This window comes from Corvus kubaryi, unplaced genomic scaffold (assembly GCF_017639235.1).
Source record: "Corvus kubaryi isolate FWS band 111438036 unplaced genomic scaffold, C.kubaryi_AGA036_p1.0 71, whole genome shotgun sequence".
In the NCBI taxonomy this organism is placed as follows: domain Eukaryota; kingdom Metazoa; phylum Chordata; class Aves; order Passeriformes; family Corvidae; genus Corvus; species Corvus kubaryi.
This window is the reverse complement of record NW_024582059.1, coordinates 14164526-14236614: the sequence shown is the minus strand read 5'-3', so window position 1 is coordinate 14236614 and position 72089 is coordinate 14164526. Positions and strand designations below refer to the sequence as shown.

General features: G+C 41.8%; 1 long non-coding RNA gene across 2 annotated transcripts; it reads left to right on the top strand.

Moving 5' to 3' along the window:
* The first annotated feature begins 16693 nt into the window (after positions 1 to 16693).
* LOC121675044 lies at positions 16694 to 66970 on the top strand. 2 transcript variants are annotated; one of them, XR_006019948.1, is made up of 6 exons: positions 16694 to 16834; positions 22190 to 22344; positions 56462 to 56579; positions 62359 to 62447; positions 63646 to 63682; positions 66821 to 66970. It is a non-coding gene; the product is annotated as an uncharacterized LOC121675044 (long non-coding RNA). The 2 variants fall into 2 exon arrangements; XR_006019947.1 differs by lacking the exon at positions 66821 to 66970 and having other exon boundaries at positions 16695 to 16834; positions 63646 to 64066.
* The last annotated feature ends 5119 nt before the right edge of the window (positions 66971 to 72089 follow it).

Below are 72089 nucleotides of genomic sequence, written 5' to 3'. Positions count from 1 at the left end.
GTACACTTGCCTGGCTCCCTCTGAGAAATGACACCCCCAAAACTTGCCCTTTGCTTCGTGCTGGGCATCTCTTTCTGTTCAGGATTCACAGGTAGTATTGGGAAATAGGAAAAACTTTAGCACAGCAGAAAGGATTTGCACACAGAGCAGCTGCTTTTGTGACCAGGATGAGCTCATGCGAAATTCTGTCTTGTGAGCATGTAACTCACTCACTGCTCACAAATATTTAAATAGTGCTGATTTTAAGCATGCCATCACTCCTTCTTTGCCTAAAAAAAAAAAGGTTTTGTTATTTTTCAACTTGGTTATTCTCTTGATTTGAGTACGCTCAGCCATCTGTTGAGGGCACAAAAAGACAGAAGCAAGTAATTAAGCAGACCAGTTGCACTCAAATAACAAATAATTGAGATTAAGTGTTTAGTGACAGTTTATAGGCTAAAAGTAATTTCTCACAGGTAGCAAGTGCTTGTGGAAAAAATTATGCACTTGTGAGGGAAATGGTGGCTCCTGAACAAAAGGCAAATGAGAAATAGGGTATCAAATCTGGAAAATAAATTTTTGGGACATTTCTCACCTTGCTGTGATGGTCTGAAAGTTTCACTAGATCTGTAGGCACTCTTGAGTATTCAACAGAGATCTGTACACTTATTAAATGAGTTGCTCTCACTTTCTAGATGTTGTCCTTTCCCAGTACTCCTGGAAGGAGCACACACCCCAGGGTTATTCAAGACATATTACTTCAAAAAGTAAAGTCAGGGGAAAAGTGCTGCTCACAGAGTGAATTCCCAGCTCCGTTAAAATCCAAGGCAATTTTGCTTTTGTTCAGTATTTTCTGAAAAAGAGTCCATTTAGGAAGTGACATCCCCCAGAAGCTTACATTAAATGTACACTATTATAGACTAGGTTGAGCACTAAACCTTAAGTTTAGAAACAAGCAAAAAGAGCAGCAGATAGCCAATACTTCCATGCCTTCCCAAAAGTCTTTTTTTCCCAATAGTGTGTGTTTTATCGAAACTGGCATAAACCACAACCTTGAATGGACTTTTTACGTGAAGTAGTTGAAATAAGAGGGTATTTAGGGGGCTTTTTTGAATAGTCCTTTTTGGTAAAGTAAGCCATTGTGTCACTCAGTTTTTTTCCTAGTGGATATTAAATATTATTGTATTTGATGTGGGTCTCTGCATAGCAGCACCATCATGACCTTATCCAGAATGTCTCAGTAACACTGGCTGTGACTTCTTAAATGCTTTTTAGCAAATTTACCCATCCTTATGTCCAGAGTTGCTGGTAATATCCTCCCTGTATGGAAGGAGCATGGTGAAAGTTTGTGGAAGGAAGGAACAAACACTGTGTTGAGAATTACCATCACCTAATTTAATCACCTTTACTTGTGATGTATTCACATAACACTTTGGGAGGTGCTGGTGGGAGAAAGGCACTCCTCACTCACACTGTTGCCAAATTCTCCAAGAGGGAACTCCCCCCACACTGGTTTGGAGTAAACTGGCCCAGCAGTTCTTGTGGAGTTATGTGTGATTTTGCAGTATATCAGACATTATCAGCTGACGGGCTGACATATCAGCATTATAGTGGCTGTACTTTGACAGGTATTCAAATTGAAAGATCAATTCACATTTTCTGAAAGGAAGGAACGTGCACTAGATTAGTTTTCAAATGGTTTTTCATACAAGAAATGAAATGATTTACATCAGTGTTTTCTAAGGTTACATTTGTTTTTGCCATGGTTTTTTTCTCCCCTTCTAGATACAATTTGGATTTGCTAAGGACTCTGGGCATTACATTAGAATAAGGAAAACTTGGAGGACAATTTTAGGAAAATAGATATCCAAATCACTGTCATAATCCTTCTGGCTCTTTGAGAATGAAGAGTGTTTCAGACAGGTGTTTATTGGAAAAATTAGTTTTACCATGAAATTGTTACTTCAGCCCATGGTTTGAGATTGGCCATTACCTTAGACAATTCACAGGTGAAAACACAGGGAGAGTTGCCAGTGAAAAAGTCCTAATGGCTGAAAGAGTCCTCTCCTAGTGTGCTTTTTCCCCCTATAGTTATATATTGGCTTCACCTGGGAGAAGTAAACAATCTGTTAAAAAAGCCAAGGATGGAAAAAATAAGCTAAAGCTCTACTGTAAGTTTGATATATCAACTCTTTTTGTGGGGGAAGGTGATTTTACTTATTTATTAATGCTGCTAGGTAAATGTTGAAAAAACTCTAAATATTTATGACAGAATGACTTTTAAAAATAAACTCCCTTTAAACCTAGCTGTAAATGTTTACATGGGAGCCTGGAAAAGAGCTCTTAGCTTTTGAACGAATATATGAACAGTATGCAATGATTTAATAATCCTGTTAAAGGGAAGGCATTACATGCAAAAGGCAAAGACAACTCCTAAGATTGTTAATGCATTGACAGCCTTAACAGAGATGTTTGTTACAGGTAACCCCTTGGGAAAGAGCTCATCAACATCACCTAAAACCAGAAACTAGATGCCAGTTGAATGCCCTGAATGAGAGATCACCCTGTTTGTGTTCTTGCAGCATCACTTCACCACCTACCTAGTTTGGTTATAGAAGAACTCCAGCAGGAACCCATCTTTCTTTCCCTAATGGAGGCTCAGATCCTGTTACTGAAGCTCTGAATCTATAGTCCTTCTGCATATGGAAAACTCCGATGCCCATAGCGATGGAAAAAATACATGAATGGGTATGTACTCATTTCCATTCATGATATGGAGACACATAATTTGGAAGAAGACTTCTAATGCTGTAGTCTTTCATTGTATTTGCTCATTTACTCTTCTTCCATTTCAATTTGATTTTGGCCAATGTGGGGACTTTCTTGAGTAAAACCTAAATACCTCCATCGGGATTCTGTTCTTCTGTATTTAAACAAAAAAAAAAAAACAAAAACAAACAAACAAAAAAAAAAAGTTAAAAGAAACTGGGTTTTGAAGCTCAGAGACATACAGTTAATTTCTGGGCCAATATAATGGGGCTTTTGATGAAACAGTATTACTGAAACTTCAGCAGAAAGGGATGAAAGGAGAGTGCCAGTGTCCCTTTAAATGTCTCACACAGGTTGCATGAAAGCAGGATTATATCAGTCTCAGGATGCCAAGGTTTTATTTATAAAAATAAATTCTTCCAGAAAATATCCCAAGCTGGTGTCATGTTGTGGAGTGCAAATGGCTCCATTAGCAGTTAGTGGCAGTTGTACATATGTCCATCCATCTGCCTTACGATTTTGTATCTAAGGAAAGGGCAGTGTGTTAGTTACTCATGTAAAAGCCTGCTTTTAACGTGTGTAAAGAAAAGGATTGCAGGCAGTGATGACTAAAAGCACTCATTGCTGTAGCCACACTTGTCCCTGGGCAGGATGAATCAGAATTAAGACCAGGCCATAAAATGGATTTAACAGAATAATGGACGTGTCATCTTTCAATTTTTTTTCTTCAGTCAACCCTACAATTTTCATATATAACTAGAGCACCTTACAAATTGGCAAAGGAGCTCTTTTCTTTGAGTGGGTTGGTTTGTTTGTCTTGCACAAGGCACTGAAGTATTCTCACTGGAGTGGGTAAAATGCTGCAAAACGGCATTTGCATATTCTCACTGCAGTTCTGTTGCAGCTCCTTTTGCCTAAACCTGAGGCTGCTTTTTATTTGCCACAGGTAAAAATTTTGCTTTTGGCAGTGAGTCAAGTGTGAGATGATGCAGATTCAAATCTTAGTGGCACTTTGTGCCAAGTCTCTGCAAGAGCCTAGAATTTATAATACTAAACTACCATTACAACTGTAGGAATAGAAGTACTTGATAAGGAGGGGTTACTGTCATGGGAACATGTTGTTTATTCATTTCTTACTATTCCTCTGTGCAGAAAATTTCAGTCTTCCAGTAGGAGAGGAGAGATACAGATATGTAAGACAGATGCAACTTCAATGTAACACATTGTGAGTAGCAAATGACTACTTTGAAAATGCCTCAAATTCTACATTGTGTGAAAAATCTTCCTTATTGCCATCTGACAAGCATGCATGGAATTGGGCTTGAAAATATATTCTGATTTCCAATGTTAACTGAGAGAAAGGAGATAAATTTACAGCTAATGTTATTTTCTGTTCCTAATCCAAGCTTTCTGTGCTGACTGGTGTTTGTTCCAGCCACAGACATGAGCCAGTTTGCTGCACGTTGTGGTTTATTCCCACAAAGTTTTTGTATGTAAAACTCTGATTCAGCTTTGATTCTGCAGTCGTCTTCAAGAGAATATCTGAGCTGGAGCAAAAATTTTAGCTATTGGACAGTCATTATTAATCAAGATAAACTATGTTTTCTTCCAAAGATTTCCCCTCATGCCCTGTGCTTTTTGGAAACATAAAGCTTCTGGGGAAATACCTTGCATACTCTCTTTTAGCAATTCTATTTATTCAATTCTAAACTGATTTTGCAGTGGTGGAGAAGACAAACAACTCTGTGGAAAGTGTTCTCACCAGTGGTTATCTTGCCTGCATCCTTCCTGTCTGGCATGGCCTTTGTCTTCACTTCTCTAAGCAGAATGGAGTTTGCCTTCATCTCTTACGCCCAGCATTGCCAGATGGAAAACTTCTTTCGTTGTTTACAAAATCTACTTCTTGCCTGGCCATACCTCTCCGGCTGGCTGGCTAATCCAGCTGTTTGTAAGCTTCTCCAAAAAAGTGTAGTTTATCCTGCTTTAGGCAACAAAATGGATAAATCCTCCCTTTTTGCAGGAATACAGGTTACTAACCTGTACTCATGGCAGCTTCATGCAGCTCTGTCCAACCAGGAAGATGGTTCCCTGCTGTTGATCATCTTTTGTGTGGTCTTCCCTTAGAAAAGATCAACAAAACAAAAGAATCTCAAAAGTTCACCCAAGATGATCTGATGCTTCCCCCTCTTATTCTTTCTTAATTGCTCATCCCTATCTGTTGTCTCTCTCTTGTAAAAAAAAGGAAGAAAATTTAATGTGACGGAATGGACTTCGCTAAATACAGTGTTAAATTTCGTATTGGTATTAAATATAACAATGCCTTCCAGTGAAAGTCTGTAGATTTCTTGATTTTTTCCTGCCTCTGGCCACAATAAAATGTCTGCTACCTGTAGCACTGCAGAACTCCCCTCCATCAGATCAATTCAAAATCGATTCTATTAATCCAAGCCAAATACGATGTAACAGGCAAGCTGCAGATAAAATGTGGAATGAGCATACAGGATCGCCAACTGTGGCACTTAAATGTCACAAGTATGTTCAACTCTCCACTTGCTCCATCCTCATGACAAAATATTTGGCTGGAATACTTTAAGAAAAGATGTTCTCCTCCCAACCCTAAACGTATTGTTTTTTCATTTCACTTACCAGCAGTGTGAACTAGTTGAAGCTCTTCTAATTGCAGCTGTGATGCTTCACATTGTCATTGATTTCTGTAAAGAAGGTGCTTTGGCTGGTCTGTGCTTCCCATGACTGACCACAGCATCTCCTGGCCATCAAGGAAAGCCTTGATGAAAAGGAGAGGGAACTGGCCAGGGGCTGCATCTTTGTTAATTGACAGAGTTAAAGGGTACATGGTGGCCCCCAGACCACCTAAACTCTAAAATTTGTGCAGATTGGCCTTGCCCTGTCTGGATAGCTGTGAACCTGAAACCCCAAAGAGTGTCTCCAGGTGAGCCCAGAGCAGTAGTGGGTTTCGATGAACTGAGAAGCAAGAACTAACCTTGTGGGCTTTTCTTCTTAAAAAGAATTTCCCAGTTCCCAGGGTGGTAGCTGGTTTTGGGTAGGTTTCTGCTCTTCTTGGCAATTTTCCAAGCAGCAGCTTTGAAAGCTCCTCTCCTACTTTTCAGAGGACCTTTTCTAAAAGTAGTGTACAGACCCAGAAAAAACCCCACAAAAACAGTCCAAAGCCAAGATGATTGTATTCTTCTCAGCACTAGTTAATAATAGTAATAAGAGTATTAGTAATAATAATAATAATAATAGTGGTAATTCAGCACTAGTTAATAACAGTGGTAATTTCAAGTGAATATATGTGCATACTCATCCATTTAAGCTGGAATCTATTTTGCTGGCAACACTTCTGGTAAGACTTCAGAACTTACATCTTTAGACAGAAAAAACAAATTAATTTATTTAAATGTTCATAAGTACAATTGTAACAGCCTTTCTGCATTATTTGTCCCTAATGAGAACAAATTGTCATTGTCATCGTTTCCAGGCAACTACCAAGGAGTACTTAACCTTACATGGGGATCTCACAAACCACACATTATGCCAGGTAAAGCATGTCTTTGAAAAGAAACTAGCTCAAGAGATCACATCGAAACATTTTATTTAATCTTATTTTTAATTAGTTCTTTTTTCTTATTTTCAGGGCAATTATTTTTCTGTCAAATACTTGCTTTCCTTTAACTAGGAAAATCAAATAAAACGTGATTTTCACATTCTATTTTTAATATTTAAAAAGCCAAGAAGTACTCTGGGCTACAGTGGTTACTGTGGGGTCATTTGGAAAGATTTTGACAGCTTGAGAGTGTTCTTGATGAAAATGGGAAGAGCCAGTAAGAGAAGTATGATGGGCAGTTTTAGAGGCTTCCACAGAGACTGGAGCCTCATTATGCATCATGCATACTGCAAATGCCCATCTCTTTTAACAGACTACAGCCTGAATAAATAAGAAATTGATGGAGAAATGAGGGTACAGTAATGAGTGGCACAATGTGCAACAGGGGACTCTCCACCCAAGTCCCAAACAGCATCTCATGAACTGAGGGAGGTGTCAAAAATTAATCCAGTCTGCCAGTGACCAAAATTGTTTTTCACTTATTAAGTGAAAAAACATATATATGGCATTGAACTTCACTGTGCTTTGCATCTGGCAGCATCTTAAACCAATTTTTGTGCTTATATTAGAATTTGATCATCACCACGTTTTCTATCCACACTTCTGAATGGTGCTTGATGACTAAATTGGCAAATAACTGGAATCTTTCTGTGGCAATTCACTAAAGTTTACATTTTCTCATCACAACACTGTTCACTTCAAAAGCTCTTATTACTTGGTGTAAAGAGCAGATTAAGCTATAAAATAGAATGCAATGAACAAACCCTATCTGCTTTTTGCAACCACAGTCTAAGGAGTCCAAGGTCCAGTATGCTTTCTTACCCAGTTCCCTCAGCCTCCAGGGAATGTAGAGGAAAAGTGGATAAAGGTTCATGAGAAGATATTCTTATTGGTAGTCATGGATAAGTTATAATAAGTGATGTGCTTTTCTAGCAAGAGAAAAATTTCTAATGGAAACCAGTTTACCAACTCTAAAGACAAAGCAGTGCTGCTCTCTTGACCTGTGTAGAGATGGGCTTTATTGTCTTATCTTTGCCAGTACACAGCTGAAATTCTTTTTTCTTCTAGCAAAGGAAAGCCATGTAAGGCCTGCATGGTATAGCCTAAATTGAGAAAGAGATTTGTCACTTTTTTGACAATAATTCACGTAGACTCCAAGACAAATGTACTTCTGAGCAGTGACTCCGTGAACAATAAGGCGAACACTCTTGGCTACCTACCAGCCCATCCATCTTTTTAAATCATGTCAGCAGGCTTCAAATTGTTCACTAAGCTTTATTGTTTCATAGAGAAGGAAATAATTTGTGGTGAAATACACTGGGCCATTGAACTTTGCAATTGTTTATTACTTGGTCTTGATTTCTTGCACATTGCTGCTTCATCATTTACCTATCATTTGTTTTGGATGACATGGTTTATCCTCTCTTCAAAACTGTCTGGATTGCATAGGTAAATTTGTAAACTGAACTGCTTAGGCCTTCTGCTTGTAATAGCATTCACCCACTGTTTGTAAAATCTGCAATAGTGCTGTGTGTGCGATATTGTTGTAGGCAAGGTGTGAGTTCTTTCTTCTATCAAGAAAAAACAGGTTTAGGCAGCCTGATGTGAAGCTCACTGGCTTTTGTTTGAACTGGAAGACTGATGAACAGGCTTCCTGGAAAGTGAGAAGCTACAGGCAGCATAGCAGATGGATACAAAGTGGCTGAAGTGGCAAGTAAAGTAGGCTTTGTGCCATAAGTGACATCTTATGGTATAAGAACTACTCAGATAGGGGTCATTTCTGTGTCAGGAGGGAGAGAGAGGTGACTGCATCTGCGCTAAGTCTGCTGTAATTTCTGTTGTTATTGCTGTTATAAATGGGTGTCCTAATTAGAACTGAGGAAATTTATGGGCAGATATGAAAATGTGGTTACTATAGTTACCAGGTGCTCCAGCTCAGTCAGGAAATGTGGCTAATATAATGATAGCCCAAGGGTAAACATATGAGGTAAATGATGAACAAGCCCCCCTGCTTCAGGAGAAAATATTTTTCTTCACACTTTTTTTGGTGGTTTATTTGCCAAACTAACATCTACCACTACAATTCCTTTTCTGTCCTTCCCTTTCTTGTAATGGGCTGGTTTTGGTTAGACTATAAAGAGTTTTGGGCAGAAGAAGGTTCAGAATGAAGCAGTATTTAGAGGAAGGATAAAGATCTATTTACCTGTCTGTCAAAGCTCTCTGCTAACATCCCTGCCCAGTCCTCTGTACATAGGGTGGACAGCAAGAGGAGCTATGTGTATTTTCCCAAGTTCAGAAAGAGAACTTTTCTTGTTCTTGGTTTTTTGGTTTTTTTTTTCCTTGAGCCTAATTTCAGCAGTGACCCTTGATCTTGTGACAGCCTGTGGACAGGGAAGGAGGAGAAAGGCAGGGAGACACCACTAGGGAGAATCCCATGAGAAAAATGGCATCTCAGAGGGATCAAACCCCACAGGAGTGGCTGGAGCAGGCTCTTGCTTGGTGCTGCCTACAGTCGGGGCCTCCGTAGGTTGTTCCATTTGTTACAAAGAAAAGGAGAATAGTGAAGTCAGACTAATTTCTGCTGCAGTTTCTCTGGAGTCAACAAGATGTCACTACTGATTGTTTTGACATAGATTTTTGGGTCCTGAGTAATTACCTGTCCTTTTAGAAAAAGAAAACACATGAGGAGACAGAAAATAAGAACAGCTGCAGCTAAGGGAGCTGATTCCCATCACCTTAAACAGTGCTGACCATGAGTGGTTCTCTGGTTTTGGAGGGGGCGTGCAAGAGGAGAAAAAAGCCTGAAGGATCTATATCCTGCTCAACCAGAGATAAACTGCAACTATGCTTATCAGTGTCCAGCATGTTGCCTGATGTTACTGGTTGATGGAGACTAAATAATTATTGCTCTGTGATTCCTTTGCTCTCTGTGACTGTAGGGCTGGACTCCAGTGACCTACACAAAAGCAGAGCCACAGCTGCAGCAATGAGAAGGTCAGTGTAAGGACTGTCATTGGCCACACAAGTTCCAGATTCTTTCTAGGGATTGCTGCAGGCTGATGAGCACACACTTTGAAGCTGGAGAACTCTGAACATTGCCTATCCAGTTTCATCTCAGATACCTTGCTGAAGTGCCTTAATCAGACACCATGACCTCATTCTTGAGCCTTAGAGAGAAACAGGAACTCCAGAGCAGCTGGTTTCCTGTATCCTGGCATTCTGCCTCTCCCTTAGCAAAAAATGTAAAAAGGCTCTGAGTGTGATTGCCTCAGACAGGGTCTTAGTCACAGTCGTTGTCATGACGAACTTGACCATCCTGAATTGTTTAAATTACTTTGGATGATGAATTTTGTCCATTAGCAAGAAGGTGATATACCAGCTCTGTCACTGGCCTTCCCACAGGAGGATTTAAATGTGCTGAGGTGCAGTGTCTGGGCTTCAACATTAGTGGTGGTTTATAAAATGAAGCAAAGTGCACATGAAAACACATCCAGTTAGGCAGTGTCTCCTCTCTACCCAGAGCTTTTTGGAGTGCTGTGCCAGTGCCAAATACAGTTGAATCAGGTTCTCAATGGAAGTAACCAGGCAGAAATTGCACATGGATCTATGTACGCACATGAGGTTCTGCTTTGCTGCAGGCTACAGGCATCACTGTGGCTGCACAGGGCTCATCTGCCACCACCTGCACTCCTGCACAGAGGAGGATACTGAGCTCTTCCTCTTGGAAGGTGGTCCTTCACTGAGTGTCCTGGTGAATGAGTGGAAACTTCATGGCCTTCTGTTATAGTCTAGCTGCTCTTCCCTCTCATCTGCTGTTTGAAATGAGACACAGGTTGCCCTCTGAAGCTTGTCCTTCCTGCATTAGGCTTACAGCCTCGTCCAAACAAAAGAAAAAAATACCTAGAAAAAAAGGCTTTCCAAATGGCTAGGAAAGGAGGGAGAGAGCAGTTTACATAAGCAGTAGTGATGAGAATGAGGTTGCTTATATTTTCCTTGGGATACAAAAGATACCACTGAAATTAAAAAGCCTTTAAAGATGTGTGCTGTTTTAGCATTACTTAGACTACTGCTCTGCCCTAGCATAGCATATTTCCCTCTTTTTGACTTTAGAAGCTGAAGAAAGCTTCAGTGCCCTGGGAGTTTGTCAGCATGGCATTTCTGGGCTGCGCAGTCATAGCCTGGATGAGACACAAAGGAACAGACACCATTAATCCATGTGTTTCCCTGATCAGTGAAAGTCTTCCAAGCAGACCTTCAAGATTTGTCTTCTCTGGGCCTGTTTTTTGTTTGATCTCTCTGTGGTTTAGGAGAGTGAGAATCCATCCTACCCACTCTCCTGTCTCTTCTGAGTACCTCCTACACTCTCTATTAGTCAAGAGCTTCATAGCTTATATGTGCATTCAAATTTTTGGTCAGGTTTAAAAATGTTGCATTTTCCCCCATACCCAGACTAAAGGAATTTTGAGTCTACTTGTTTACATTGGGTTTCAATTTTGCAAAGTGTTAACATTGACTCTTTTGAACTTTTTAGTATCTTGAATGTAAATGAATTCAGCAGCAACATTGATAAGTTTAGCAGGATGGATAGTGAGGGGACAAAATTCTTTAAAAATACTCAAATAGAAAAACTGTGCTTGGCCACAGGAATTCTCAGTGATCCATGCCCTTGTGACAGCACCGGAGAAATCCCATCTTCCTCACCTCATTAAGACCAAGGGCAACTGCTGTGTGCTGAATCTCTGAAAAAATGTGAAACTCAATGCTTCAGACCTGCCTTTCTTTATGAAGGTGATTACATAGGCTTCCTCCCTCCATGAATTAATAGTTTTAGAGATACTCTACTCACAAAGCTGGTTTTCTTTTTGCTGCAAAGAATACAGCACACAGCCTTTGCCTAGTGATAAGCCTCTCCCTAATTGCCTAGGTTGGTTCCACTGTTTGAATTTTGGATTGGGCAGCTGGCTTGAGCCAATTTTTTATGCTTTGATGTTTTAGCACGGCCCAGCTGCCAGGCTGGGTGAGCTGTGAAAACACTCTTCTATAGGGCTTGGCTATTTATCTTAGCCACATCTTTAATGCCAAAACTGTCCAGGAGCATCTAGCTCTCCTGTGGTCTATCAGCCTTGAAATAGTGCCATGGCTCAGACTGAAGAGCCAACAGAAGCACTTTTCTTCTGTACCATTTCTATACATTTGCTCTTGCAGAATTTTTATGGAAAGGCAGTTTAAATGTCAGCCTGAACAGCATTCTGTCTATTTTTCCCTTTGGACGACAAAACCCAAGAACCCTTCAGTTTTTCAGGACACAGAAAATGTGCTTTTTCTCTGATAGCTGAATTGGTATTATAATACTGTGGGAAGAGCTTACTATTAGAAGTCAGTAAGACAGATTTGCAGCGTGACAAGTTTTCTGGATTGTCCTGGAGTGCAGGCTGACAGGCCTGATCACCGAGATTGGATAAATACATACCTCATTTTCACACCTCATATTAGCACCAGGATAAACAAGACCAATTTTGAAAAGCAATAGAGCTAGCTGGAAAGTGAACTCCCAGGTCTAAAAGTGTTGAAATCTCAACACCTATTGTCACTTGACTTCAGCCAGAGATACGACACTGCAAAGTCCTCCCTCACATCTCCTAACATCTGCTTTTTCCCATGTTTTTTGGGCCACATGGATTCTTCAGCTGGAAGATGGAATTCCTATTGAGAGGTGTTTTCAGAATCTAGCTAGTTCGTGCTGCAGATGTACTAAAGATCAGTAATTAAGCTCCTTTGAGAAAGGCACTCAGATGTCAAGAGAGTGAAAGCCCGTATTGGTCCCACCAGAATAACACCCTGATTGCAGTGAAGCGACATTGTACAGCAGCATCATGACAGTAAGAAAACTTACATTTTTTGAGACCTAAGTGAAGCCAGCCAACAGGGTGGAACTATGCAGGAATACAAATTTTCAGTTACTTCTCATTGAATAATGACTTGCTTTCAGGAGAGATTATAAAAAAACCCAAGAGAAAACATCTTAATAGTATATATCACCTGTGACAATGCAATAACTATGAAGTAATGCATTTGCATGAACTATGAAATCAGGCATTCACCTATGGGTGCATCAGAGAATTTCTCCTGAAACATATCAAAATATTTCACTTTCTGTTTGATAAGATTAATGACTGCTTAGAGCTCTCTGTAAGCAATAGCCAGTGGTGGCTGCCTCTATATCAGGTTGTGCAGTTATTCCTTTGAACCACAAACCAGAAAACCTTCTCCTATGTGTGCAAAACAGATTAAAATTCAGCAATATAGAGGCACCTAGAACATGATAGCAGACAAAACAGCAGCATCTCTGTAAAATATTAGCCACCTCACTTGGAAATGGAGAAACTGGGAAAGGACTGGTAACTACCATCTGTAGAGATTACTTTTTCAGGTACAGGTGTGTTTTGGGGTAGCTTCATGTATGTGATAAAAGGGTAGGACAGTATGGGACGGTGATCCTTAAAGAATGGGACAGCTTTTCAGTGTTTCAAGTTGGAGAAAGTAAGTGGTGGATGGCATGTGAAGAAGTGGGCACTGTCAGGGCTGCCATCAGCTGTGGGCAACATCTGCGCTCGTAGATTAAACAGTAGCAGAGAGCAGGTTTTGGTTCTCAGGCCAGCTGGCAGGACTTGACCTTGTCCACACTGTTAAACTCCTTCAGCTGAGCTGCATGCCCACATGGAAACTGCCTGTTGGACATAGTTCCTGGGTTGTGCTAATGGCAGAATTTGGGAAATGCTCTGTTGGCACAGGCAGCAGCAAGCTGCAGCTGATCAGCAGATGTAGCGTAGCTGACTGTCAGGCTCCTGAGCACAGAAGTGGTGTCTGGCATGGAGCATTTGACTTGTGCATCTCCAGCCCTTCTGTCTATCCCTGGATTCTTGTATTTACAGTCTGTTGTTTCAGAGGTTAGAATTTTCATACATGCAGAAATTTGGTGAGATGCAAGAAGCACTTAACGTCTGAAAGTGCCTTAAACTCTTCCCTGACTTTCTGAACCTGATTCAGACAAATCCTCATTAGCCCTATTAATGACATGAGATGCCACTGGAGCCCTGAATTTGGTTTGCAGTAGTGACAACTCCTGTTCTGTGAATCAGACTTGTGTCACTAAGCTGTGACCCTCTGGAGCTGGCAGTCCCTCTGCCATTGGGAGAGGCTAAGTGCTTTAGGAAATATAACAGGTAGTATGGAATAGCGTCATCAAGCAGATGGGTTTCTGGCTGCCCCAGTCAAACAGTTGTCTTTCAAGACATGTCCTAGATTTTAACCTACTGAACAAGAACACAACAAATCAAGTGGAAAACGCACAGTTCACTGCTCTCAGTTTTGATAGCATCAGGAAGGTCAATCAAAGATTAATGGGTGTAACTGTTTTCTAAGCCTATCTATAATGCTTTTAGCTTGGTTTCCAAAGGAAATAGGGTGTATGTAGTAATCCTCTTCTGGTTTTCTTTTTTGCCTTCCCAGTCATTCTTAGCCTGAACAAATCTGACAAATATGTCAATTCTTACAAGTTTTGTCTATCCAAGTATAGGAGAGAGTCTGTCAGTGAAGAAAGATGGTACTTAAGCTCAGGGAAAGACGAGCAGGGATTGCACAAGAAAGAGCAGTTCTATAAACACCACAGCTGAGGGAAGAGCTGCTTCATCATGGAAGATCTCCATCAGAGGAGATCTGTAATAAAATAGGGCTCGAAAACTGTCTTTTGGTCACTCTCCATCACATCTTAGTCTTTTTTTCAGGGTAAACTTTGCAAATGGGACAAGGTCAATAAAAGCTGGTTGGGAAGGTGGGGCTGGTGTTTGCAACCCTGCCTTGGTAGATAAGAGCAGTAGTTGCTTGAAAAGGAGGGTGATATCATCTGGCTTTGCTACCTAGAAAGACCACTGCTGCACGAGCTGCAAAGAGATCCAGCTGCCTGGCCCTGCAAAATGCCATGTGCTCAGAAATCTGTGCACAGTGCAACTCGTTCATAGTAGTAGCAGACAAGAACAAATAGGTATGCTTTGCCTGGAGTGAGAGATGTTCATACAGAGTTTTTTGAACGTGCCCTGTCATTTCTGTGACTTTTTGTGTTTAATTTTGAATAACAGCCTAAATGCAAGGCTGGGGTTACAGAATTTTTCTAAATTTTTTCTACATTTTCTCTTCCTTTGTTTCTTTCTGCATATGTCTTAGCTGTTCCACTGCCTCCTAACCACCTTCTACTTCTTTTTCTGTGAATCCCGTTGCTGCTCACTTTGTATTTTTTCTCCCCTCCCTTCCTCCCCATTACTTTGTTATTCCAGATAAGACTCATTTATCTGTTTTCAGCCTTCTCACTCCATTTAACTCTTGCCTGAGACTGTTCCTTTCCTTCCCCCACTCTGCTCTGTATTTTGTCATCTTTGTCTCTGCTGATTCTGCCAGAATTCAAGCACCATGACTCAGGTGGACGGCAGATGTCCCTGGGCACTGAAGAGACTCTTCATTCAATGGCGACTAAAGACAAGCTTGAGCATCTATATTCTGGTTAAAACAGTGTTGCATCTTTCCCCATCATGGCCTGACTTTCCTGCAGCCCTGAGGGGGGTAGAGAATTGGGTGTCACTAGGATTAGTTGTCTCAAACTGGGAACAGCAGAGCTGAACTCTTTTGGAGCGCATTGCTACCCAGCGTCATCTGACAAAAACCATGTGTGTTTGCAGTAGGCTGAACCCAGGAATGCTAATGGTGCTCCCATCCACCAGAGGCAGTGGAAATGAGCACTTGCTCTCAGCTATTTCAGCTTGCTATTATTTTGGACCACTGCCTGTGAAAGAAGTTCAAGCCAAATTGAACACAAATCACCTAGAGCTGTGTGTGAAAGGCCTTGGATAAATTAGCAGTAGAGCCTCTAGCCTCACACAGCTTAAGTGAGCCATCATTGCATATCTGCCCCTAAATGCTCCTCCTACCTCCATGTTGCTGCACATTTGAGAGCACACAGCCTTGGCAAGGCTGGCTTGCCACCCTACACGCAAACACTGCCTGTATGGATTGCCATCCTCTGTGGCACTTGGTAAGCAGGCAGAGAAACTGCTGAAAACTAACTTGCTGATTTGCAACAGTGGGGAATGATGTTTGTTCTGTCTCCAGCAGCACACAGGTAGCGATGGGGAGTCCCTTCTGCATCGTCCTCCATGTGAGCTTTCTCCTTCACACCCAAGGAAGGCTCATTCTGCTGGTTACTCATCAGCAGTTGCAGCAGGGCTCTGAAATTCCAGGCATCAGCCATAAGGACTCCATTTCAACCCACTTCTGGAGGGGGAGCTTGGAGGGGCACAGTAAAAAGTGATGCAGGAGCTTGCACGGGAAATGTTAGAGGACTACTTGGCTTCCATTCCAGACCCTGGAGCTGTGTGGCTTTGTGTGTCTGTCAGTAATCAGGAGTGGGAAAGAGACTCTTCTCTCTAACTGTCCCTCTAATTTTCTTTAATTGAGGAAATGGCTCTTTTTGTGGACATGTCTCTCCATTGGGCAGGTTAGTGCTGTGAAGGGCTGCTTTGGGCATCTTGTGCAGTGCTTGAATGAATGGGAGGAAAAGTGCCTCTGGCTGCATGGCATTTATTCATTGCCTCCTCCTTGAGAGGGAGGTTAGTGTATCACAGTATGATTAAGGGTGAGAGAATCTTACCCTAAATCAGAGAAAGATTGGGAAGAAATTAAAATTTACTTCCTCAGGCCACATATATTTTTTTTTTCTCACTGCTGTCTTTCCTCCATCACAGAGCTCTAGCATTGTTGGCACGTACAATCTAATGGGTACACCAGGGCTAGCAGCGTGATGGATTTCAGTGTCACAGAGAGAGTACTGAGTGAAGCACATAGGGAAAAAAAAAGACAAAAGGAAAGATCCTTGGATTTCATTGCACAAATAAATGTCAGAATGAAACAGGTCTGACATGACTTCAGCTCCCTGTAACCCAAAGTCAATCACACTGAAATGCTCATATAAGCAAGAAATACTGTATTGCTCTGGTGCAGGTGAAATATTGGGTCTAGAATAAACCTTTTTGACCACTTAAATGCTGCTTAAAACTTGAGAATAAACTTAGCAGCCCTTCAGTAGAAGCTGGAACTCTTCACCCGACCTTTTAGCAAGGGTAATTAGTACTGCAGTTTGTCAAGCCTTGGTTGGAGGGGTGATGCTGAGCTGCGGAACCCCAACTAAGGCTTTCCTCATCCCCTTTAAGTGCTGTGCATTGAACACAAGAGGTGTGTGTCTTACACTGCGCCATCACCCATCTTCAGCCTAATTTTTTGTGCAACGCAGGTCCATATTTCCCTGGAGAGCCCAGGTGTCTTACAGCTAGGACCTCAGAGAAAAAGAGCAGAACATCTCTCAAAGGAAAGGCAAATGTGACTTGGCACCTCTGTGTGTTGCTGGCTGAAATGGAGGTAAGGGCATGGTTGTAGAATTTAGCAATGTGTTGCAAACTCAGGTCATAAACATGTCCACCTCCAGATGGGCTGTTTGCACTGCTGCTGTGTGACAGCAGCTCAGGTCAGCCCTTCTCAGTAAAGATTTAGCCTGCCCTTACTTGACTCAGGATACCAGCTATTGCTGTTTAATGGCATCTACTGGGAATCCAGGAAGTAGAGAAAGGCTGGGTTTGCTTTGGTTCATCCTTTTTCCTCACCACTTTCCTCCACAGGCAGGCTCTCATATCATTTGGAGCAAAACACTGGCTCTTCAAGGTAAATGAAAAAAAGCAACATTTAGAAGTATGAAAAGTCTTTCTTTGCTGAATAAGTACCCTCTAAGGCCCACCAAAAGTATTTTTGAGATTTTAATCACAAAATCAGAGAATATTTGAGTTGAAAGGGACCCATTAGGGTAATCAAATTCCAACTCCTAGCCCTGCACAGGACAACCCAGGAATCACACCATGTACCTGAGACCATTGTCCAAAGGCTTCTTGAACTCTGTCAGGCTTGGTGCTGTGAGCACTTCCCTGTGGACTGTTCCAGTGTTCAGCCACCCTCTGGGTGAAGAACCTTTTCCTAATATCAAACCTAAACCTCCCCAGACACAGCTTCAGGCCATTCCCTCGGGTCCTGTCACTGGCCATCACAGAGAAGAGATGAGTGTCTGCCCCTCCTCTTCCCCTCACAAGGAAGTTGTAACTGCTGTGAGGTCTCCCCTCAATCTCCTCTTCTCCAGGCTGAACAAACCACTGACCTCAGCCAATCCTTGTCACCCTCAGACCTTTCATCATCTTTTTTCCCCTCCTTCGGATACTGTCTGATAGCTCAATATCTTTCTTGCACTGTAGCACCCAGAACTGCCCCCAGCACTGGAGGTGAGGCTGCCCCAGTGCAGAGCAGAGCAGGACAGTCCTCTCCCTTGCCCGGCTGGCAATGCTGTGCCTGGTGCCCCCCAGGACATATCAAGGTTGGAAGAGACCTTTAAGATCAAGTCCAACTGTGCCCCCAGCACTGCCACTGTAGCCCTTAAACCACTGAACCACATCACTCAGTGCCAGATCCAGACACCTCTTAAACACCTCCCTGCAAGGCCTCTCTGCCTTTTAGTTATAATATTGCTTGTTACAGCACAATCTCTTGTGCTTGTAGAGTCTTTCCACAAGCTGCAAAAAGCACAAAGCAGCAAAATATTCACTAAGTATCCTGGCAAAGGGTACACTTGTGATCAGGTCTAGATAGCAAAGATATTTTCTTCCTTCATTTGTTCCTCCATTTCTGCAGGCACTACAGGGTGGCTTAGCACATCCACTGTTGTCTGGAAATAGTCTAATCTTTATTTGCCAAAATGATAGCTTAAAACCAGAAACCAGCCTAAGAGGCCTCATATCGGTTGAACAAATAATCCTGACCGTTTCCATGTCTCCTGCAAGGTTTTTCTTATTTAAAATAATAATAATAATAATAATAATAATAATAAAGCTGAAAGCAAGCACTGAATCTTTGTGTAACCCAGTGAGGGCACAGACAATAAAACTGCTTTGTATGCATCCCTCTCTTACCCTTATCTTTCTTCAAGGTATCAAAAAAAAGAGGAAAGCAATAAAACCAAATACTTTATAGACCGTATAATGTAACACAACATCATGGTGCTGTTTCTCTCACTGAAGCCAGGCTGCAATGTAAGGTGAGGGCTGGGTCCTGTACATAGCTTTTGAGCAGCTACTTGAGAATTTGGTTTAGTTAATGTGGTACAGATGTCTGGAGTTATATGCATGGTAATGCCCTTGGGAGTTGTTTCATATAGAATACTACAGTATAAAATCAGGTCATTAACCATTTGGGATGGAAATCCCAGCTCTTAAGTGTCATTAGTACAAAACCTTAATGTAGAACAAAACAGTATGAATAACATGGTTTGGTTTGCTTGTTTTTTCCTTTTCGTTTACAGGACAAAAACAGGAAACAAGGTAATCAAAACCTCTGGTGGTTGTTATTGGAAGAAAAGACAACCCCAGGGTGTTGAAAGAACTTTATTTGACCTAAATAACTGATATTTTTTTTAGTTTTAAACATATAATTTATCTCAAAATTGAAAATCCTTGACTCCTCAAATATGCCTTAAAAAAATGGGCACTTGCAGAACTCACTCTTATCTTCTTACCCCTGACTCTAGTTTCAGTCAACATCACCATGAATTTGCCATGTTGACTGTATGGGACACCTGAGAGGGCCTGGCATTTTTAGGAAAAGTATGGCATATCACAGAAGGCATCCTTTCAAAACAGCTTGTGATCACCTAGTTATACTTTTGAAGTAATTATCCTCTCAGTTTCTTTGACTGTACACTTATTCTTCTTCTTGTTTCCTTTGGAAGATAAATATCTATTAATAACATGTACACACTATATGGGGACAGAGCAATGGCTTCCTGTGAGGTCTTGAAATCCTTCATAAAGTGCCCTCAAGCTGTCTGCTGTGTTATTCTTTGCTATCTGTGACATCATTACTGCTTAATTCCTGGATGCCTTAAACGTGGCACTCTGGGACATGAGAGGTGAGAGGATATTTCATGCTATTCTGGAAGCTGTTTTGGTGTAAAAAGAAATGGGCCAGATTTACCCATTTCCACTATTTCATGATCCTGTATATAGGAAAAGAGGTTGTTGACAGCACAGCTCAAGAGAAAAATATGTTCCTCAGGAGTGCATCCCTTCAACATTGGGCAAGAGTAGCATTGAGGACATTTCCATGGGCTTGTTAACAAATTACCTTCAGGGGAGAAACATGTTATGCCTGTGCTTCTGTTTCTTATCAGTGGAGAAAGTTTAAGGCTTGCTTGCATTTTCTTTTTTTTTAATATAAATTTGGACAGAAAATACTCTGGCACAAGCATCAAGCTGGAAGGAATTTTTAGGGTGGTCCTTATGTTTCTTCTATTTCCTGCAAAATTTTTAGCAGAGATGACAGCTGCTTCTGTGGCAAAAAGCACAAAGTTAGGACACAACAATGCTTAATTTGCAGTTGATCTTAATTGACTCCTTCATTTCTCATAATGAAAGTCAGTGAGTTTTCCTACATCTTTTGTTTCATTTGGTGATTCTCAGTGCTCTGGGATGAAGGTTTCCAACCAGTTATCCTCTAGAAATAGAGAGGTTCAATTTGTCACCCAGATGCAGCTCTAGCAGTACCTTCTTTGCATTTTCTTGGTGACAAGTTAGCATCTTTACCTGTGGAAAAAACCTGAAAATTTTCCAGAATGGTGGTGCAGAAAGGAATCAAGCTTGCAGTTATTACTTAAGGGCAAATGTAAGTACAGAAACCTCTGTTTCACTGATGGCAAATGAAAGGTAAGTATTGTGAGTGATGGGTTTGTTTGAAGGACTGAAATGAAGCTTTGCTCTGACTCTCCAACATGCCTTAATTTCCAGGCAGGGAAAACCTTGGCCCACCCTGAGAGGTGCACCAAGAGCAACTTAGGAGACTGCAAGGAAAGCCAGCCTCAAAAGTGTGGTTTTGTCACTCCTAGGTCCATTCCACAAAGAGGAACAGTAATCAGAAGGTGCTGCTGGTGCTTGAGGGGATGGATTTTTTGTGAGCATCTTATTACTGCCTTTGTTGGGTCCAGGGCTGATCTGTAGCTGTTATAGCCTTACAAAATTCTTCCAGCATTGCCTGACCAGTCTGAGTGGCTTTTAAAGGAGATGTGGTAGAGCAATAGTGTCTTTGTTTGGCATGTGTCTGTGGAACAGCTTGCATCCACAACCAAATCATTTCATTTACTTGCTTTCAGTCCATGTTCTCATCTCTTTAAAATGGGCACTATAATGCTGTCTCATTATGCACAGACTTTATGGGAGAGGTTCAGTAATCATTATGAAAAGGTCAGATGCTTCTGTGAAGGGCACCTATAAATGAGTCTATAAATAAATAGTCTAGAAGCCTTTAGGAGAGGCTAACAACTTATTTATCTTTTATCCTGCTGGTTGCAGGGGATGTATAAATGCAAGAGCATACTGCTAATTAGTTTAATGCTGGAATTTTGGTTAGGGGGCACTGAGACACTGCTGGGTGTAGCAGTTGGCTTGATATGACACCTGACCAGCACTTGGCTCATACCAATGCACAGTGTGGCTCCACGAGATCTGTGCTGAGCCTCGCTGGGGACTGTGTTTCTTAATCGGGAAAGGATTGTGTTTATTGTGATAAACACTGCTAAATATATCATCAGCAACTCTGTGGCACCGCTTTTTTCCACTTGGCTTAGAGGAGAAAAGCAACTCTTAGTAATGCTTTTTATTGACTAGTCGGAGTGCTGCTGGTTGTTTGGTTAGCATTCAGAAGTGTCAGCTCTGGACTTGAAGCTGGTTTCATTGCACACTCCGGTGGTGTTTAAGGCAGGTAGTAAAAAACACTTCATTTCCTTTTGAGGTCATTATATTTTTATGGAAGAGGACCCTCCTGATCTGCCTGTATACCAATGGGATGGATACTTTTGTTTGCCACCTGCCTGTGCAACATGTTTTGGCTGCAAGAGAAAGATCTGGGGTAGAGCACAAAAAAATTCTGTGGGGTGCCAAGAGATGGGGGAAGACATGGGGTGACCGAGAGGATGCCCCTTTGAAAGGCTTCTCCCTTGGGAAGCTTGTTTAATTGCTTCAGTATTGCCTAGCTTTTTGTCATGTGAGGTTCAGCACTTCCAGTTGCAGAGAGGCCAACAGTCTCAGTGTGGAGGTTCTCAGAGCCTCTGGCACGAGGTACAATCCTTAACATGCAGCTCCTTAGGAGATCCATCCAACTCCTTGATCTTTGGCTGCAGACTGAAGCACAGAAAAACCACTTGAACTTGACTGTAGGATACAGAGTGTCCCCTTCCTTTTCTCTCCGACTAAGGTGACTGGACTTATAAAGAGTATTCAGTCCCAAAGCATTCTGGTTCTTCTGAATCCAGTCTGCTCCAGGTTTCAAATCTGCTTAGTCCTCTGACTGTTCCCTGTGTCGCATAGTTTAATGCCAGGTAAAGGGAGAAAAAGTCAGTTATTCATTGTCCTACCCTCATCTGTCTTCTGAAAGAATTGAGCCAGGCTGCATGTTTATTTCAAATCTGGTTTAAATATCCAAGTTAAAAGACTGGCCTTTTTCTTTGACAGCCTGATCCCACCTGGGTTTGCTTTTATCAGCAATCTGAATGGAATAGGACTCAAACACACTCAGTGGCTTCATGACAGACAGTCTCATTTCTACCTGCTGGGCTTGCACAGGATGGTACTGGGTGTTGCACTCTTTGCAGATGGGATTTTAATGATTACAACCTTTCTTCTGTTGCAGCCCTTCCTTTCAGAGAGGTGGGAAGCACATGCATGTGTCGAAGAAGAGAAAGAACAGAGACTACTTGAAAAGGAAAATGCCCTGATGCACTAAGAAAAGAAAAAGCAGACTTTGTTCCTCAGTGCAAGATGACCCATCTCAGGAAGGCAGATTAGGTAAGTAGCTCAATCATCAGACCACTGTCTCGTTTGAGTATCTCAGCATACAAAATGTTCTCCTACTTTGGCATTTGTGCTAGTTTGATTGGGCTGGAGAGAACTGCAGGGCAGCCCCTTTCTCTGATGGCGCATTGAGACACTTCAGCCCAAGGAACAGGAGAATGCCCACTACAAAAACATAGAGGAGCTACTGCAAAAGATGCAGCTGAAGAGCCCCTGCATTCAGGAGGGTTCCCAGCTAGTGCAAGAGGAAAGAATTAAGCAGTATGTTAGCACATTACAGATTAGTCTGGCATCTGTCTGGCCCTCCTGAGCACCCAGGACAAGCTTACGGTTGGGGTTCAATTTCCACTTAGGGGCAGTGCCTGAATTGAGCCACCCATATGTATTAATTGAGCCACGTGGGAGTTGTTCCATTGGCACATCCAGCAGAGCAGTATTATTCAGTGTCAGATACAGCAATATCTGCTGGACTCCTCCCTTTGCTAGAAAAACATAGGGCTGGAAAGAGCCTAAGCTTGGGCCCTAGCAAGCTCTGCAGTGTCCACTGTGTGTTGCCTTTCAGTGAGATAAAGGACTACATCTTCCGAATCATTTGGTCATTTGACCTCTTTCTTTTTCCTTGAACGTCTTCCCTCCTCCACCAATCCCCCTTCCCCCCACACAAATCCTTTTCTCACAAGAGACTTCTCCATTTTACTTGATGCCAGCCTTATGTGAATTGTTGAGCCATGTATGAGGTGGGACAAGCTGAAGAGGAGCACAGATGGAGACTTTCCAGATACATACATCACCAGGATCCTCAGAACCTTACAGCAATTCTCTCCTCTCTCACAGGAAAAAAGCTGTTTCTCCTGCAGCTTATTCTTAGACCAGAACAAGAAGATAACTTTTCTTTGCAACTTTAGCCATCAGTGAGGAGTGTTGGATCTTCACTGGAGGGAAACAACACATTTTTGCAAGCAAAGAAAAAAAGTGCTCTGATGACCACTGGAATTGACTTCCCTTTCAAGCAGAACAAAACTTTTTTGTCAACCTGAGGCTGCTTTACTTTGGGAATCTCTAGCAATAGTGTTTATAGTCTTTCCAGATGAAATATTTTAAGTTCTTCAGGCTCTGTTTCAGGCATTAGTATGTGTAAATGAGAATTTTCCAGACCAAACTTCACACCACGTAAAAGTATACGGAGCCAGGGGTAGACAGGACATAGCATTAGCTAGACTTTCATTTACAGCGTGTTATAGTTGTAAGGATCATTCATTCAAGCCCAGATTTTTGCTATTTTCATTACTGCCCAGGTGCTCTCCTGGAAAATTTTCACCTAAGACTTTCACCTAAAGAGCTACTGAGTTAAAATATATGTATCTCATTTTTCCCCCTAGTAAGCTAGTGAAATAAGAGCAGTTTCCTCAACATCTTTCCTGTGTGAAGTTGTTTTTCCTGCAATACCAGCAAGACACTTAATCACTTTACATTTGTTTCCCCTTTTTGAAACAGGCATTAAAGGGTTGGCTTGCTAGGCAGATTTTTAACAAGGATAAATTCAGCTGTACACATGAAGATGGCAGATATTGAATAAGGAAATGCTATCCCACATCAGTATCTCACTGTCCAAGCCGTGGCCTGGCTATGGGAGTTGCCAAGTAGCTCACATCAACCAAAGTATTCTTAAGTAAATGATAATATTTTTTTTGTCTCAAGCTGGATGATGATCAATTTGGTGCTGGCTGACATTTATATTTGCAGTCCTTTCAATTTTTCAGAAAGGGAATTTTTTTTGCGTTTGCTAATGGAGGAGAAGTGGGGATATTTGTTCTACGAATGCCTGCTCTAGACAGAATATTTCATCTCTATTTATATTTCTTCTTTCTACAGTGGGCACAAACATTGTTGTCTCATTATTCATAGAGTTCAGAGGAATAAATAAGCAATAGTGATGAACAGGCCAGATTTCTTATTTAGAGGTTCAAGATCAACAAGGCAATGAATAAATAGGACAAACAGATTTAGCCAAGGCTTACAGTGTATTAACTTCATCTCATTTCTCGTTAGTTTGGTATCGAGCTTGTCTTATAGTCTGCTGCAGTCGTACTGTATATAAAAGTCTGCTCTCAGGAGCAAGTTGGTAGCTTCTGGGATTTATAAATATTGATGGCTGAATGTGGCTCCTGCATGTGTCATGACATTTCACACTGGAAAAGAAGAAAGTTGCAGCAGCTGTGAAGCATCCCAAGATCCCTTGCCATCAGCCTTTTTTCCTCTACTGTTCAGCCTTTCTTTTCCACCCTCCTGAGAAAAGAGACGTCTTTCTTTTTACATGGGTCTGAACCTGCTTGGGAAATAAACATCTGCACACATAAAGGCTAATAGCTAACTGTTAATTTTAGGCTTCTCTTGTTAAAAGTCCCACCTCTTACATGCACCTTTGTGCTGTGCCCTCAGGCATGGTCAGAGGTTATGCTCTTCCGTGTCTTGGATGGAAGTGTCAGAGCTGTAATGGCTCTGTTCTGTGAATTAGTTCCTCGAATTCTTTCTCAGTCCTGGAAATAAACAATAGGCAGGTCTTGTTTCCCTAAGAAATGAAGCATGCACCCTTCTGTTTCTGCAAAGATCACCAGGTTTAAGAGAACAAAGCAGAAGATATTTGCATGTATCTTGCATACTCACTGAAATGGGAGTGACACTGTTCTTAAAAGCAGAGGTGTAGAGAGCAATCCAGGCTATTGATTTTTGAACCAATCCCTTTTGTTCCATGGGAGAAAGTAATTCATTCTTACATTACACTATGGTTACATTAGATATTGCAAATTTGTATAGCAAGACAAAAAGGAATTGCTGCCCTAAAACTTATGTAAGTCTGCATCTTCTCTGGAAAAATCCCTGGGTAGCTGCAGAATTGGTGACATCTCATCAGCTCCGAGCAGGAATTGTCCCAAAAGAGGGTTCCTGAGTGCTTTGTCATGCAAGTTTGCGGTTTGGACAAGAGCAGCTGAACACTGGTCACCGTCTGACAGCTGCCTGTGCTGCAGCTTCCTCCTGTAATGAGCAAGTCAGAGTGCTTTGTATTTTTGTGTTTATATGTGTCTCTGTCTCAACAGCTCTTGTAACACTGTCTTGCTGTGGAAATTGGCTGTTACAACAAATGCTGTACTAACTGGTGATGAGACGTTCTAGGAAGCAGCTCTGCTTGTAGCTATGATAAATGAACAGAAGGGCTATTTCATAGTGCTTTTTGGGGAGAAAAAAGAAGTCCTGCTTCCCCTCATTGTCTCTATTTTTGAAAAGGGTTATGTTTATTTCTTCTTGGTTTGTTGTTTTGTTGGGTTTTTGTTGTTTTTTTTTTTTCTGACTGCTAGACCACCAGAGCAGGCCAGTATTTGGGAAATTTTCCCAGAATATGTTGAAACAATCAGCTTGCTGTCTATCAGTGTCCACAGCTGCTGTTCTGGAAAGAGAAAGGGACCTGCTTATTATTCACTGATGGTCTGTTGAATGCTTAGAGGCAAGGACTCCCAATTTTCCTGTCACCTAATTCCTTCGTGTATTCTTCTGAGGAGAAAAGCAATCCTGTTCGGGAGATACAAAGGGGATATAATGGGGTAGAGTTGGGATACTTCTTTTCTTAAGGTAATTCCACCCTATTTTAAGACATATGGGTGAATGGGGAAGAGATTTCTTGCCCAATTACTGCTCAGCAGTGTGGGGTGCACAAGCTTAATATCTGTGACTGGCTGACAAAGTACTGGTCTGCTTTTGCCTCCTCCTATAAAAAATACAGTCTGGATTCAGAGACAGAGTGGCATTTGTTGCCCCCTCTTGTCACACATCTGTGTGCATGTATGCTTGTGTCTGTCCCCACTTAATTACAATTAAACCCAGTGCCTGGATGCAGCCCAGAAGTCTCACGTGTGCTTCTGTGAATTTTATGAAAATGAGTGTCCAGATGGAAAACAACTGCCCTGCTGAGGAAAGGCCTTCCAAATTCATGCTGTGTTACACTTTGGGGAAGCCACACAGTGGAGCTTCTTGGGTCATAGGATACATTAGCTCTGTTGAACTCAAAAACCTACCTGTTGGGAGTGTTTGGTTTTCAGACTGCCAACAAACCCCTAAAATCAATTGGTTGTGCAGCTCTACTTGCAGTACATATTTTCCTGCTGTTCACAGGTAGAAGCTATTTTCTGTTATCCCTAATTATTTTTACATTCATCTTTTCCTGCTGGCTGAGGCCAGCACCACTTTTTGTGCAGGAATTAGATCCCAGGTACTTTCTGAGTTTTTCAAATCTGCTGTAAACTGCTCTGAATACCTGCAAGGGTATTTGTTTGTGTCTAGCAAGCTTGATGGGGAAGGAGAAAGGCTGACAACTGCTTAGTCTCCCTCAAAAACTTTGGCATTACACTCTGGGGTAAGTAAAAGTCCACTTCTTCTTCCTATGGCCCGAGCTTCATATTTCTTAGATTCAAATCGATCTTCACAGTTCAGCTCAGAAAGCAGGAAAATGTTATTGTTTGGTTACACTGACTTAGTACATTGTGTTTATACCTATTGATGTACGCACATGTACTGCAATCTGTTTGAAGATTGATCCAGGACTTTACATTTCTTAAAATTAAGCATTTTCCTTTGCTGTAGAGATCTTCTGTGTTGTGTGGGGTGTGGCTGTTTCACAATGGGGAAATGAGGCAAGGCTGGGGGCTAATTTTCCAGCAGTTATCATGGCACTAAAGTTTGGATAACCCAAGCAAAATATACTATGCTGCAGCTGTGTCTTTTGAAGACAATTGTCCTGCTAAGGAAAATGGCATCGAGAAGAACGTTTCCAGTTAATTTGATATGTTTTTCCCAAAAACTCACCCATTAGTTTCTTTATTTGCCAGGCTGAAGGGGATCCTCCCCATCACCTCTCACTCTCCTCCTGCCACTTGCTCTACTTGTTCCTCATCTGCCTAACTCCTTTTTTGCCTGTCCTCAGCTTCGCGTCCCTAATTCCATCTCTCCGCAAGTGGTTTCCCAGGAAGGAGATGGCACATTTTGAGGCTCGTGCTAAGCTGCCCAGCGGCTGCCCAGTTGCTTGGCAGGGCACAGGGCACAGGGAATTGCTGAACTCTTCTACTCAGCCCCAATTTTCACAGTTTGCTCCAATTCATCTGAGTGATTTCTACCTTCCGTTCCAACTCAGTTGAAACCAGGTGAGCAACTCAAATGCTGTTAAGAGGAACCTTTCAGAAAGGCACACTGCAGCCAAGCAAACACACACACTTAGAAAACCAGAGCCAGAAACATGCTGCTCCACCTAAAAAAGTAAGAACATAATGGGATGTTCTCACCCCAGCAGAGTGTTTCAGGGTGATGTGTGAGAGCAAAATTGGGAACTCTGCCTCTATCTCCACCCTGTCCAGTAGCTATCCTAGAAGCAGATAATTTGGTAATTTCATTCTTACAAGTTCAGCTCCCCTAAATGACCTTTAAAATTTATTTGCTTCATTTACTTGGGTTTTAAGAGATTATACTTAAGTAATGCTTTGCCGCATTTAATGTTTTGTTGTATTTTAATTTAGTCGGTAATGATGGTCTATATTAAATAATAGTAGCAACATCTAAAATTATTAATCAAAAAAAAAAAGATGACAGATAATGCATGTTAAGTTCTCTCTGTATTTTGAATCATTTATCTCCCAGGTAACATAAGAAGAATGTTAAATACTACTGGAACACATTCCTCGGCTGATGTAAATCGGCAAATGTACAGCAGCTGAATTTCTGGCCCATTATGTTTTTCTATGAAAGATGTCTTTGCCTTCTGAGTATTAATTATCCATGATTCTTTTACTTTTCTTGTTTTCTGCCTTTGCAGGTGCTTCTAATTCTTTCAATTTCTTCCAGAAATGGGAAAATTTATCTATATTAGGAAATGTGTTCTTCCTTTCTTCAGTAAGCTGCATTTTCATTTTTGGCATCCATATTTAAATCCTAATGCACATAAAGATATGAATGATGTGGATTTTACTGCTGACAGTTTTAAATCCTACCATGCATCAGCTGCATAGACAGCTTAACCCCTTCTTGTTCTGGCAGAAAACCATGTATTATTTTGCAAAAGATGACCATGTCACACAATGCACAGATGTCTCTCTCAACAAACTGCCCCCATCTTCAAGTCCCAAAATTAAATCAGGTAATAAATGATGCAGCAGGGCTGGGTGCTGGAGGGGGGATGAAGCAAAGGCTCAGAGTCCCTTACCCCACAGCCTGCTGGCACTAGCAGATGCACCAAAAGCTCCCACCCAAAGGGATTCAGTTGAAGAGGTTCCTTTCCCCTTCCCTGATTCCCCCTTCAAAAAAGCTCAGGGTGAAGCCCACAATTTCCAAGCTCTGGAATAACTCCCCGTGTCCTCCTGCTGTGTGTGAGGGGCATTTCAAGCATGAGTGGGTTGTATGCCAGGGCAAGGAGTATCCCATGCTTCTCCAGAGGAATTCTTCACTGGTGACCTGCATCCAGCAGGCATGATTGGAGCCACAGCCATGGCAGAAACCCCCTCCCCACAAGCCTGTGTGTGCGGTTTGCCACCTCTCAGTGTTTCCCTCAGGAGCTGCAGCCTGGATAGAACAGGGGAGAGGGTTAATCCTTCTGCCTCTACAAGAGTTTAATTGGAAGGGAATTGTCTTTAACTTAATTTCCTCTCTTGTCTCCGCTCAAGCCTAGTGGATCAAAAGAAATGCAAATTGAAAGATAATATTTTGGATGTGCCCAATTTTAAAGTTCAACATGAATAATCTTTCATGCCTCTGACTTAATGTCTGTATCATTTTTGTCACAGAAGTCTTGAAACAATTAGTATCTCCTTGTTAAAATAAATTTAAAGAAAAAGAATTTACTTTTCATCAAGAGAGGAAACCTGAGTAATGCTCTCACGGTATTAAAACACAGCTACTAATTACCTCATGTTATCAAACCTGACATTATCCTTTACAGTAAAATACCATAAGTTTTATTTTATAATGAGAGGGCGAAGACCCAGTTACTAAAAAGTATCAAGCTACTGTACGTTGGGTGCCACTGTACTGCAGAGTTTATTCACAAAGAAATTCAATTGGCTGATTGTTAGATTACTGTTTAATGCAATTTAATATAAACCCCTTCTTTTCCTTTTTCTTTCCTTCTCCTTTCTTTCATTGTTGTTTTGAATTATAGCACTGAGAAAGTATTTTTCAAGTGGTTAACTTAAGTTTGCTTTCCAACACCTCTTTATTTGTGAAGAAATGAATTCAAAGGTTCTGTTTTCTTTTTAGTGCTTGTGAAAATGAAGGATAGTTGTGCCTGCACTACAAGAAGGGTGATTTAGGTAAATGTCTCTGAGGCAGCTTGAGTCAATTTAGCTTAGACTTGCCCTGAAATTCTCTATTGCTTTGCTGCAAACCTTCCCAAGAGAAAAGATTTACTCTTGCTGAGCTCTATTGGAGTAGAAGGTAGTTTTTTTGGTGCCCTACATTATGGCTGACAAAAAGGGTAGAGAAAAATGCTACATTGAACCACATCAATGGGGGGGAGAAAAGATTTACTCACTTTTTCTCCACATGTTCATCTTGGAGTGATGGATGTCAGTTGTCATCTCTAAAATTCACATCAGACTTACCTAAGAAATCTCTAAGTATTTTTTATTGATGGTTTTCCAAGAATTCTTCATTTTCAAAACACACACAAGATATTTTTCCATAACTACTTGACTGCAAATACTAGAACCCTACATTTTGGCTGACACATTGGTAGAATAATGCCCAGGCCTACATTCAGCCCTAGCTTGGGAAGGCCTAAATAAAAATTTATAGATGGAAAAAAAGAAAACCAAAAACCCCGTCTCCTTCTCTGCCATTTGGACCATACTGTCCTGAGAACGTGCTCCAGGTCTGCACCATGGAACATATGGGAAGGCAAAGTTTGGAGACAAAACAAAGGGAGAAGATGCAAGGGTAAATACTGTTTTTCCATTACCGTGGCACTTATTCAAGATTGGGAGAAATAAGTTGTGCCTGCTCTTGGAACAGAGCCACTCGTTTGCTCATGCAGAGACATCTCTCAAGCCAGCTGTGCTGCCTCGGAGTTCCTTGTTATCAACTCTTATGAGCGTGGGGGAAAGCAACAAAATCATGACAATGATAAATGCTGCTTCTTTACACACTCACACGGTGCCAGCACAGTCTGCGGTCCAAAAGCCCCACTGTGGTCTGGCTCTGAGTAAACAGAGTTATTAGCAGTCATGGGAGGCTGAGAGGTTGGAGGTTTGAGCTGACCAGTTGTTACAGAAAAACAACAGATTCCTCCTCTTTTTGTTTTTTACTTGGGCTCCTTTTATTGCTGAATCTTTCACACTCTGGAGAAGAGCACTGCTGTTGTCTGGTGGCTAAAAGCAAAATCCCACAAAGGAGGAAGAGAAAGGAGAGTAAAACAAAGGCGTCTCTTGACCCCAGCTCATTAACAAATGCAGCAAGTGATCCCGTAGGCACACCAGGTAGTGCCCCTGGGCTGGCACGGTGCCCATCTGTGCCATCTGCTGAGTATCAAACCTTCCTCTGCTTCCCATCATGTAGAACCTGCTGCAGCCAGGCACTGCTTTCCTGCTGGAATCACTGTGGCACACAGCCAGCCCAGGTTAGCAGTTCGAGGACTTTTGCTACAAAAAAGGGGAAGAGGGGGATGAGGGTGCATTACATCTTTGTATTTTCTCAGTTATAATTTCTGCTATGGTATTTTTGAGTGTAATAGGACATGTCCCTAGCTATTTACAACAGGTCAGGGCAAGTTTCCTGCTTCCCATATGCCATCTCACTGAAATGGCTCTTTTTGTTTGCTGAGTACAACTTTAGATGCAGGTTAGTGAAACAGCCACGTTGGAGTCCTTGATGTGATTACTGGGTTGAAGGAGAACAATAAATAAAAATATGTTGTGTATATTATAAGATGTAGGACTCAAAATGACGGGCTGTCATATAAAAGTGGGAAAGAAATAGGAAATTGAGACCCAAAAAAAAGGCAGCAGTAAAAAGCTTGGTATTTTATTCCATGTCAGATGGTTTCTTTTCTATCTAAACTGGAATGTTTCCTAAAACAATATTGTTTAAGGAAACAGCTGGTCCATCAAAATGTTTTCCTTCTGCTGTGTATCATCTGCCCAGCGTTTTGCTCTGATCAGAAAGGTAAAGAGTATGCGAACAGAGGAGGTTGAGGGAAGAAACATTCCATGCCTCTAAACAACAGTGCAGCAGCTCCAAGCAAAGTCATAGAACTATAAGGGAAATTCACTAATAAATTAAGCATTGACATTTTCAGAAGGAGAAAATACATCCCAAATATAATAATTTTCTTTCAGGTTTTACAAAGCCACAGCATCAGTACTTCAAATCAATAAGAATGTTAAGACTAGTGTCCGAGATTCCAGTAAAGCCATCTAATTTCCACAGTGCAAGGAATTTCCAACAAATTTTGTAAAATCCATAAATCTAGAAGTCTTCCATGTGAACAGAATCTTGCTGTTCTAGTCTTAAAAATTGGAAATATAAGATGGTACAAAATGTTTTGAAATGTCATGTGACTGTCCCCTTGGATCAGATGTTGTTAAAAAAGCCTGTTAGGGCTGGAAAGTTAGGTTTTAGTTCAACTTCTGCTGGTCTGTGTTAAAGAAGAGTTTGATTTAGAAATCCTTCTGTCTAAAAAAACTCAGCTTTTTTTGGGGCAGTGCCCTATTTCTCCACAGAAGAGTTTAATTTCCAGTCTCATAAGCCTGGGTTCTTCTGAGAACTCTCAGCTCTGGCATTTTACCTTTCGGGGTTTATTTCTGCTTGCAAAGCTGGAAATCTTGGAGACATATCAAAATTAAAAGCAGGATGGGCAAAAGAGGTGTTTTGCCAGGAATAGTGCAAGTTTTACATGATGTTACTTTTAGATTGCTTTTCTTTTAACCTGAATGGGCTCACTATACTTCATAGCACTTGCAAGAATGGCTCATACATTGATGTGTGATGTTGGGTATGAAGTGTTAGGCAGACACCCTCATAAATACTGTAATATTTAAATAGGATGAACGCTGAGTGACACCTAGTGAGTTATTAACTCTTATTTTGTTCATTTTGCCATCTGTCTTTCTTGCTAAGCTTCTCATAATCTCAAATGCAGATCCTGTAGTTTAGCTGATTTTGTTCCGAAGCAGCTCTGATGGACCAAAACCAAAGTTTTCAAGGCAGACTTGCCAAGTTTGCCAATGTTGATCTGGAAGTCAAATACCCAGGTGTTTTGAAGGGTGAAAATGCTGGAAACTGCATATTTCACTGAGAGTTTTGAGTCCTTTTCAGAACCTACCATGCATATTGCCACCTCTCCCTGAGATCCTTTGAAGAATACAATTCTAAATGTGTATGCTGAGCATTTAAAAATTAGCCTTTGGGTTCTTTTTGGAAACAACTCTGCAGCTCTTTTGAACAGAGTTAAGGTAACTACTGCATGCCCTGAACTCTGCTGATATAGTGCAGACAGGAAAAAAAAAACATCAATGCCTTGCATCAACACTTAATTGCGTTTGACTAAAGCACACATTTGCTGGAAGCATGTACTCCAAAAACCATGCAGATGTAATTTAAAAATGTTGAAATGAATTGGCTAGAGCTTTTTGGTTTTGCTAAAATACAAGCCAATGCTTTTACATTTAAAAAATGTCATTTCTGTTTCAAGAGATTTGTTTGAGACTGTAACCACAGCCAAAGAATGGCTGTACCACACAGGGACAGGAAGGAAACTCTTGTCTTTTCCCCCAAAATTCATGGAAAACCCATAGTTTCTGATCTTGCTACAGCTGATTTACTACAGCTTTAACTTGGTAATCTAAAGTCATATGTCAGAGACTTAACATTGCTTTAGATTTACCAAAACTCTTTCTCTTACGTACCTTGGCATCAGCTAAAGTTGGGGTCATTCTTTTTTCCAGAACAGGATGACAGGATCAGAATCCCCCTGACCCTGCCATGGCAGCCACTGCTTGGGCTGGACACTCAGACAGAAGCAGTCCCAGGAAAGGGTGCTCAGAGTAGTTCCTGCAGCTGAAGAAAGAGCCTACACCAACCCCAGGGCTTGCCTGTGGGTCAGCACACTGCTTTTGGAGGAGATTTTTAAGCTGTGTGACTTCAGACTCGAAGGATTACATCATGGTGAAGTAGAGTACTGCAGTTACTGTGGAGCGGCACAGCATTTGGTCTGGGCTAACTGGAAATAGTTCACTTTTTTATTTTTCCAAGGAAAATGTCTCTTCAGCCTGACTTAAAGCATTCACTTCAATGTCCACCAAGGGTTTCAGGTTGCTCATTTGGGGATTGCTACTTTAGGTTTTGCCCTTTTTGTGTGCCACCTCCAAACATTATTTTTTGAACCCACAGGCATGCAGTACTCCAGCATGTCTCATTTTTGCCTGCCTTTCTTAGGCAAAATTGCTCATCAGACAACCAGAATTTTCAGTTTCCATCTGCCCCAAGCTGGGCCTTGGGCTGTAGGAGTAACTGCAGGCTGCTGATCTCCTAAGAAGCACAGGAGTTGGGACCTAACTGTGTCAACAGTGCCAAGAGTATTTATCTCTTTTTGGTAAGTACATGCAATGTGGACACAGATGTAGCTTTTATGTAGCCCTCCTTTAGGTGAGCATCTAGAGTTCTTCTCCAAATGCTCCCTTGAGCCTATGATTTGGGTGAGTACATTCCATAACAGTTCCAGTCTGTGCTGGAAATGTTCATATAGCAAAATCTACTCAGGGTTTCTACTAGTTGTGCTGGACTTGGTAGGTGGTGGTGTGTGGAGAGTGTACAGCCTGAGCAGAGTTGTGTGGGGGCACTTGGGCTGACCTGTTCCAACTTCAGAGTTGTGTGTGGAATTAAATGCAGCAGGGAGAGCTGCAGGGCTCCTTTTCCTGAATGATAGAAGTCCTTCTCACCAGACACAGGGAAGCTGGAATTGCTGTATGGCCCCCTGTACTGATACAACACCATTTCTAACATTTAAACAACAGTTTAACTTTTCTGGGGAGAAAATATCTCTAAAATTTCTGGGGAAAAAGTGAAGTAAACCTTCAGAAAAATGCAAATGGAAAGCTTGCATTTATGTAAAATGGAAACATGCTGAGAATCATTGGAGAAAACCTATATTTTCTTGCCAATTATAACAATATTAGGTAGCAGTGAAGGTTTCCAAGGCAACCTGGCCACGGGTGCATTCATGTGGAGTCTGTGACTACCTGCTTTGTCAAGCCAATGGATGCATGTCAGAAGGTGGGGGGGGGGGGAGTACAGATAATTTCGTCAATCTACACTACAAAAACTATTTAAAAGCAGAGGGTTGGGGGCTTTTTTTTGTTGTTGTTGTTTTTTTGGTGTATGTCTGATTGTGCTGAGCATTTCACTGCTTTTCTAGAATAGTCAAGACATAGGAATAGGCAAATGTGTGGGAGGCAGACTGAAGACAGCTGGCTGGTGGGGTGCCTGTGGTTAGAGGAGGCCTTCTGGGCAAGTTAGTGTGAAGTCTGCTCATAAATTCTCTGTAGATGTAAACAAATGTACAGCATCTTCCCTGAATAAACTTTCCTCTTCCTTTTACCTGACCTGACACTGGCCTGTATTTCCCAAGGTGCTAAACCAAAGGAGTTCTTCCAACACCTAGGTTTCTTGCCTTCAATTGCAGCACTTGGTACTGTCTTGTCTTTTCCTGCCCCTCATTCCTCTCCAACGCATCTTTATTTGGTGTATTGGAGTTTTTCTGGCCTCTCCAGCTGTCTTGTGAAGCACAGAGAGCAAAACACATGGTGTGGTCCTCCCATATGTTTTCTTCAGGCCATCACTCTTTTTTCCTCTGAAGAGTCATTGCAGTTAAATGTTGTATGAGGACCCTGCTGTCAGTCTCCAGGGAATTCACTGCCTTGTCTTTGACCTTTTAAAAACTTCCGAGAACTGCAGATTAGGTTTGTTTAGAAAAAAAGAAAACATCAGGGCTGCCCAATAGCTGATACAGCTGTCAGGAAAATAAAAAAAAAAACCAGCCCCTTAACCACCCAAGGGAACTGAGAAAGGAACATGGGTCATGTTCATCAGTCTTGACTGCTTTCCAGATTGCCAAGGCAGCTGTGACACAGCCATGATGTAGATCAGTCCGTCCCTCACTTTAGCTGGTCAGGTAAGCTGAGCCTGCAGGTCTGAACTGACATCAGAGCAGGGCAGATCACGGGGGGACGCAGGTGTAGCCTGAGATTTGGCTGAGAGTTTCCACTGTTCTTCAGTAGCAATCCCCTCTCCAAATTATTTTTGATCCAGGAAAAGCAGAGAGGATTCCCAATTCTCTTTCTCTAAACCAGAACTGTTGCAGTAGTGAGTTCACTGTAACTTTGCAACTTCCCCTGGGAATTAAATAGTCAGAGGAGGTGTTCAATGAGCGATTATTCAGGTACAGAAAAATGCCTGTGTGATCCCTCCTGGCTCTGGCATGAGGGCTCCAACCACACTGAAACTCTGCTAATGTGCACAGCCATGTTCCTTACTCAGCACTGCTTTCAGAGTAGCCATGGCAGCTGCTGTGTGCAGCAAATGTCAGTCACACCCTGAGCACCCAGAAGTAAGCTTGAAGCGAGAAATTAGGATGCTGGTGCTTAAATTATTTCACCTAACCATTGCCTTTTACTGTGGATTACAAAATGTCCTCTGTGCATGCAGATGTGCATGTTCACACACATCTAACTCAGCTCAAGAGCTCACACCTTTGTGCAGTGAAAACCCACCCAGCTAACCAAGCCAGAAAAATGTACCCATCGGCCTTCCCAGAGATTTTTCTCTGCCCTGGCTGTCCTGAAATTTTAGGCATAAGCCTGGTTTTTCCTTGCTCATGGGCAAGGCAAGATAAAACTTGGAAAGAGTCAGCCTAGATTGTGTCCTTTCAGTACCTGAAAGGGGCCTGCAAGAAAGCCAGAGCGGGATGTTCTCCAATGGCATGTAGTGATAAGAAAAGGAAAAATGGCTTTAACCTGACAGAGAGTAGGTTTAGATTGGATATTAGGAAGAAATTTTTTCCTGTGGGGGTGGTGAGGCACTGGAACTGGCGTCTCAGAGAAGCAGTGGGTGCCCCATCCCTGGACGCTTATAGAGGGCATCTCAAGGTGGCAGTAGCTGTTAAACATTGAATAAGTTATTGAATGCTTGGGCCCAAGTGGTACAGGTTCTTCTGACACTTAAGTCTGGTGTTTGAGGCTCTCAACCACCTTAGTGTCCCACATTATTTGGTATTTTGGGTTCCAGAGAAAGGTGCCTCAAGCTCTTGCCTCTGGAGGCAAAATCAAACACAGGATTGAATTGCCTTTCCCTTTTACAATATGGGACACTTGACAGAGCTACAGAAATCCCATTTGAAAAATGATAGCTGTTGATTTTCTGCTTGCTGAGAATTATTAGTATTTTTTCTATCCTGCAAAACCAGCCATTAAATCAGCAAAATGCTTTGGCATTAGAACCATTTGGAATGTAAAAAATACTGCTGCTTCTTGTTGAGCGGCAAATGTTCAGTTGCAAAGTTAAAGGAAAATCTAAAAGTACGAATAATGATTTTACTTCGAAAGACATTTTACAAGTAAACATACTACAATTGTAGCTACAAATCAGATAATTGCTGAACATTTTAAAACCCAGGAGTATAAAATTAAAAACAATAAAATCAAGTTTAAGTCCAAACAAATAACAGGGGAGTTCTAAGTAAAAGGTTCGTATTATTGATTTTTTTTTTTTTATGGACCATTTCTTTATCTCTAAAACCTCAAATATCACATAGTGGTCCCTAATCATCTATGTTATACTTAAATGAGCATATACTTTAACATAAAGTGGATTACAGTTGGTTTTTCTATTACTGCATAAGAAATGTATCCATGAAACATAAAAAGGTCAAACACTTCAATGAAATAACTTTTAAAAATAATACAGTTTTACAGCCATACATAAATATATGTATTTTATTATGTCAAAGAATATGAAATAATATAGCTCAGTGTTAAACTGCAAGTCTTTCAAGGAGGATACATTAGCTTTAAACTGGGATATATGATCATTGAAATACATTATTTCTCCTTTGGACTTTACATTTCCAAGTGAAAGGCTTTTCTTCTCCCTACTTCCCATCTTTTTTCCCCACTCATAAGAGTTTATCTATCAAAGTACGAATATATCTTGTCATCATGTATCTTAGTAATGACTAATTAGAAACTGGGGACTGTGCTGGCCCCCTGCATTGTGTCCAACTCAGTGGCCCAGCTCTGCAATGCCAGAACATCCCTGTTGTTCTGACACACACTTTGAGAGGGTCCTAGCAGCTGGGGCAGGGAGGAAAGCTGAGGTGCAGCCCAGATGGAGGTGACAGAGAGGTTTCAGAAGTATCCCCAGCCGAGATGAGACTTTGACTGAGGGGAGCACACAAAGAGAGAGTGCTTATGTTGATGGATGTGAAATATTCATCAGAGCTCCCTGAGAAGGTAGAAGGAAAGGGAGAAGAGAACAGAAAATATACCTTGTATTTGTATTTGGTCCTCCTGTTTGCCTGTGACAAATTATGCCTTGGTCTGAGCTGATCCTCAGAGAAGTTTCAAATCTCTGGATGGGTTTTGTAACTTCTGGCAAGTCTATAGCAGCCCAGATCTCTCTGCCGAGCTGCCAGCTAGTTCCTTCTGTACAGGTTGCCTGCATGTCCCCCTTGACTGTGGGATCCCAGGAATACAGGTTCCCAAAGCATCCGCTGTTGCACTGTTAACTAATATCTCTAGGCCATACCCAACCTAAATTTTCTGCAACTAATTAAAAGGGTAAGTTTATTTCTAAGGAGCAGCTGTTCACAGAGTTGGGAGGTAGAAGTAAGGTAAAAAGCATTCCCATTCCCTACACATCCTTCCTCGAAGCAATCAATAAGTTTGATTAGAGTGGTTAGGAATGAACTATGAAAGCGGCAAAGTTAGTACCAGATAAATTAGGGAAATATTGGGACAGGAGATATATTTGTGACATTTTTAACAGAAATCTGACGTAGGTAATTGCCAGTGCTACTTGTTATGAAGGGAAGGAGTGCATGCATCAGGGCCTTGCAGCAGTGGAAGAAAAGTCTGTTATAATCCGTCCATTTCACACACTGCCCAGAAGTAATTGGAGGGGAGTGTGGTAAAACACCCATGCCACCCTGCTTGAAAATACTGGTGTTCTCTTGCTGATTACCCCCTGAAGTCAATGGCTAACACACAGGTTTGGTATCATGCAGTATGATATAATCCTCCTGTGTGTGAGTCATTGCACTTTGCATGTACACTTCTTCTCCTTCTAGTACAGAAAGAAATCAGTTCAAAATAAGCCACATCTCTTCATTCCCTCTGGCAGCTGTGCTGGACCATACATCTTAAAAATGCTTAAATATGATTTTTAAGGAGATCATCTCGCAAATGATGAGCACGGTTCTAAGATGTTCAGATTCTACAGTAGTGTAGCGGGTTTGGTTTGTAACCGGGCAGAAAGACCAATTTAGTGTAGTGGGTTTGATCCAAAATACTCATTACTGTTTACCTTCTGTGAGATAAGAATTAGGAGAAACGCAAAGCAGGCACCAAACTTGAAAGAATATAAAGAAGTTTATTAACAGACCTAAAAGAAGAAAAAAAAAATTATACCACACCTTCAGAACTCTCCTCCTCCCCCCACCTTCCTCCCTTCTCCCACTGCCAGCGTAAAAAGACAACCGTTAAGATGTTCAGTCTGTTTACCACTTCCATAATATTAGGATTAAATAATTTAGGAAGAGGAGTCTCTCTTGCCCATGCTATGAACACATTATCACAACGAGACAGCCTCCCACTTCCAAATATTGTTCAGTCCATTTAGGAAGAGGAGTCTCTCTGCTCACATGTGAGTCCCTTCCCCCGACTTGCAGCTTTTCCCACAACTGCTTTCAAGGGTCCACTCTTGAATTACTGGGGTATAAATTTAAGGTTGAGCCGTTCAGAAACAAAAGTTCTCTTCACCCATCTCTGGGAGCATTTCATCTCTAAGAACAGAGGCCCTTCTCCTTCCCCGGGAGCAATCTTCATCTTTAGGATTATCTCTGGGAGCATCTCTAGGAACTGAGGTTTTCTCCTTTTCCATTTGGAGCAAAAGTCCTCATCGCTTCCATCTCTCCCTGTCCAAACTTCTCATGGAATTACAGCTGCATCAGCATCTGCCTATCTCAGTGCAGGTGCTTTTGTTCACAAGTTGAACGCTCCACCCCCCATGCCTTCATGAAATTACAATGGATACTCTGATATATCATAGCTTTACAACAGAATTTCAGCTTTAAGCATCTCCTCTTTCTCTCCCCTCAGGTTTTCAGCTCTTCACAGCAGTAAAAGGGTTAATCTCACCTCGGCCTTGCAGCTGGAATGTGCCTTATCACTGTTGGTCACCTGACCTCTGCCAGACAGTGGTGCAGCTTCAGCTGAATCTTGGCTGCACTGGGGAAGGGGAGCCGAGCCGCTCCGGCTGCCCACAGCAGGGCTGTGGGGGGGTTCCCTGGGTGGAACAGGGCCCATCAGCTCCAGGATGGGTGGAACAGGGCCCATCGGCTCCAGGATGGGTGGAACAGGGCCCATCGGCTCCAGGACGGCCGTGGCCCAGCCCAGCCTGGCCTGAGCAGGGCCTGGGCCGGGCCCGCTGGGCCCCGCACGGGGCCCGCAGCCACCTGTCCCAGCACCAGAAACTAGACAGAGAGCTCTGCCTCGGAGTTTCCTGTTCTTAAGTGTGGATCACCAAGGTGGTCACAATTTTAAGTGGCTTAGAGAATTGTCCATATTCGAACTGGCCAGCTGATAGGTTCTGTCAGGTCACAGAGGAAGCTGTAAGTACCCCTTTGCAAGGACATCCCTTCCGGGACTATGCTTGCTAACCCATGACAAGTAGGTATCATTTATAACTACAGTCATTGCCTTCCTAGAGAAAGAATTTTAAGAAAACACTTTATTTCTAAGTGAGATTTTGTTTGTGGTGGGGCTGTTCATACTTTTGAAGTTAAGCATGTTCTTAAGAGACTTAGCTCAGTTTGGGTCAAATTGAGAAGTGACAGAACTGAGAGAAGCGTTCATAGCAAATAACTTTGTGAAAAATCCTATAGATCTGTAGATACCGGAATGTTTTGTGGGCATATCCTTTTATTCTTTTGGTGCAGTAAAAATACCTGAAATTTCGTCTGAGGTACTGGACTTGAAAATTTTATTAGCTGAAACATCTGAACTTCCAGGTTAAAATTGCTCCTTGTGTCAATACTTTTTGTATTCAGTTGGGACACTTCAAAGCAAAACACCTTGCATTTTGCTGGGTTTTTTTCTGAAAGGAAAGGGTTCATTTAGTGCGGAGGAGAGAGAAGATTGGATTATTTAGTCTAAAGGAGAGAACATGGCGGAGGACATATTTCCAAATAGGTAAAAGGCTGCTGCAGTAAGGAAGGCAATAAACCTGCTCTCCGTGTTCAGGGTGGATACAAGAAGGAAGAATGGAATAGCAGAGAAAAGAAAACCACAACATGATGCTAAGCATTAGGAAAATATTCTACTGGTAAGTCTATAGCTCTTGGAGAATTCTGCCTGACTGGAGATCTCCGCCAAGCTATCTCAAACCTGGTTTTAAGGTAAAGCACCCTCAGGATAACAGAAAGGACTTGTTCTGCCTGAGGGCTGGACAATCTCTGAAGTGTCTCCAAGGCTTGGGATTCTCTGATGCTGATGAGGGCTCTTTTCTTAAAGATAAAGCACTACTAATATGGAAAGAGTCTGGGAAGAGATTGTAGGTGCGGCAAGCAGAGTCTCATAGAGAGTTTCTCTTGGACAGTGGTGGCTTTGGCAGGCTGGTGTGGCTGTCCCCAGGCTTTGCACGTGCCTTGCCTGTATGTGGTCTGCATGTGCACAGGCACAGATGGGGCTGGCAGAGGCAAAACATTTCTTTTAATCCTTCTAAGAAATGACAAATTAAGATGTGATTATAGAACTGTTAAAAAGGAATTACCACAGAGTAATTTCCAGATGGTCATGCAGAATTACTATTGAAGAGTGAACAGCAAGGTTGAGTTATTTATCCAAGTACAGTTCTTTCTTCCCTTTGTTTCGGGTTGGAGAGTCCCGTCCTGTCTTCCAGTCCATGTAATAATTTCTTATTCAGTACAGTTATAACTACCTTTCTGCCTGATAGTTCATTTTCGTGTCCAATGCCGATAATATTCTTTTAAACTTAATTCCTCAAGAGTATAAAATGGTGGGATCAGTTTCTTCCCTGCTGTGGAAAATAACCTTGGGACTTTTTTGGCTGGTGCTAAGCTTACTTGACTGATTGCAAGGGGTGCTTTGGTACTGTTCTGTGGAGCAGCATGCAATTCTGCATGGTAGGGTATCAGAGCAAATCACTGCTGATAACCTTCTGGGTTAATTGCTGTGCAATGAGTGCCTTGATCAACACGTTATGTTTAATCCCAGAACACACTCTGGCTATCTCTTTCGTGTGACTCTACAGGGCTTCTAATTGTTATTTATGCATGAGAGGTGACACTTATTTCAGAGCTACCTAAGTGATTTAGACACAACAGTTTAATTATTTTGCAGGATATCAATGTATAGATATTCCTGTAGATGATTCTGGCATAATGTACACTGCAAATGTTTCTGCATATTCCAGCTAATGCATAGATCATTACCTACTCCTTTCTCTCATCAAAGCTTCTCAATCCTTATTTGTTCTAGATAGATTTTTTATAGTCTTTTAAGTGCTGAGCATTGCACATGAGTCTCAGAGGTCACCATAATATCCTGATGGAAATTCTCATCAAGCTGGAGGTTTCTGTATTTGATAGAGTGTCAAAAGCTGTGTTTATTCCAGATGGTCCTCTGGGAGATGATCCCAGGGATGGAGGAAGATTTTCATCAAATCAATGGAAAGATTCTTCTTGTCACTCCTTTAGCTCAGGCCCATAGAAACTCAAGAAATCAAAAACCTTGCAGAGCATGGGACTTGTGGCTGCTGAGGATTAGGTTGTATTGCAGTTTTACTAAGGAAAATTTCTCAAGATGTTTTACAGGAACTGGATTCACATTCCTATTGAATTTTGTGGCAAATTAGATTTTGCTACTTCTGAAAAAATACACCTTTATGATCTAACTAGATCAATGTTATTGTGGTCCTGAAAGGCACACTGCTAACACAGCATCAAGTTTCCCTAGGTTAAAATAGCACAGCGTAACAAAATAATGTACTAAAAAGTAGGGCTGAGCAGGCTCTTGGTCATGAATTCACTGACCAGTCATGTGACGAGAGGAACTCAGGTAGCTTGCTCAATTCTTCTTCACTATCCACACTGCTTGTGTTCAGTCTCCTTTTTCATTATGTCTTGCACTTCCAAATCACAACATTGTTCACAACCAACTATTTAAGTATTCTTGCTATGGCAGATTGCAAGGGAAGGTGGCTTCTGTTTATCTTTTAATCTCTTACCTGAGAAATTGTGCCTCTGCAATGCTCTGTCTTTCATTTATTACTGTATCACTCACAGCTTCATTTTTTGTTGTCTCACTCCTCCTTGTCTGCCGTATTCCATCCATAGTAATCAAGGGTGTGACTGAATTTACATCACCTTATTATGCAGGGATTGGGGTAAGAAAGGAAGGGAGACAATGCTGCACACACCCTGTCCATCTCAGAAAAATGGTCTATGCACACAACATGCAGTTCGTTCAGCTGTAGCAAACACCAAAGAAAATGCTGTTTTCTTACATTGCAGTCAGCTAGAAGCTATTACAAAAACTTCCACTATCAGCATCAAAATAAATCTTGGCTTCCGGATAAAGCAGTATAAGTTTTCTTTGCAGGTTCACAGAGTAGCTCCCAATTTACATCTTATATACAGAATCTGTGGAAGGAATGTGTATTAACTTTTTCATCAAAGTGTTGATTTTTTGCTTTGTAGCCTGTGAGGCTTTCCATTGCTTCTTTATTGCTTTCAAGGCTGGTAGTGTGCTCACAGTGAAGACTGCTAAAAGTTATTTTTCCTTAATCCTTCTCCATCATATGCTTGGACCCAGAGTCTAAGCCTAGCTTATAAAGTTAACCTTAAGCATTCATGAAAGGAACTTACTGCAAATATAACAATGACCTCCGTAGCTTCTTTGTTTATCATTTAAAATTTTAACTTTTTTTTGAGGGGCTTTGGAAAAAAAAATCATTTGAAGTCATAAAATGCACATCTGTGAAAGAAGTCATGTGGCTCAAAATACAGTGTAGACACAAGAGTAAACAGCTCTGGCAACGAAGTACTCTCAACCACCCTTGCCATGTAGAATGACTAACCTGCTAAAGTCGTACTTATCAGCTCACACAAATGAGCAGATAGGTTTCATTAAAATGCAGGACTTTTCTGATAAATTTCAACTATATCCATGGAAATGATAAGGATTCTGCTACTTGGGCTATTTCTGCAGATCTGTTGTGTCACTGCTATATACTCTTTTCAAGTTGCACCTTTGTGAAAGATTTTAGTGGCTGGAAATCACAATTTCTTGTCTGAAGAAAGTTTTTGTAGAGAACATTTGCTGATCCTGATCACATCATGGTATAATACAGCTCTTTTACTAAATTTAGATCTTAGACTTGTTTGCACTTTAGGCCAGGGTTGAGGATTATCCCATGAAGGATAGGTTTGCATTCTACTCTAATGAGAAGAAGGAAAAGATTAGAGGGTAGCATTCACTGGTAAATTGGGAATATCCTTCATTTGTGGTGAAAGCTAACATTGCCTTTACGTATGGAAATGTATACTAAATTACCAGTGGTTTTCTACTTGTACCCTGTGTATTTCTCCATTTTTTCTACTATCCCTCAATTTTTGTAGAATAGTCCATCAAGAATTTTTCTAGTGATTGACTGCCTGAGACTGGGCATTTAAATTTGTGGAATGGTATAGCGTATTAGGTGTGCTGCGCTCTCTATTTGGATGGATACTTTCAAAGCAAACTTTCATCTGTAATAAAAAGTCTTGGGCATGTTATGAGTCAGCAAACCATCATTACTCATAACAAGCAAAAAAGAGAAGCCACTGTTTTCACCAGAATCTGGAACAACTGAGGGGGACTGCACAAGACTTTTGCAGACTTTAAAAAAGCACAGAAGAAGTAATCAATGTTATGTGCTGGAAATGACAGGTGCAGAGCAACAATCAGCCACCTCAACAGTGTCAGATATGGCTGGAAAGGTTCCAAAGCGCACTGCAGCTGGACTGTGGGTAGAGAAGCTGTTGTGCCCAGTCCCTCCTCAGGCACTGAAATGATGTCTGTGCCTTTGCCTACCTCAGTGTCGAACACTTCTATAAAGTTTTCAGACACAGCAGGCTACAAGGGACAGGCAACCATTCCTTTTGACCCACACAGCTCACATCTGCTCCAGTCCCATTGCAGGCTGTCCTGGCTGAAAGCCTGAGGCTACACTGCTAATCTGTCTCAGCTCTGATGCATGGCCATGCATAGAGGCACCTGAATTAGCCACCTCAGGCTCCTTGTGTTACAGGTTGCCTCCGGGGCTGCTTTAGCTGCTGATAAACTGCAGGACTTTGGTGTCCACACTCTGGTTTAGAACAATTTTGTGACTGCTCTGACCCTCTTGTGATGAGATTTAATACACATTAACCTTCTTGGGAGGGAAAAGATCATGCTCAGGTATCTGGGTTCTCTATTGCATAATGCCTCTAAATTCAGCTTTACAGAGGCAGGAATGACAATGAATTAGTGCTAAATGAAACAAGGAAGAGAGAAAAGACAAGTGTTTTTCATGTATGGATATGTCTTCCAGGGAATGACCTACAGAGGAACTATGCAGTGAAAGGAGTATTTGATAATGGCTAACACACAGTGAGCAGTCAAATCCAATGAAGATATGCCTTAGAAATCAGCTGTGCTACATGAAAGGGAGGTGCAGAAAATTACCAGTGCATTCCTCAATATAATAAATGCTTTTTAATAGAATAGGCAGAAGATGAGGCTGCACAAAGACCTATCTTTCGTAGCTTTAGTTTTGTAATGAGACCACAGCAACTACCTTTTGTCATGAGTAAAAAAAGTGCTTTCTTTGAACATAAGTGCTAGTAGTTGCATAATATGAAACTTACTGATGCATATAATGGTAGCATTGGGCCATCTGAGCACAATGTACGCTTTAAAATTAATCTCTGCACAGATCAGCAAGCACATGCAGATTCTCCCATGTTGACAAGAGTAGCACACTTCTTTAGGAGAAGCCAAACTTTCAAAGCCTGGCAGCTGGACTTTGCAAGCTTGTTGTTCTGTTGTTAACTCTGTAGGCCTTAGGGAAGGGGTAATGGACAAGAAGATCCCATGAGGTCTGTCCCAGACCTACTTTACTTGGTTTCATGGTTCCTAACCAAGCAAGCAATAAGCAAAAGTGTTCTCTGAAATGAGCAGAGGGAAAGGGATGTGTATTAGTTATGCAAGATACTCTGTTCAGTTCAAAGCTATGTAGTCCATTCCAGAGTTCAGCAAAGAACAGGGGCACAGAGCCACTGGCACAAGGATGATGCTTGGAGGGACCCTGCAACCCCCAGTGACTCTGAATGTACTTTGGGGAAAACCACGAGACTGTAAGGAATTGATTTTGAGGGAGTGACTTTGGGCAGGACAAGACTGTTAGGGAGAACCTCTCCCTAAGAGACCTGAAATGAGCAGACCTTGCCAACATTGTTCACCAAAATCTCATTTATTTTCAGAAAGAAGTGGCATTTTACAGCAATAGCAAAACAACTCAACCCCTATTGTAAATACCAGGGATTTGAATCACACAATGGCAGAAACGAAATGTAATGGGTTTCCCTGTGGCTGACTTGTGTGCCGTGATCCTTTAGGAAGAGTAGGTCTGGGGGGAGAGGTCAAGCTCCCACTCAGGGCAAGGCCAGAACCACATCCAGGCATACTTTCTGGGGGCTTTGTACACTTGGGACTTGAAAGCCCCTGAGGTCTGAGATTCCTGTGCTTGCCTGTCCTCCCAGCAAGCAAAATTCCACTTACTATCTGCTTTCAGGACTGGGGCTGCCAGAGGTTAACCAAGCCTGGCTACAGACTGTAGCTGTATCTCACCTCTTTGCAGACCTTTTGGTGCTCCAGTTGTCATCTTCACCCATCCCTTGCAGTTTGCTGCGGGAGCTCTGGAGGTGTGGGTCGGACGGTCGGGACTGACGGAGACGAGAGATCTCTGAAGTCAGATCTTGGAACATGCGGTTTATTGCAAAGGGCGTGGGTACAGGGGCACTGCTTAGAGCTGCCAGACTCAGCTCGGAGCAGGCCCAGGAGAGCAAGAGAGTGAGCGGGTAAGTAAAGAGAGAGAGAGAGAGAGAGAGGAATGAGAGTGAAGAAGAAGTGATGAAGTCCTGGTTACAATACAATAAATCATCTTCTGTACTGAATATTCTAATTGTCACTAACCAATCTAATACAAGATACAAATCCTATAGCATTTACATACAGCCTATAAGAGTTCTTATATTACCATAGAGTGTTACATCTTAACTTCTAAAAACTACTCTTTGGACCTCTTCTGCTGAGCTAGTAGGGTCTGCTCTGACCCTTGGACCTGCCTGCAAGCAGAGGGTATTGTTCCATCAAGAGGGGATTACCTTCAGTCGGCCATACCATTGTTTTCCAGTTGTTCAGTAACTAAGACTTGATATTTCAAAAATGGCTTTCATTTCGATGTCGCTTATAGTTTTCATATTCCCAAAATCTTTTGTCAGGCAATCATATTTATAAGGCTTTCCTGTTTCATCTTCCTCAACAGCTTGCCTTGAAGAGACCTTTCTTACATATTTGGTGGTTTCAAGTAATAGCTCCACTTTTTTTTTTTCTTTTTTTTAAGGAAAAGGAAGGGCATATTTCTTTAGAATAAAATCTGTCCCCATCTTTTTGCAATCCATTGACTAGAACAATGCATTTCTGTGTTTTTCCCTTTGCCTTCTTCCAACAAATCAAGCAAGCCTTCATTTCACATTTTGAATGGAACCCAGATGATTCGTAGGCATTTTGTTATGCATTGTAGAATACTTGTACATTTATGAGCTCAGGTCAGAATTTTCCTCATGTCTAGAAGAATGAGATATCTTTCCCCATCAGCTTTCAGAGGCTTTCAGGCATACATGAAAAAGACCCTGAGTGACTTAGGTACCTCCTGAAAGTCATTCAGAGAGAGGACCTATGGCACTTTTAAAAATATAGCTTTCTTCAATGTGTTAAAAATCCCAGCTGCGACAGCTGTTGTGATAAGGCATTAAGTTGAACTCTGCCTTTTTGTAAAACAGGGTCGTTTTTCTCTGTCTTCTGGCAGATATGCAATCCAGAAAAACAAGTCATTAAAAGATTCATTTGTAAGGATAAACAGAATTGACAAATAAAGCTGGTTTTTGAAACTAGGCTAAAAAATATTTTTTTTCTTGAGAGGTGATGATAGATTTCAAAGCTCAGTCCATGCTACCTAATGCCTACAGCACAATTCCTCCCCCAATTAGCTGTTTGTAAGGCAGTGCCATCTTCCACTTGTCACATTATAGACTTTATTCAAATGAAGTACCTGAAAGAAAAACCTCCAACCTGTCCAGTACTACTAAGCAGAATTCTATTATGTAAATCTACTTCCATATTTTGGGAACAAATGATAGGCAGGACATGAAATGGAAAAATAAATTATACGCACACGAGTAAAAGATCATTCAGGCAATGTACTGAGGTATCATTAGGGCTGATGAATCACTATTATCATTATAAAAATAACATATAATGCTTCAAATCCTGCATCGTGGTTGACTTCTTTGCTGATGAATATTTATGCAGTTTCTTTTGTTTCTTTGTGTGTCTAACAGATGCCAAGCTAAGTTCAATAGACAAATTGCATCTCTGTGAACTGTCACAGCCTTGTCCTTGTTTTCTCTAGCAAACTGAAGTTAAATAGCAAAATAGAATAAATAAACAGAGGTCAGAACCCCCATCTCCCGACAAGATTCAATCAACTGATAAATATTCTGTGGAAGAATTCAGTTCAGATCAAAGAAGGAATGAAATTTAAATCTTTATTTGAAATGAACCCTTGCGTATCTGAACTCTGAGAATCATAAGTTACCTAACCAATGTGTGTGTCATAACCTAATTAGTCACTCACCTCGACTAAATTTCTCTGTATTCCTTGTGTCTGTACTCCCTACCTCTAGTGCAGGATGAGAGAATTATTCGGGTTTACTAGCAAATAAGGCTTATAAACAAATAAAAAATTACAAAGAGGAAAACAAAGATGGCTAGATAATGGTGTTTGGAGACACAAAATCTGAGGTCAACATCATTTACAACCTTTTTCAATTGGCAGTAAATAAGTTCCATTAACTCAGTGTCTTAGCATAATCTTGTTTCCAAACAAACTTTTATTTTAACAGAGTAGTATTTATGGCAGGTGATTTTTTTTCTTTTTTCTTTATTTTTTTGGTGCCTCCAGATGAACAGTGCTATTGATTTGCTTTGCAAGCTTTCTGTAGAAGGTAGAATCAATGGAGCACTGTCACCCAAACAACTCTAAAGTAGAATTTATAGATTTGGGGAAATGACTTAATTGCAGGAATGATGCTTGCAGCTAAGCCTGCCCACTTATGCTTGCGCAACTACTGTGCATTATCCAAGTCCCAGGCATCAAATATATAATAGTACACACAAGTAACTGGAAAATAATGTAAATACTTCCAAATGTAATCACTTTTGTGAGGTATTACGCGGTACTTAACTGGTGCTCACACAGGGATACCACCTCTGAACTTTGTCCCTAATTGTGTCTAGAAAAGCCTTGAGTTTCTTGACATCTCCTAAGATGCACGAGGATTCCCACAGCTAACTTTGGCTATATGAAAGCAGAGTTTGCCATTTAAAAACCATACCAGGCAGAATTAGGTTAAGGATTTTCTCCTCCTTTGGTGCCAACCATTTCTTTCCATCTTCATGTGGAAAGTCTCTCCCTCCAAAAGCAGCACGTGGGCTTTGATTGTGATTCAAAGGGCTAAAGAGGTACATGCCTTCCAAGAAGCAAATAACTCAGCATCGCTTCACTAAGTGATACATTTGCAAAGATCATAGGTCTACTTTAATAAGTAGAAATTCACACAAAAGTTGATTCTCCCTTGTCAGCTGACTGTTGCAGTGCCTATCAGCACAAGTCCCGTGAGCCACTGTGATTACTTACAGCCCAACCTCTTCTCCAAGATCTTGTTGTCCCTCTGTTCCAGCTCCTTCAGGAGGTGAACTTGCTGATATTTTAAAATGACATGGCTGCAACCAAGCAGTGAGCATGTTTGAGGTGGGGACAGGGGGATTGTTTGTTTGTTTATTTTGTTTGGGGTTTTTTGACTTTTTTTGTTATGCCTAGTAATGCAACACTCTACATCTTTTGGGCAGCTTTGTCCAGGAAATTTTTTATATCTTCACAGAAATCATCACCTGCCATACCCACCTATACAGAAGGCACTGAGTCTTACTCTGAACACCTCCTACTTCTGTGCTTGGCTGCTGCCAGGATTTTTCCCAGTGATGCCTTTGCCAAGGGATCCAACAACGTGTAACACCACACCATTTGCTAGCACTTCCAGCTCCCGAAGACAACATTAGGTCTGGAATCAGAGGAGTGTTTTTATGGGGAAATCTTTTTACCCATCTGCATGATACTGTCTTTAGACAGTAGCTCTTCAGGTGGCAATGTAAAGTCGTTTGATTCACTTGCTTGACCAGTTTCTAATTGGATATAATGGAGCAATGCGAAATTGCTGTACGCACTCCCTCCAGCACTGCTCAATTATTCCTTACATCTCTGTGATGAGATCAGCAGGACAATTTCATACACACTGGGCTCTCCGTGCAGCTGACAGTCCCACCCAGCTAATGAGCCTTTACTGCTATTCCAGCACCATCACATTTTTATTCACTCCTCCTTAGATTTACACTTCATATTCCCCTCTGCAAGTGCCACATGAGCATATCAGCTTCTTAATGCAAAACAAATACATGAGCTGGCAGTGTGCATTACACATGTATACCTTTTGCTAAAAATCAGCTGTGCATTAAATGGGTTGTATTTCTATTTAAAACAGCCAGCATGGTCTGAACAGATACACTGTGAGCCGGTTGCCTAGGCAACAAAATTCCTCAAATTGGAGGGGTCTGTAACAGAAGATGTTTAGCTAGCTTTAATTTTGGGGCACGGTTTCTAAAAATCTTAATTGATTCCTTTCAAATGTATTTTTTCTAGTGAAAGCACTATGTTTCAAGCAACAACTAGGACATATTCATCTACTGTATCTCTGCTGCAAATTATAGCTATAAAGCATATAAAATAGAGACAAAGGTTAAAGGGTAACTTATTTCATGGTTTGGCAATTGTTTAGATGGTTGAGCCTTGCCTCTTGGCTACTACGTTTACTGAGTATTTGTTTATAGTCTTCATTCATACAAAGCATCAAAAATTATTTTTGTCAATTTGACTGCAACTGGGCTATCAGATGCCAACATTCTTGACCTTGTTTTTATTAAGTTCTGTATTTTCTACAATGTTTTCTGAAGTCTTCCTGCGGCATGCTTCTCTCGCCACATACCTCAGCACCATGGATAGCGGTTCTGCCTAATCCTGGAAATGGTGTTGGACCTATTATAGAGGTATTGCAGACATTTTTGTTTTGTTCCACTCTTTTTTTTTTTGGCTAAGTGGGACGGGCCTTTTCTTCTCAGTAGAGCATGACTGCAGTCTCTCTTAATAACCCCAGCCTCCCAGATGGATGTGGGCACAGGGTTGCATGCTAACAGGGCTTTGCAGCAAGGCTTTGGGACTCAGTGTTCCCACACTGGGGGCTGTGGATCCACGACAGGACAACTGTGCCACTCCCAGGGCTTGAATCAGTGTCTTAAGGGCTACATCACACTCTGCTGTGAAGGAGGACACTGCAGGGCATAGCTGTTTCATCAGTGTGAAGGTGGGGTGGCTGTACATCTGAGGGGATGCTGCAACATCATGTTGGAGAGAACCATTTCTAAGGTATTCCAGCATTGCTTTCCCAGAATTTCAGCACCCATAGCTGGAGGGAAAATCCAAAAATGCTTATCTCCCATTAGTCATTACTTAACTGATGAGGTATTCTAAAATAGTCAATGTAAAATAGTCATTTCTGTTGTTCTTACAGCATCAGAGGCCTCTGAAAAGCCAAGCAGGTCCTGGCAGCATAGGCACGTCCTGCAGGTCTGTGGCAGCTGACAAATTACTTTCAGAGGAGACTGTGCGTGCAAAGTTGTCCCCACTCAGGATCTCTTGGGAACCAGGTTTCCGGCTTTCCAGGGACTTTGAAAGGAATTAAGATTAATAGGAAGTGAGCATTCAGATTTCTTAAGAAGTTTCAAAAGCAAAAGGCTTAATGTCTCTGTAGGTAATTTTTTCCAAAGCGCTTGAGAGATTTGAAAGCACAAGACTCCCTGCAAGGCAGCAGGACTGCACTCCTCAATCCTTTTAGGGAGAGGATTGTGGGCTGCTTACCCAAAGACAGGTAGAAAATATCTCTCTGAACAAAAGGTTGAGAATTCTCCACCTGGATTATACTGATCTGCGCTTATAGCAAATGTAGGACTGGGAATCAATCACACATAAGTTACTTCTGCTGTCTGGATTTAGGTGGTTCTTAGTCCTTGTCTGGAGCTGTGGTTTAAGGGGAGGCGTATGCAGTTTTGTGAATTTTAACTTTGGGAGGAAAGACTTTGGTGTGCATCTGGTTTGGAGAGCAGAAACCTTGCACAGATTATGGTGATATTGCTTTTGTTTTCCCTTCTCCTCCAAAATTAAATCTATTGTGTCTCCCAAATTAATACTGACTTCCCCACTGTAGATTGAAATTTCTCAGCACTTTCTTTCTAGAACAGATATTTTTGCTTTTCAGCACTGTTTTCCACAGATGTTTTTAAAAACCTTTGGTGAGTGCATCTTGAATGCAACACATGGAAACAGTCATGTGCACTCGTGCTTGTGTATTCACAAAATAGAAATTAAACTGATTTGAGGAAATATGGTGAAAACAACCTGTCAATGTAATAAAGTTCCAGTGCAAAATGCAAGCAGCAAAATGTTTTCTGCTCAACTGAGGTTGGCTCATCCTCTTCTTGCTAAGAACCCTTTTGCTCCCTCTCCTGAGGGCAAGAGCTTTCTCACTTTCATTAGGCTTCTCTAAAAATTCAGCCAGCATTTTTTGTTGTTCTCTGCAGATAAATTTTGGCCTTTTAAAGCTCAGTCTCGCTGTATGATTATGAAAGTACTACCAAATATTATGTTTCTGGTTTTTTATTCTTAATTGTCCATCAATTTTTAGTACCTAAAAATCCCAGTGGTTTAGACAAGAGAGAGATGTCAGATTCAGCTTCGGGAAACTGCCGTGATAGCAGCTTGTCACTAGGACCTCTCAAAAGTGACTCAAAATAAGATACTTTGTTACTAAGTCTTCTTTTGCATGTAGCTCTGGACATTTATTGTGATGGGTTCAGCTTAGACAGATGTGTTAACAGGTCCTGTCTTGTACTTACAGTAAACAGGACAGATGGAAAAATGTGCAACTAATTGTTAGTGGGGTAATGATTTCCTCATACTTTGACAGAGTGTGTTAATTAAGTTGTGATCCTGTGGGTTGTTTAACTAATTCTGCTTGGAAAAGGTAGTCACACATCAGAATGGTAGAGACCCATACCATGCTACTCAGGATTAAAAAGAAAAATTCTGTTTTAGGTTGATACAAAATAAAGACAAAATATAAAGTCTTAGTCAACTAAGATATTTTAGAGCAAATTTTCTCTTTTTTATTATTATTATTCTTCTTTCTATTATTATCTCTTTGGTGTTTGACTGAGGTTTTAAGATGTTTTAAAAATGAAAAGGAATATTTGGAAATGAACAGTCATTTGGAATTGAATGACAGAAGTATTTGTTTAAAGAAAACAAAACAGAACAAAACAACAACCAAAAAAAAAATCAAACAGAAACCCAGCAAAAACAACCAAAAAAAAACCAACCCAACATACCAATTTGAGATGTCTAGGTTGTTACCCACCTGTACCTTGTTCCTTCCCTGGACATTCACTGACGTGAGAAGGAGTAAAGACAAACTGAAAGGTTCTTTTTCCAAAAAAAATATACTGTAGTATTACCAGATCACCTATTCTTTTCTCCCAAAGCATTCTTTGATACAAAAAAAATGGTTTGCTTTGTGCTTATCTAGGAGCATGTGACATTCTTCTGAATTGCAGGTGAGCTCACAGAAGACTACAGATCTTCTGCTATCAGCATAAAACAGCTTTCGAGTTAGCTCTGCACTGGAATAGCTGAAATCCTCTTCAAATGAAGGCAGTGGCAGCACAGTCCTTTATGAGAAAAACAAACAAACTGAAACCAATCTGTGGGGGCATTTATGAAATCACATAGCCAGAGTTCATGTATAGAGTATTTTAAGTCAGTAAAATCTGCTTGTGGGAAATACATTTGGGAGCAAAAGTATACTTAGGATTTCTCAGCATCATTTTACTGTGCTTTAATTTTCAAGTTAAATTTAGAATAGCTTAAAACTTTTTCTGAAATGTGGTAGGGCACAGAATCTAATAACTGGAGAATGTCAGAAAAACTAAGACTAGAGGCAAGAAACACATACAGGTGACTTCTGAACCCTTGCTCCTTCCATGGTTTTTCTTACCCAGTATGATACATGCTTATTTGCTCTTAATATCAGTGGAAGTGGAAAGCGCTAATGGTGTTTGTTTCTTACTTTTAATTTCTTTGTCTTAGGTGAGAGGAACCCACAGCATCTGCTGGGGTTCAGTGTAATCCTCCTCCATCTCATCCCCATGCTGGCTGAAGTGCAGACCCAGACATCTCTGCACACAAAAGGCCCAAACCAGGTCACCTCTTCCAACTTCATTTCTAGTGTCTGCTGCCACTGGTTTGACAGAGTGCCTCTCTTTTTGACCCTGACACTGAAAACATGCCTTTACAAAATCCCAGTGGTGTGCTTGGTACCCTCCAGAGCAGTTAAGGAAGTGCAGTGATGGAAGTCAGAGCTTCTATAGACTGCTCCTCCTTTTGCAGTAAGCTTTCCCCACTCCTTTTTCCACAACCCAATCGTCCAACAGACTGAAGACCTGCCAACAGTTCATACTTACTCCCAGAAAACACCTTTCCCTTCATATCTCTAGAGGACTAAGACATTTCTTGAGAGTTTTTAAAAAGATGCCTGTAAGCTGGTGGCCTGCAGTGGTCCCAGCACAGTACAAAAAGGAAACAAGATGTTTCTCCTGCAGATTTGGTGACTTTGAGGGAATATGAAGTCCCCAGTACCAAGAAGTTTTGTGAATCCTTGCAGGAATGACTTCAATTATCTGCAAAGTCACCTGCAGAGGGTCTTAGAAATCATGTCTTATGTTAAGTATTTATCCTGTAGGGATTGCTTGAGAAGGAGCCACTTCACAAACTTTATGGCCAGCATAAATTTAGACCTGGCTGACAAGAGAAGGGTCTCTTCAACCTCCTCGTGTAGCCAGCTCAGAAAAATTTTTTCTGTTCACCTGAACGGGAAAAATACCTTTGAAGCCCATTTATACCAAGGGAAAGAGCTGTATTTCAGGCAGGTAAATCACAGTTAATGTTCTTTGAGGGATTCTGTACTGGGAAGCCTTACTGAAGGCAGCTGAATCTGGGAATATTTGCAGTATTGATCTGTTTTCTGAAGAGTCAAACACACTTCTTGATTTTCAGGAATTTTCAGATGTTTCTTCTGTATTTCTTTGAGTTACCTGAGTCCTGTAAGGGCTTAGGTCACTCCATCCTGCTCACCAGGATAGGGCACAGGGTTTTATGACCTTGCATGCCCTAGTGGCATCTGTTATCTTTCTTTGTTATATTTTTTGCTTTCTTTCCTCATTTCTATGGCAACTTTTGAAAATGTCCCCTCTATTATGCAGTTCAGCATAACTTGATAAAAAAAAACCCTGTTAAATTTTCAACAGGGTCAGATGTCAGGCTTTTTAGAACGAGATTGAAAATTTGGCTGGCAATGCTCATCTTGGCAAAATAGGAGGAAAAAATTCCTCTGTTGGGAAGCTTTTTCTAAAATGTGCAATACATCCTGTGATTGTGGGTGATACGTTTCTGCACTGTATCCCCAGGATGAAGTAAAAGTAGGGTGAAAACAGCAGAAAAAAATCAGCCACCAGTCTGGACTCCCTGTATCGCTTTAGGCAATTGCATGCACTTCTGTCATTGTGCTGCTCCACGGGTTTCTCTCCAGGAGCAAGGCACTCTAGGGCTCTTGTCCTCCTGGTGACACAACAAAGGGACAGTTTAGAGGGAGGCTTTGGTTCTCATCTTGCTTTATTTAATGAGAAGACTCCAGAGCTCCTGAGCTGCCCTCACCCTTGCTTACTACTACCACCTGAATCGTGCATAGAAAAGTGCAGTGGTAAAAGACAATATCCACAGGGCCCATGTCATGCTCATCTGTTCCCCAGCACTTAATGATATCTGTGGTAAGCCACCCACACTGTCACTGCACAGCTGTGAATGACAGTATTTTAGCAAAGGTCGTGTAAAAATTGCTGGTGTGCTAGTCGGTTCTTCTCCAACACTTTAAGAGAAGCTGAAATTGCCAGACACTATATTCAAGAGCTGGACTCTTCAGTGTAGGACTAAAATATTGATGGGAGGTCTTCCAAAAGTCTGGTCTGACTAGTTTTGCCTCTCAGGAAATGACTTTGTATTTGCAGTGAGGAAAGAATGAAAGAAGCCCTTCCTGTACACCAAGCCTGCAAATGAGATCAAAGGGGGCTCAGAGATAAGAGCTTAACAGGAATTTGGGGAAGAGCAAATAGCAGTTGTTTTTAAAAATTCAGATATGTAGAATGAAGATCAGCAGTTTCAGAAGATACCATGTTTATCACTAATATTTTGTTTTTGTCTTCTGCCCTAGGAAATGACAGTGTTCTAAATGATGGGCAGGCCAACAAACACACCTTGAAACCAGTGGCTTCCCTCAGATGAGTGGAGGGACACACGTGTGCATTGTTTACACCTCCTAGTACTGAGAGGTGAGTGATGGGCCAAGATCTAGACCATGCCTCCCCAGGGGTGGGAGCTGAGGTCTGTGTCTGGGGCATTCCTAGCAAGACACAGCAACACGTGCCCCCAGCTGTGAGCTGTGAGAAGCACTGGGGTAGGTGATGCCTTTGCACCTGTGACGGAATTCGGAGCGAGATGGAAATGTGGGAGGCGTTATTTCAAAGCAGTCCCTCCCTCTGTTGCTTTGAGGAAAGCAGAGCAGCTGTCAGGAGGAATATCCCTATTCCATATGGCTGTTCCCTGTAAATATAGCACTGTAAACAAAGACCTGCCTGGGAATTAATCCCAGGGGGGCTAAAAATACATGGGCATGGTTTTGCTGACTCTTCGACCACTCAGAGAAGTGACTAATAGAGGCTGGATTATCTGTTTTAAAGAGATTCATTTATATTTTGTGTTAAAGTACTCATATTTGTATAAAAAAATAAACCTCATTTGCCCCCCCCTCTTTTCAAATCACAACCATATTCTGCTGTTTCTAGAGGAAGTTTGTGGTTTTTTCAGTGCTTTGAAATTAATTTTATATTCAAGTAACCTCTTCCTCAGTTAGGAACTCTTGAATTTTTGAAAACCATAGGGAACTCAAGGCTGTTGGCAAGTCCATTTCTTCAAAATGGTCTCATGGTGCAGATTTGAAAGCATTTAGGACCTGTTTTGATAATCCCTCTACTGAGCTACATTATAATTTTGGATTCTGAAATACTTCCCTGACTCTGGCCTAAATCACTTCAAAAGCAGAATTTAGACACTTAAATCATGAAATGAAAAAAATTCTGCCAGTAAAGCATAAGTCCTTCTGAGAGTACAACTCAATGTCTTTCGCAGCAAGTCAATAGAACCCGCATGTCAGACAAGAAAGCAAGTTTTGCTAACAAGAAAATCCCCTCAACTTTGAGAATTAAACTGCCATGATACCCTACAAGTCATATGCTCATTGTAGCAGCCTGTCATCAAAGTTCAACACCTTGTTCAGGTCTCTCACACCGGAAAACAGTTGCCTTTGTAAACCAGAAGACACAGAGGCATCCCTCCAGAAAGAGCAAATCATGACAAATTCCTTCTGTGTCATTTCTCACACAGCAAAGTCAAGGAAGGGTTTTAAAGTGGTGCACAAAAACAGAAGCAAAAATAATTGGTGTAGACAAGTGAGATGACCTACCTAATTACACAGTAAATTGGTAATGCCTGTGTATGTACACATGGGAGAGTAGGGAGAGTAGTCAAAAATATATCCTGACTTGTATTCTTCAACATGAGAGTGTGGCGTTTCGGGTTTTTTTTGCAGAAGGGGAAACCACAGAGTTGGACTACTACAAACACCTTACCTTGTGATTCTGCATATGCCCTGCACTGGGTAATACCTAGAAATGGTTTAGACATTCATTTTGCCTAAACCTGGATGCCCACTGTCACAGGGCTGGAAGATAGGAAATACAACCTGTGGGAGGCAACCACGTCTTTCTGGAGAGGTAGCCCACTGCCTGTCTGGGCAGGAACTTTTCTGTCTTTGGTCTGTAGTCTGCTTAAGGGGTTAGCTCATAGAACCATACAATATGCTGAGTTTGAAGGGGCCCATCAGGATCATCAAGTCCAACCCCTGACCCTGCTCAGGACCATCCCCAAGAATCACACCATGTGACTGAGAACATTGTCCAAACGCTTCTTGAACTCTGTCAGGCTTGGTGCTGTGAGCACTTCCCTGTTCCAGTGCCCAAACACCCTATGGGTGAAAAATCTTTTCCTAATACCCAACCTAAACCACCCCCAACACAACTTCAGGCCATTCTCCCGGGTCTTGTCACTGGTCACCACAGAGAAGTGATCAGTCCCTGCCCCTCCTTTTCCCCTCATGAGGGAGCTGTAATCATCAATGGGGTTTATCAGCACCTGCAATTACATGGCCCCCTTTTACCTCAGAGACAGTGCAAGTAATTCAAGATGTGCACCAATCCTAACTGTGCTGTGAGCCAGGTCCTCACTTCTGTTCTGCATGGGGTGACTCTCCTTTGTTTCACCAGTTGATTGGGTGTGATTATCTTTTTATTGTGGCAGGCACCTCACTGCAGAACAGCTTTCTAAGCTGGGAGGACTTCCCAGTAGCATGTTCCATTTTGGGGCTTAGGATCACCTCTTCACTTGTTTCTGCCCCATCTTCCTTTGTTTGGGAGAGGTCCTTTGTTCTAAAGGCTGTGATAAAGGCTTGTGGATGTTATATTTTTGTTGTCTCTGCTGTAGCAGACAGAGGTCCCATTTCTTCTTCTCACAGAGAGAGTAGAGAATATTGATATTCCTGGATTTTCCTTGAAGCTCCAGTAAGCTTTCAGCAGGTGTGGCTCCCAGGCAAACTACTCTCTGCTTCCCTCTTGGCTGCCAAGATCCTTATTCTACAGCCTTCCAGTCCACTTGGTATGCTCCCAGTGAACGTGTTTGTAGGGCTGTAATTAGCATCTCTTCACCAGCCTCTTGCCTCACTGCTGCTTCCTAGAGCATTTTGGTGGGGCACAGTTTTTCAGAGACTTTTATCTTCTTTGGCAGTGCAAGAGGCACTAAAAAAATTCAGGTTTCCTAGGTTTTGAAGAATGACATCAGTAACTTTGGAGATCTTTGTTATGACAAGATATCTACTGAGATTTTGGGGGGAGGGGAGGAATAGCTAAGCCTAATAACAGTAAACATTTAAGAGATAAGGTTCTGATTAGCTCCTTGAGTTATTCTTTGGGGGTATTATTGTAAGGTATTAAGAATAAGAAAAGAAATCTTGCTGGTGGTTTGGCCCAAAAAAGATCTACTATGAAGACAGGGTGATGGATGTGTCTCAAAGAATGAATATAAAACACTTGCATGTATTTGATAGCGTGAATAGATAGAATTTCAACTACTTCTTGAAGCTGAAATACCTATGCTAAATACGCTTGAAAGTAGGTAGAATCTGACTGAATACAGCCCAAGTGAGAGGAGTACTGGAAAGTCCATGTGATGAACAGGAGTTTCAGCCAAAATATCTTAGTCTTAATACTTCATACATTTTAACCTGAACTCTAGTTTTAGTTTTTTGAGATCCTCAAAGCGAAATATGGGAAGAGGTCACCATGAAGTTATCTGCAGTTTGACAGGCAGTATCTATGTCCACCACTCCATCTGCTGAACCTTCCTAGGAAGCTGATGTTCATCTTCAGGCTTCAGTTAATGGGTATCTTTTACCAAGAAAGAAACCTGGATCAGTAGCAGTCATGGGGCTGCCAAAAAAAATGGAATTCAAAAATGTTGACAGTTGCTCTAATAACCAACAGCCTGTTTTGAAATATTCTTGACACTTCCTTTTCAAATAAACTTGAGAAGCATTTTTATATGCAAAAGTCTTCAGGAAGTTTTCCTGACCCTGGGAGTTTGAAGATTGTCCTTTGTATGCAGAAAGATGAAGGGTGCTCCTGAGAAAAGAGCCTGTAGAAATTCTCATTTTTAGTACTTTGATTATATCCAAAATAGGCATTTTGCAGGTGAAGGTTTTTTTGTTTTGTTTTCATTGGTTTTGTTGCAGTTTCCTTACAGTTCATCCGCACTCCTAAAAGAAATTTGTTGAGACTCAGACAGGAGGAAGTCCTTCTTCATTTCATGTTTGTCAGGGCTACTGGGTAATCTTGGCCCTGGCAGGAGAAATCTTGAATTATGTGGGATTTTTGGTCAGCATCAGGCCTTCCTTTGAGTTTCTGGGCTGCTGTGGATTCAGTGTATCCAATACTCTTTAAGCGGAAGGTTTTGATTTAGTGTTTTCTAACCTGTAACCTGTGCCAACCATACTCAGGTTCCTCCAACTATATCATTCCGGCTTTAGGCTTACAAACCAGACCTGAACACTTGCTGTTAAAGGGATCTTTGTAGATTGAAAGTCAAGTACTCAGACTTTTGAAAAGCATCCTAGTTTCATCAGGCCCTGCTCAACCTCCCTATTGTTTTCTCTCACCCACAAGGCTAATCTTGCAGACTGGAGGGAGAGTGCTTTATCAGAAGAGAAGTCGAAGCAGTAATTGGTTGTTAAGCTTTGTGCAGGTGCCTTGCTGGGGAGTACTTACTGGCTACCTAAGTGACTATTAGCTACTTGGGTATCTTTTAAGTTCTGTTTGCTGCCTAGCACAAGGGTCTAAACTCATAATGCCAGCCCAGATGTGGAAAAAAGGGCAGTCCTTACAGGAAGGACAGCAGGTGCAGCCTTCAGTACCTGTCAGCGCAAGGTGTTGAGACCCCGAGGGGAGCGGCGCAGGTCAGAGCCCAGCACAGCTCATCAGTGGGAATGTGCCTAACACGGCACGCTCTGACAACACCCAGCCTTGCTGCCCACCCACTAACCTGCTCCTGCCCACCACTGGCATGGAAGCTCACACTGTGCTCACACAGTAGCCAGGATGCAGAAACACAGCCATCGACACATACTTCACAGCTGGCCGATGTTACTCACAGTTTACAGCAGGCTACAAGGCCACAGGCAACAGCTGTGGAGCTGAGAGGCCTGAACAAGTCGTGTTGTTGGGAAGTTACCATGCCTTGTTGCTGACAGACTGCACAGACCAACGCTTTGGTGCAGTGGATAACCCAGAGTAACTTGTTTTATCCCCGAGGGTACAGTGCTGGCTGTTCGCCTTCTGTTCACAGATTCCCACAGGTTCAGTCACTGGTGGAGTCTCTTCTCTACCCACACAGGGTACGGCGTGGGTGGCAACTTCAAACAGATCCTACTGCAAAGATGACACGCTACATATTTTAGCCACTATCTAGCTCAAAGGATGGGAAAAAAACAGCCAGCATACTGAAAAGGAATAGAATAATTTCATATTTGTACAATCTCCTTGTTAGTCATTTCATAACACATTCCCATAAAGTTACATGCCCACATACTACACATTTAGGTTTTTTGACATCTCTAATTGAGGAATCTCTTCTGTCTGCCAAGTATTGCTTTTAATCTGTTTTTACCTACTCCTTTTACCTATTTAAGGACCATTAATTTCTGTAATATTTTTCTGAAAGCCATGAAAGTATAGTTCTCACATCTGAAGTTGCAAAGACAGCTTAATGATAGCAAATTATACTTTACCAGATTGCATGTGGGAAACATTTGGTCTTAATTGAATTACTTGTTTCTTCCAAATCAAGTATCATTTGCTAGTACCTATAATTATATCTAGAGAAACTTATATACATTCTTTACAATTTGTGCATAAATATACTTATGATCAGGTCATTTTCATCATATTTAACAGTGGGCAAAAAACAGTTTCTCTTTTGTGGACTCTGAGACACCCTTGAATTTACACCTTATTTTCTTCTTTCCTATAACTTCAGTCATGGTCATGAACTAAGTGTTGTGCTTTTTCTTCCTCATATAAATATGTAATTGAAATAGTTAAATTAGGCAGCAAGTACCTCTTAGTACTTTAGTGGGGGAATGAACTACTTGCTCTCCTGTGATATTTATGGAAGACATTTAAAAATAACATGAAACTGGTGTTAATGACTACCTTACCTACCCAGCCTAGAACATCTTCCTCCACAGGAGCTGGATGTTAACAGCATAGTCACTAGTGGGTTATTTATTTTATTCAGTTTATTAGATATTATTCTCAAAAAACTGTTCACCAGCTTGTTATTTCGTGGTTTCATCTCGTCTATAACAACAAAGAGATAACATTTATGCTTTTAAGTTGTAGTTGCTACATTTAGACTCAGATTTTTGCCATCTTTTTTCCTTCACAGGAAAGGTTTTAACCCAAGATTTACAATCTTGTGTAATAGTGTCAACCTCAAGAAACAGATGCAACAGTTAAGCCACAGTCATAGATGAGGTATGATTATCCTCTACTATTTCGTTGGTTTTGGCCAGGATAGAGTTTGTTTTCTTCATAGTACCTTATAAGCTTCAATAGCTTGTAAGGACTAGGTTCAGCTGCTTCTTTTCATATATTGTCTTGTAGAGTGTAATCCTCTGCAACAAACCAGAGAACCCCACCAAGGTTATGGAAAGTGCTCGGTTTTAGAGCATTCTCGTAGCAGTTGATGGAGACTTACTGAATCACTTTGTAAGACCATCTCTTCCTGAAATTTGAACTCTTTGTCGGTGTCTTCATTTGTTTCATGATTTGGGAAGCTGTTTTGTGGTGTTGGAGGGAGTTTCCCAATTAAAAATAGTATTAGTTTTTTGAACTTGCAGTCTTTTTCTACTTTTTAGCTGGGCTTCCTGGGCTGTTATCTGGTTCTCATTATTGTGATTAGCCTCTGCAGCAGGCCATCACTACTAATTAGAATTAGCAGAGGAGCTCTCGTATTCTACTTGCATATCCAGTTTCACCCTCTTAGTTATACCTGTAAAAAATGCTGTAGCAGTTCATTCTGTAGCTGAGTAATGATTTGATTGGCATTTGTCACACCTCCCTAAAGTTTCTATATTGTGTTGCACCAATATCTTACACTACCCAGCAGTCTTGGTTCAAGTCAACTTTTCAGTTTGCTAAATGCGAAACTGTAAACTGAACAGCTGAGAAGTAACAGAACTACTGCTATTCCTCGTTGCTTCGCTAATCTTATTAATTTTAATGGTACTGGAAAGTCCCACTGGTAAGGGCAACAGTACCTATAAAAATGAAACACACCACTCATATTCCTGCATATTTTGCATATATGCCTGATGGAGAGGCAAAAGGCTGAGCTGGGGAACTGCCAGTGCACTATGTGATCCTGCCTGGCTCCAACCACCTTCATGGGGGTGGGAATGCAGCTCCTGCTTGCTCTGGTGCCACAGGGCCTTTTGACATTGTTGTGAATAAATTGCTGCTATCACTTGATTATAAGTATCATAGTTTAATATTGAGTATACGTTTAATAATCAATTTACAAGTATTTAAATAATAATTAATTACTAATTTATAAATATTGTCTGATTATTAAACACTTAATAATTAGATAACAAGCACAGAAAATATTGTATAACATATAAACTTGAAGATACTGTCTGGCTGCTTCCTGAAAAAGTGCCTTCTTTTCCAGGGGTGGAGGAGCTGGTTCAGTCTTGGGTTCATCTGTGGTGAGTGAGGATAACTGGGCCAGTGACACTGCCCCCACAAATTGCCAAGCAGGAACCATGGATGTGCTAGGACACATCATTTCTACCCCTGAAAGGAGCTGGGGAGAGACTTGCCCAGGGTTCCCTGAGTCTCTGAGGAAGGAGCCAGGCTGCTTGTGCAGAGGACAATGCTGCTGCCTGCTCTGCTCCTGGCCAGGGACAGCCCCACCTGTCCTTAAGCTAATTAAAACTTCTGCTCATAGCAGTGTGGGTTTTGACAAGGTCATAAATCAGTCATTGTCCTAGGAATATGAACTGCCATAATTGTACATTTTCTAAATATGAACTAATGACTTAATGACTATTCCAGCTGTTGGACACACAATGAATAAAGACTTGGACACACAAAAACAGTGTGAAAAATGTCTTTTCCCCCGGAGACTCCTTCAGATGCTGAGTTCAGCCTGATTCATGCTGGTGTCTCAGACTTTGGGGACCAACATGACTGAACCCCCGCCTCAGACAGGGGTCTCTGTCACCTGCCCACCTCCTGCCTGCCTGGAACCCAACACCTTCCCTCCCGCTCCTGCCCCCCTCCTCAGAAGCAGATGAGTCAATCTCCGTTTCCAAGCCCAAACACACAGGACTTGGTCTCCACTCCAAACGCCAGCCCACCCCCAGGAACCCTTTTCCCAGCCCCAAACACACAAGCCTTTTTTTTATTTGTTTTAGAGCCCCCAAATCAACCTCCTCAGCCTGTTTTCAAGTCTGGATAACCCAAAACTTTGTCTCTATTTTCAAGCACGGAAAACACAGGACTAAGTCTCTGGGTCTGATGACTCTTGGTCTTGAGGCCCAAGGACACATGTCTTCCTTTGGAGCCCTAAACCCATGATTTGCCCTCCTTTCCTACAGTCAGATGAGCTGGGGTTTTGCAGCCCCAAAACAGCCCCTGCTGAGTCCATGCTTGGAAAACAGGATTTAAAAGAGGTGTCAGTGCCCTGGGCTGGACCAGCTAGTCTGGTTCCAGCCAGGTTGTTGCCTCCCCCATTCCAAGGGCTGCTCAGCTCAGTGGGTGCCACATAATGCCTTCGTATCTGGGAAGTGATGTTTCTGAGAGAAAAAATGGAGTAAAAGCAACCATAATGATCCATTTCCACATCGAGGGCAGACCAGAAGTTTTCCTCAGGGGCAAATATACTGACAGCAGCACTGGATCAGGCACTGAAGTTGTCAGAGCTGCTTGGGGAGCACATAGACATGTTGAGAACTGCAATTTCACTGGAGAGCACAGGGCTGGGTGCTCAAAAGTGAAAAATATTGAGCAAAGAGAAAGATCAAAACAAAGAGAAGCCCAGAGATCTCCCTAACATCATGTTCTCTTTTTCTATAGTCAGGTTTGTGCACTTGAGGGTGGATGTATGGAGGACACACACATTGTTATCTGCTTCTTTCAGTGTGCCTGAAGGACAGACACAAAGCCTCCTGCACTGCTTAGCTGGATCAAGTGCCAGGAAAAAAGGGAAGTCCCATGCACAGAAGCCAAGCCCCAGCCCCAGCCAGTGGTAAAGGAGGAATCCAGAGGTGAACAAAGGCCAGAGCCCTTCCAAGCTGGCAGACTATCACCCAGCCTAGCATTACAGCTGATAAAACTTAGTCTGGGCAGACTCCTTTCCCTGGAGTTGTCTGGGGGACTGCAGGGTTTCTGCAGCCACCAGCCTCTGCTCCCAGCTGCTGCCTCTCTCTTGCTTGCACGCATTTCTTGAGGAGAGGGATAGTTCTTTTGCAACACCGCAGTGTCACATCTGCCACCCTGCTGTGCTAGTGCTGTTACTTCGTAGACTGAATGGACATGGATTTAAACAAAACCCTTCCAATCACAATCAAAACGTTCCGTTTTCATCCCTCCTCCCCAATTCGGGGCAGTGACTAATTCTCTTGACTTTGGAAGATCTCCTCACTGACTGTTGTGTTTTGGGAAGCAAAGATGTCTTGGGAGCTGGCTGTCTCTCCCAGAACTGTTCAAGCAATATGTGAAAAGATACTCCAAAAAAGCCAGGGATTTTTGTCCAAACATGCTCTGATTTCACTGTTTCTCCCAGAGAGACCACCTGCTCTCAGGCAGCAAAGGGCAGCAGCCCTGCAGGGCTCTTGCAAGCCCTTAGACCCCTTAATCGTCCTGAGCTGGGTCCACCCACTGCTATTTAAGCTCCAGCTGAGGAGCACAATCTGATCTTGCTTCTCCTGCTTGGCTGCTTAGGGACCTGGGCTTCATCTTCGAGGCTGATGTATGTATGGGGTCTGCTTTTGGTTTGTTTCCAATCATGAGATTGTTTGGGGCTGGCCTGTAGCTTAGGTTCGGGTGTAAGCGCTGTAGGGTGCTGTTGTCGGGTTGCAGCCATGCAAGGTTCTGTGACGCTTCCTGCACCCGAAAACTTCTGATGGATTGAGGTTTGAAGGAGATGGGCATGCTGTAGATAACTGCAGGTCAAGTCTCTGCTTCCCTAACAGCTGTGAAGTGTCCAATGCCAACAGTTTCTTAGCTCTTGGGCTTGGCTCAAGATGTCATTTGGGTGTACAAATAACCATATTTGCATTCTCACGGGTGCAGGCAAGGGCTTGGGTGTGCTGCACCCTGGAGAGCATGGGTGGCTGCCCTGGGCTCTGTGAGAGTCAGCCTGGGATGTCTCAACTGTGAGAGATTCAGTCCTAGTCTGTACCAGGCCTTAAAGGCTCTTTCCTTGAGTTAAGCAGCTAGTTTCAGAAGCCGAGCTGTGCAGAATGGACTTGTGAGCCTGAGGTGTTTTTGGGTTAACATATACCTGTCTGTGTATCTTGACTGTACATGTCCCATACAGCAATCCACATAAGGCTCTGAAATTGGGTGCTCCATCATCTCCATACACTCTCAGGGCAGCACTGATATTCATGAGCTCACTTAGTGTTGTTAGGGCACAAGTTTTGCAAATAAGAAAACATGAGGGGAAAGGCATCTAAATCCTTTAGCTGCATGAGAGATGAAGCCTCTGTACTCACAGTAAAGGGAATGTGTCTTCTGTCATCCTTTAAGTGGCCAAACCAACAGTCCTGTTGTGTATTTGATGAACTGGAGAAAGACTTAGGTTTATTCTTCTTCCTCTGGTTTCTACACCTCTCCAGATGGTGAAGACTTCCTTCCACCAAGAACAGGTCACAGACTTCATGACCACTGCCCCTCATAACGTTGTGTGCTGGACCAACAGGTGTATGAGAACAGGATGATCACCTTTCTGGTGGAATGCAGACGTGAAATACTGCAGGAGATAAGAGGCCCTTTTATTGCTAATGTGGGATAGCCTGGCCACTGTTGTCACAGCGTTTGCCTTGTCAACTTGTGGGCAATATTCTTTGGTGAAACTGTTCCTCTGACCTCAGGTGTGTTAAACTGGCAAGGTAATGTAAATTAGCCTTAATTTGTCCTTTCCAGCGGCCCAGGAGTCAAATTCTCCTTTTGGGAATTTCTGCAATTTCTAGCATGGAAAGTCTTCTTATGGGAGCAGCTGGGATTTTTGGTAGCTTTGATCAAGTTTGGAAAGGTCTGTGTGGCACAACCAGCAAACCTCATCTCAGTGTGTGGTACTTCAATTCGTCAGCTGGGAAAAAGGGCTTTTTATGAGCATGCAGTGCTCACTTCTGTGCCTGATCTTTCTCTGTCCCATAGAATGTTATGTGAGGAGAAGGTAAAAGTACAGATCTCAAAAAATGTCCTGTGTGACCTATATTTCCCTGTCCCTTTGCTGAGGCTGTGGAATATCATAGCTGCTGAAGCTTTGGGGCAGTCAAACTTTGGAAGGTGCAACCTGTCTGCCGACCAAAAGCTGTATTATTTATTCCACAATTAAAACAGGACATGTGTTTCAGATGACACAAACAGGGAGCTTTTGACAGCAGCAAAGCTTGATTCAGAAAAGACAATCCCTTCATTTTACAAATGGCTGTCCTAACTTTCACTGGAGGATTTAATATCAAGCAAAGGCTCCTGCAAAACCTTTAAGGTGGCCTATAATGAACACCAAAATTGTAGTTCTATTGTTGAAAATAACTTCATCGGTTAAGAGGTCTATTTTTTGCTTGACTTCCCAACTGCCACTTTGTTCTTAAAACCTGAACGGAAGTCCTCCTTCCAAGAAGAGATCTTAGAGACCAAAAGGTGCATTTATGTATTTATGAAGGTAGTGCTTAGCATGAGCTATGTTTTCAGAGTTTTGAAACAAGGGTGAGAAGTACACTGTCTTACTTGCTGTGCATTAGTCTTGCAGTCTTAAAATCCAAAACAAGTTGGGATTTTGAAGCTGTTTCATAACTGGAAGGGACCATGGTTGGAAGAATCAACTGATGTGTATGACAATCTGGCAGGAGACCTCTTGCTTTAAGCCAGGCCGGTTTCCTGCCTGCATTGCTGAGAGCTGTTGTGTGAAGTTTCATGGGTTGCTTGTGCTGACAGCTGAGCTTGATCCCAGGATGTGCTGTTGCCAAAGTCTGTGGAGACACTGGCTGCACTGTCCCTCCTGTGAGTGAGAAACAGTGTCATGCTAAAGATCTGAACAGACATGGACAGTGAGGTGGTAAAGGAACAGCTGTTGAGGCTAAAGGAAGAAATGTTATTACTGATGCTTTTTAGCATTAATAATACCCCAATCCAGTTATGTCTCATACATACCTGGAAGTAAGGTGCCAAATGCCCACATTATCCTGGAGTGAGGGAGGCATCAAGGGTGTAGGTTTGGAAGAGTTGAACAGGCATTTGCTTTATGTTACGCTGTTCACTGGTTCCTGGCTGTCTGGCCTGCCTGCAGAATACTTTCTTGTCTGCAAAAATGCAATATTAAACTCTGAGTGGACAACTGAGTGTAATTTATAGTGTTTTCACATCCCTTTAGTTTTAGGTTCGCATAAAATGTCTTGTTTATTTTCCTGATTATTCATTTCAACTGTACATATGATTAAAAATAATGGATGTTATTAATTTTTATCATTAGTACTATCATTACGCCTACTCATATCCTTTGATATTATTGCAAAAATTATCTTTAATAGTTTTAATAGGAGCTATTCCCCAGGCTAATGAGGATATAAATCAAAGTATTAAACAGGGTAGAAAGTAAAGTTTTGGACTCTATTCTGAAATTGAACCCCCTCTGTGCAGTGGTTGCCTTCAGCTTTTGCTGAGAAGAATATTTATATATGTCTCTTCCATGTACTTGCATGAGATGGGGCTCAAATTCAGCTGACATCAATTAGTCAGTCTGTGGCAGCAGGGAGAAATATTCAAAGGCAGGAGAAGGAGCAGCAAGGATGTTGCTGCACTCTGTTCTTGCAGAGGTCAGGAGGTCTTATGCCACTGCCTGTAACAAGGCAGGGCACACTGAGTACTCCAGGGAACCCCACCTGAAGGATTTCAGCAAGTACAGGGTGAGAACCAAGTAGATACCCGTCATTAAAATCCATAGGAGCATGCAATAGAATTCTCTGTTTAATTACTGGGATTCCATCTGTTAAAGATGAGACACGGCAAAAAGGAATAAATAATCTCTCTGGTAGTCTTCCAAAGGATGTCTTCTAAACATGGGAAACCATCTCTGCCCTCTTATTGTCCTCTGTTGCTTTGCTGTTTGTTGCAGAGTGCAGCCTAGCAAGGATGTGGTGCTGGCAAGGGATCAGAAAGTCAGACTGGCTTCCTGTGCTTTTTTTGTTTTATTGGGTGTTTCATCCATTAATTTTTGCAAGGCTTTTTTTTTTTTTTTTTCAGTAAATATTGAACTAAAGTTCACTTTGTACAGCACAACACTCTTGCCAATATGAGCAAAAGCAGTATAGCAGATAATACTTTGGCATGTTCTCTGTGTTTCTAAAATTTTCTCTTAAGACTTGAGTTCCCTGCTTTAAGAGGATTGCAGACTATTTGCTACGGAGCCTGCTAATAAAAGGTTTTCAGATATCTGGTTTAAACTAATTCTTGGTAGTCTTGTCACAATTTTGGGGTCCAAGGGCATTTCTGCACTTCATGGGGGAATCTGTTAATGCATTGAATGAAGCTGCTAGAAAGCAAAAGCCAAAAAGTGCAAAGAAAACAGAGTTGTGCCACCCAGCCTATTGCTGGCTGAACACTGAGCAATTGTGGGCTTTAGGGACTTCGATACAATTCTGCTGGTGGCATCTCTGAGGTGCTGGTTTTCTCCTCCATTCTGTGGTGAACCCCTTCCCCAGGAAGACAGCAGTGATGAGAGGAGTGAAAGGTTGTAGAAGGGTAAAAATTTGTATGACCCTTGCCCTAAATAATTGCTAGGTAGAAGATGGCAGCTAACTGGACTTCAGTCTGATTCAGAACACATCCTCATAGTTTCTTGCTCCTAGACTTTGAGGACAATTTGTTCCTCAGCAATTTAGGTACCAGTCTTTAGACAGATAACAGAAAACAGCCTAAGACTGGTGAACTGGAGCTGGATCCCATCTAGAATGGCTACCCAGCAGTGCTGGGAGGCAAGAGGCTGTTTCAGGAAGGTAGACCAGAGCTGTGACTTGGCTAGGGTCGTGTTGCAAGCCTGCAGCAGTCATTTTGAACCTGGGTCCGTGGTGTCCTGAGGCAGAATGGGAAGTGCCCCTTGGTCCCTTCAGTCTGCCACTCCTTGTATTGCTCCATGATAAGTGCTCCCCTTTGCATTGGGATAAGGCACTTGGGGGAGAAATTCTTTCAGATTTGCTTGGCTTCAGTAATGGGCTCTAATCAAAGCAGGCTTAAAAAACTTATTTTTAATGTTACACAGCACTTCTGTGTTGTTGGCGGCACTTTTTTTTGCGAGAAGAGATGAAAACTATAGAAGGAAATGGGGGGAATTACAGATGCATTTTCACTTTGCCCTTAGTAAATGAGGTCTTCAGTGTCAGTCATCTTTCAAACTGCTTGACTGTATATAATCGTGTGTGTCTGACTGGGAGCATCTCCTTTTGAATAGCAACAGCTCCCTCTGTCTGCTTCGAGTAAACTGTGGGCTCTTGCACTTCAACAGATGATGCCATTTTCTTGTTCCCCACCCAGAGAAATTCCTGCTCTCTAGGTATGATCGCAGCTTAAGTAGATTAAATTTGAGGACGTTTTAGACTTTCTCTGTATATTTTTAGGAGCGGCTGTAAACTTTTTGCTGTTATTTCCCCTACCAGTTTATGAACGGAATAACTGTTAAAAAGACCCAAAAATGGGGTAGGGGGTGCAGCAGCTGCATTAGTGGGAGAGATCATTTTCTGTTGAAAGTGAGCTTTGAACAACCTGTGAATTACTGTCACATTGAACACGTCTCTGGCGATTTGAAAGTTTTATACCCTCTTCCAAAGTGCTGCTATTGTCTGTGTAACAAACGTGAACTGAACTGTTCTGTTAAAAGTAAGTCATGCACACTTAAGGACATAATAGTAGCTCAATGTTAACAATGCTGCTACATTCATCTCAGCAAACTGTTACTGTAGTACAACTGAAGCTCCAGCAAACCATTTGCCTTGTGATGAAGAGCCAGCATGCGATTAAAGGCATGCTATTAACATTTCCTAGCTCTCTTCTCGCTCTGACATTTGTCCTGTGTGAGGTTTTTTGATCACAATCTCAGCAGCAGACTTTGCCGCACGTAGCACTTGAAGGTTTCACAAAGCTGCCTATAAAGGATACATCATATCTCACCTGATATTTGCTGCAATAGGTAGAGGAGAAACAATAACCTGGCTGAACTTTGTTTTGGATTAAAATATTTTGCCCAAGAGCTTCCTTTCACTGTTAGTTTTATTTCAATATATGAAAATAGGGCTCCAGCTTTAAAGTACAACACATATGATGACTCAATGCAGCTCTGCTGCTAAGAAGGTGTTCGTGATGTTTTACGGGGAGGAGTTTGTTCAGATGACAAGCCAAAAATTCTTATTTTCCACCACAGGAAATTTCCTGCACCGAGTTTGTGGGAGGTATAGTACAGCCAGAATGCTCTGGATTTAGGTGGCACATAGAGGCCCTTTAGGCTGGATGTGGTTCCTGTGACGTTTTGCTGGAATATTTCTGAATAAGTCTTTCAGTTCTAGAGTTTTAATCTTTGAGAAATTGTCCTCTTAACATTGAATTCTCAACTGGATGGAGGAACACATTTTTCTTTGAGGTTGCTGTTGCCTTCTTACTGAATTGGAATGAGGCACTTTCAAGACTGGTCACCAAGAACCCAGATTTAAAAAAAAAAAACAAAAAAACAAAAAAAAAACCCACAATCAAAAAAGCAACCAGACCAAAACAATCATTAAAAAAACTAATCAAGCCAACGCCAGTTTGCTGCCACTCCTGAATTCTGCTTTTGGAGTGAATTACCAAGGTTGTCTTGGCATGTGTATGCATGGTCAGAGGCATAAGAAAATTGGC